At 35.4% G+C, this 69,459-nt stretch overlaps 10 protein-coding genes and 1 non-coding gene across 28 annotated transcripts in view; 4 read left to right on the top strand and 7 right to left on the bottom strand.

Moving 5' to 3' along the window:
* LOC109011028 (phospholipase D beta 2-like) overlaps positions 1-1,266 on the top strand; it is a 9,137-nt gene extending 7,871 nt beyond the window's left edge. Inside the window, exon 10 of the mRNA XM_018992041.2 lies at positions 745-1,266. Coding sequence (XP_018847586.1) covers positions 745-1,038 — 294 coding nt within the window. The 3' untranslated portion in view covers positions 1,039-1,266. The remainder of the gene's footprint in view (positions 1-744) is intronic.
* Positions 1,267-1,961: 695 nt separating this feature from the next.
* Positions 1,962-4,270, bottom strand: LOC109011029 (transcription factor TCP9-like). The gene has a single exon (XM_018992042.2). The coding sequence runs from the start codon at positions 3,929-3,931 to the stop codon at positions 2,891-2,893; it is 1,041 nt and encodes a 346-aa protein (XP_018847587.1). The 5' UTR covers positions 3,932-4,270; the 3' UTR covers positions 1,962-2,890.
* Positions 4,271-10,599: 6,329 nt separating this feature from the next.
* Positions 10,600-14,340, bottom strand: LOC109009923 (peroxisome biogenesis protein 16-like). Its single transcript, XM_035691579.1, has 8 exons — positions 13,940-14,340; positions 12,768-12,841; positions 12,312-12,339; positions 11,826-12,177; positions 11,469-11,737; positions 11,215-11,282; positions 11,042-11,103; positions 10,600-10,940 (listed from the first exon to the last, which is right to left on the bottom strand). The coding sequence occupies exons 1-8, from the start codon at positions 14,006-14,008 to the stop codon at positions 10,879-10,881; spliced, it is 984 nt and encodes a 327-aa protein (XP_035547472.1). The 5' UTR covers positions 14,009-14,340; the 3' UTR covers positions 10,600-10,878.
* A 176-nt stretch (positions 14,341-14,516) lies between these two features.
* Positions 14,517-16,282, top strand: LOC109011032 (ubiquitin-related modifier 1 homolog 2-like). The gene is made up of 4 exons (XM_018992044.2): positions 14,517-14,630; positions 15,458-15,533; positions 15,618-15,700; positions 15,958-16,282. The coding sequence occupies exons 1-4, from the start codon at positions 14,608-14,610 to the stop codon at positions 16,073-16,075; spliced, it is 300 nt and encodes a 99-aa protein (XP_018847589.2). The 5' UTR covers positions 14,517-14,607; the 3' UTR covers positions 16,076-16,282.
* A 3,554-nt stretch (positions 16,283-19,836) lies between these two features.
* TRNAL-AAG lies at positions 19,837-19,917 on the bottom strand. The gene has a single exon. It is a non-coding gene; the product is annotated as a tRNA-Leu (tRNA).
* A 915-nt stretch (positions 19,918-20,832) lies between these two features.
* Positions 20,833-26,730, bottom strand: LOC109011040 (ATPase ARSA2). Its single transcript, XM_035691881.1, has 7 exons — positions 26,155-26,730; positions 25,553-25,677; positions 24,380-24,530; positions 24,039-24,149; positions 21,383-21,521; positions 21,170-21,285; positions 20,833-21,027 (listed from the first exon to the last, which is right to left on the bottom strand). The coding sequence occupies exons 1-7, from the start codon at positions 26,407-26,409 to the stop codon at positions 20,851-20,853; spliced, it is 1,074 nt and encodes a 357-aa protein (XP_035547774.1). The 5' UTR covers positions 26,410-26,730; the 3' UTR covers positions 20,833-20,850.
* A 1,026-nt stretch (positions 26,731-27,756) lies between these two features.
* LOC109011033 (SPX domain-containing membrane protein At4g22990-like) lies at positions 27,757-36,761 on the bottom strand. 14 transcript variants are annotated; one of them, XM_035691874.1, is made up of 14 exons: positions 36,670-36,761; positions 36,389-36,550; positions 35,035-35,347; positions 34,755-34,927; positions 34,603-34,683; positions 33,520-33,640; positions 32,749-33,060; positions 32,452-32,565; positions 31,589-32,043; positions 30,737-31,038; positions 29,983-30,188; positions 29,406-29,596; positions 28,804-28,937; positions 27,757-28,267 (listed from the first exon to the last, which is right to left on the bottom strand). In XM_035691874.1, the coding sequence occupies exons 5-14, from the start codon at positions 34,653-34,655 to the stop codon at positions 28,029-28,031; spliced, it is 2,127 nt and encodes a 708-aa protein (XP_035547767.1). In that variant the 5' UTR covers positions 34,656-34,683; positions 34,755-34,927; positions 35,035-35,347; positions 36,389-36,550; positions 36,670-36,761; the 3' UTR covers positions 27,757-28,028. The 14 variants fall into 14 exon arrangements, with proteins under 14 accessions (XP_035547767.1, XP_035547768.1, XP_018847591.1 ...); XM_035691875.1 differs by having other exon boundaries at positions 34,755-34,870; XM_018992046.2 differs by lacking the exon at positions 34,755-34,927 and having other exon boundaries at positions 36,384-36,550.
* Positions 36,762-53,811: 17,050 nt separating this feature from the next.
* LOC109011041 lies at positions 53,812-54,150 on the bottom strand. The gene has a single exon (XM_018992061.2). The coding sequence runs from the start codon at positions 54,148-54,150 to the stop codon at positions 53,812-53,814; it is 339 nt and encodes a 112-aa protein (XP_018847606.1).
* Positions 54,151-55,930: 1,780 nt separating this feature from the next.
* LOC118348961 (zinc finger BED domain-containing protein DAYSLEEPER-like) lies at positions 55,931-58,165 on the top strand. The gene is made up of 4 exons (XM_035691578.1): positions 55,931-56,341; positions 57,219-57,500; positions 57,650-57,953; positions 58,047-58,165. Exons 1-4 carry the CDS (start codon positions 55,931-55,933, stop codon positions 58,163-58,165), a joined length of 1,116 nt encoding a protein of 371 aa, XP_035547471.1.
* A 1,830-nt stretch (positions 58,166-59,995) lies between these two features.
* LOC108979836 (trimethylguanosine synthase-like) lies at positions 59,996-63,750 on the top strand. Of its 4 annotated transcripts, none has more exons than XM_035691798.1 (7): positions 59,996-60,153; positions 60,544-60,784; positions 61,310-61,445; positions 62,533-62,624; positions 62,987-63,079; positions 63,255-63,378; positions 63,546-63,750. In XM_035691798.1, exons 1-7 carry the CDS (start codon positions 60,075-60,077, stop codon positions 63,615-63,617), a joined length of 837 nt encoding a protein of 278 aa, XP_035547691.1. In that variant the 5' UTR covers positions 59,996-60,074; the 3' UTR covers positions 63,618-63,750. The 4 variants fall into 4 exon arrangements, with proteins under 4 accessions (XP_035547691.1, XP_035547690.1, XP_035547692.1 ...); XM_035691797.1 differs by having other exon boundaries at positions 62,984-63,079; XM_035691799.1 differs by lacking the exon at positions 62,987-63,079.
* A 673-nt stretch (positions 63,751-64,423) lies between these two features.
* Positions 64,424-67,069, bottom strand: LOC108979835. 2 transcript variants are annotated; one of them, XM_035691801.1, is made up of 5 exons: positions 66,586-67,069; positions 65,577-65,794; positions 65,288-65,416; positions 64,860-64,991; positions 64,424-64,763 (listed from the first exon to the last, which is right to left on the bottom strand). In XM_035691801.1, the coding sequence occupies exons 1-5, from the start codon at positions 66,899-66,901 to the stop codon at positions 64,650-64,652; spliced, it is 909 nt and encodes a 302-aa protein (XP_035547694.1). In that variant the 5' UTR covers positions 66,902-67,069; the 3' UTR covers positions 64,424-64,649. The 2 variants fall into 2 exon arrangements, with proteins under 2 accessions (XP_035547694.1, XP_035547695.1); XM_035691802.1 differs by having other exon boundaries at positions 65,577-65,777; positions 66,586-67,067.
* Between the last annotated feature and the right edge of the window lie 2,390 nt (positions 67,070-69,459).

Below are 69,459 nucleotides of genomic sequence, written 5' to 3'. Positions count from 1 at the left end.
CGAATATTGATATCCTTCCCTTTTTCTTATAAAATAAAATATATTGATATCCCTCCCCCCCAAGCCCTACACAAGAAAAATTATCTTGGAGAATCACATGCATCTCTCCTCATTACCGTGTAAAGCTTATGTATCCTCGGCCCCATAAGTTAGGTTTACCTTTGACTTGTCATTTGCAGCTGTGCATGTTACTGAAAATTTTCTGGAAACAAACCGGGAATGGCTTAACATTTTTCAATTTCTTGTGTCCAAAATATAAATACCAACCTCTTAAATTTAAAATAATCCTTACTGATTAAAGTCACGTGATAGACAAGAAGGCTACATCCAAAAAGCCAACCGAGCAAGCTTCAATCTTTAGACAGGTTGATCTGGTTTCCTAAAAAGGTGCATAATGCATCGGTGTAATTAACTTCAAGACGTTTCTCAAATTTTCCTTGTTGAGACAACCTTCACCAGTACACATTGAAAAAGTTAAAGTGGTGAAAATGATTAGTGAATACACGTCCTACAGTAAACACCTAACTTTTCTGGATTTTTACTTAAACACAAAAAAGAAGGTACTTCTAAAGTTTCTTTGATTGGACTGAATGCAACCAAGAAAGGTGGTACTGCCACAAAAATAATGAAAACGGTAGAGATCATTCCAGAACTCTCTAAGGGATCTGAACAATTTTCACGCATGGATACATGATGCCAGTTAAAACTGACTTGCTATTTCATGTATGAATATGTACTTTGCAGATTTATGGATACAGGATGTCATTATGGGCGGAGCATACTGGAGGTATTGAGGACTGCTTCACACAACCAGAGTCTCTGGAATGCGTTAGAAAAGTTAGATCACTGGGAGAGATGAACTGGAAACAATTTGCTGCTGATGAGGTGACGGAGATGAGGGGCCACCTATTGAAGTACCCAGTTGAAGTTGATCATAAGGGCAAGGTGAGGCCCCTTCCCGGATGTGAAACTTTCCCAGATGTTGGAGGAAGTATTGTGGGTTCCTTTCTTGCCATTCAGGAGAATTTAACCATCTGAGCAGATTGCATCCTCCTACTACTTGCTACAAAATATTGATGAGAATGAAAACTAAAGAGTAGGAGCAAGTAGAATCTTGACATGTATTTGTCCTCTGTTTGAAACCCATGATGATATGTGGTATTTTTTCTTGCATCTCTCTCACCTCATCTTGTGTTAGTATACTGTTCAGAGCACCTTGACAGTGTGTTTCCAAAGAAGAAGAAGAAGCAGCAGCTCGTGTTTTAATGGCATCCATAGATAACATCTTTTGCAGATTTTTGAAGTTTTGGACGAAAGGAAAAAGTTGAGAAAGAAAACAAGTAAATATATAACATATGGTTTGACGTAATCAATTGGATAAGAAAGATGCACATGCAAATGTAATGGAACCCCACCCAAAAAAACCGAGTTGGGTCCCCAACCTCACTAAATGGGCCAAAAAGCTACAGGTCCCACCCAAATATTAAGGCTGAAAAAGCGGCCACAGTAAATGGCGGTCAGCATCTCCACACACTCGGCTATAACAAATGGGTCATCGCTCTCATTGAACCAGCATTTAAATTATATTTTTTTAATTGGTCCAACTTTTCTCTGCTACCAAAGTACAACTTGTATGGTTATTTGTTTCCTTTAAAATATATAATATCATCTGTAAATAAATTTTCATGTCTTTGTATTAAGAATTTAAGATTATAATCGGCCTTCTAAGCTATCAAATTCAAGTAATATAGTATGCCAATTAGTTTCAATAATAAAATCCATTAGTACTACACTGAAAAATGTGGGCAAAATTATTGAAATTTGTTTTTTTTTTTTTTGTTAAAAAAAAATAGCAGGAATTTCATTAGCCGACGATTGTCGTGGGAATATTAATCAAAAAGTCTCGTAAGAAGGAAGATATTATAAAAGGCCACAAAAAAAAAAGGTGAAAAGGTTGGGTATTGCGTAATAAAATTTTGCAGATGGAGGGTGGGGGGCCATTGGGCCCACCATCACATTCAAAACATGAACCAACCCACAATATGTACCGCACACGTGGACCACCAATAGTATGGACCAGACTATGTAACCCAGCCAGAATGGACCTGACCCGCTTCTTTTAGCTTTAGCTTAGGGGATTCACGAGACGAGACGAGACGAGACGAGGCATCTCCATCTCATCGTGCACACCAAACATGATGTTTTCCTAACCATACATGGCCTAACTAACTATTTCACCTATCCCACCATTCCCCCACTCTGATTTTATTTTATTATTTTTATATCTACTTCTTTTTTAAAGCAAAGGAAAACCCCATTCTCTCAGTCTCATACAAATATATGCATTTCAAAAAGTAAAAATGATAATTAAAGGAGTGGAAGATTCTTAGCTTAGCCGCCGACTCCACCTTACAACATTTGCCGATTGCAATTTACACTACTTTTCCGTATGGAAACCCAACATCAGATTCACCACCACCATCTACAAAGAAGCTTTTAACCCACGTCACTTTGCTTGGGGCCCTCGGCCATAAGGGACTGCACGTGTTGCAGAGATAAAGCAACTGTGCCCCACCATTCTCGATCGGACCACAAAAACCCTCAGCAGTAGGTGTAGGGACCGCCATGCTTGCATCGGAAAAAGTGCGAAGACTCTCCCCCACCACTTGGGGCCTGCGCCTCCCTCCCCCACCGTCACATGAATGAAAGTGGCCCCCCTCCCCCCAAAAACTCGTACCTCCTTATCCCGTTGCACGGTCCACGGAGCAGCACCACTTCGCTTAAAGTCTTCCTCTGACCCCACTGCTACTTGTGGTCCCCCCACCTTTAGCACTCCCTCACGTGTGCATGTGAGGCTCCATGAACGAAAAAAAGGGCACTTTCTGTTGTCTCAGCGTTTGGAAGGGCGAGGCATGAGCGGGAGCTCCTGTTTATCGTAAATCTCAAGCGAAAAGTCTCTTAGCATCTGAGTGGTTGAAGTTATAGTTTTACTGCTCGTCATAGAAGTAGCCGAGCTTGGACAAGAAGTGGTTGAGTTGGGTTGGATTTGAACGTTCGCGGGTGTATTGGCCATGGAGGAGACAAAGGACGATATCGGCCTCGCCGAGACGTTGATTAGAGGCGTCGCCGTGGCTGGGAATGTGAATATGTGAGGCTGGTTTGAAGGTCCGGCAATTGAGGCCATGGGCGGAACCATGATCAACGTTCCGGGCACAACGGCGTTTGAGGGTATAGCCCACACGGGGACGACCGCTTGTACTTGTCGTTGAGGGACGGTAGTTATGGGGGCGAGACCCGACGAGACCGAAACGCCGTCGCTTACGTCTACGTATTCACTGTTAGCAGGTCGTTTGCGTTTCTTCTTAATGGGTGGGTCGCTGTTGGGAGCGGATGTGGTGGGGATTTTGAGGGTCCCATTGACGGACAGGGCGATTGCGGGGACCGTTCCGGTGCCAGTGGCGGCGATGATGGCCGGTTCGGCGTGTTCTAAGAGCCACCGGATGGTCTCGCCGTCTGACTTATGTTCCAGTTCTCGGGTCAACTGAAAGATCCGGGCGGCGCAGGCGGCAGGCATTCGGATTCTACGCCCACGACCCTCCACTTTCGTGTGACGATCCTTTGTCGAGGCTCTCTTCGCTGCCGCTTGTTGCGTTCTGCTCCCAACCGCTTTCATATCCATCTGCATCTGTATACCCGCGGGCACGTGCGCGGCTACTGGCATCACCTGTATCGCCTCCGTTTCTGGCTCTTCTTTCGGCGCAGCTATCTCTGCCGACGTTGGCTGAGGCGGTGTGGATATGGTGGTGTTGGTGGGTCCCTCTTTCCTGTGGTGGTTCCTTAGTTCCGCCTCTTCCCCGCCGTTTATTTCGAAACCAACGCTTCTTGTTGCTGCTTGCTCCTTTTCGCGCTCTTGTTCCCGTATCGCAGCCATCTTTGGAATTTGGAGAAAACTAACTGCTCGGACCAAAATCCAGTAAAGAAAAAACAAGAGAACCCAGAAAAAAAATAAAAATAAAAAATAAACTTGCAGAGTCCAAGAAAAAAAAAAAAGAAAAAAAAAAGAGGAATGTTTAATAGGGAAAAATTTGCAAGCTCTCTCGGAAAAGTAGAAAGAATAGGTATCGTTCTATGTCTGTTTCTCTTCTCGCTTACAAATTCGAGCGAGAAACGAAGGGAAACACGAACACAGAAAAAGGAGAGAGGAGAGGTGAGAAAGATAGAAACGAATCCAATTTTTCCTAGCTACTCGGTAACACGTAGGAAACAATGGAGAACCCACCGTATATATAACGTGGAAATGGAAATAGATGGATATACTTACAAGATGGGGAGGTGGGGGCAATCTAAGGATCGCATAGCTACTTGGACCCATTTGATGGCGACACGTGGTGGCTCCCTCTTCAAGAGGCCCGTCTGTTCGGTTTGAGTCAAAGGTCGTGATGACGCCCATCAGCCGAATGATTAAACCAAAAAAAAAAAGCAAAATCTTTTATTTTATTTTCCGAACTTTATTTTGAGCTCGAGTTTGAACATAGTTATTTGCTTTAGGGACGGATAGACCTCCCCGTCCAGTGTAAAGACATGCGCATATGTTGGAGTTTAGAAAATCGGGAATTCGATTCGAAACGAGATTATACGACTGTAAGGCACTTCCACTGTTCGAGGTTCCTAATCCCACAAGAGATGGAAAAAAAATAAAAAATTATTTATAAAAGCATTTAAAGTTTACAAATAGATAGGACTGTAATCGAATCGAGTTGATCTTTAACATGTCAAGGTTCGCTTGACTTAAAATATTTATGCTTGAGCTCGAGATTCTTTTTTCTTTATTCTTTATTTGAGTTCAACTCGATAAACTAAACTTTCAATTCGAGCTCGAACTTGAACTCGTCCCACAAACGAATTCGAATTGTTTACTTTTTTTATTTATTAAATAAGATTTAATAATTAATAAATTAAATAAATAAATAAAAATAAAAAATCTAATATTAAATTTATACAACTAATAAGTATAACCTCTATTGAATTATAAAATTTTAAAAAAATTATAAATATTTAATATTTAATTAGTTGATATTTATCCAAAATAATAATATATTATATGTCTACATATATTATTAATACATACACTTAATATGATAGTATATATATATATTTCATATATGTTTCTATATACTAGTATATGAAATTATTAAATTTTATTGACTAATTATTATACAAATTATAAAATATACCTATCAAGTATATTCACTATATAGATATAAGTAATTAGATGACATAATATATATTTAATTATAAAAATGGTATGCTTATATTATTAACTAATACGTATATATATATACATAAATAGGTGTATATATATATTTATCAATATATGAATGAGTTTTAATCAAGTTAAGCTAATGAGTCGACTCTAGTATAAACGAGCGGGCCTTAACGAGTCTTAGTTAAGTTGAGTTGAGTTTTGTTGAATATGTGTCATTTACAAATCGAGCGGGTATCTACTTTCACGAAAGAATTTTCTTTTTACGAGTCAAGTTCGACTCGAATTTAATCGAACGAATTATCAAATAGACTGATTCATTTATGACCTTACAAATCGGAGAATGGATGCTCATGAGTCATAACTACGTACAAACAATATCCTTACTAATAGCCTACGGAAAATATATATATATATATATATATCCTTACTAACAAATGTCTGATCTCATTGCATATAATTAAATAAATAATTGTCCTTAAAAAGCTTTTCGTGACTTTCATTTTTATGAATAATAATGTATAGACTGGCCAGGCTAGTTGTTCGTGCATGATATAGAAATATATATATGTGAAGGCTAAGGACAATTATCGCAAATCCAACCAAGTCCTTGACATGTTCCATATATAGCCACATGTTTGAGAGAGTCAGAATTATCACTACCTAGCTAATACAAACAGATGCAACTATGATTAATTGCATTAGCATTAATAATAATAATATTGTTACCCATTTTAAGTGGCACGTACATTAATTTACGTGGGGGTGGCCCTGATCTTAGACCCAACGGCGTATATATAGGATTTGGGATTTAAGAGCCTGGCTAGAACAAACATGCATTGGCTTTAAACAAGTGAAGCGTGCATGCATGCATGCATGCTATCATGTCTTCAGTGCAGTGCGCATGGGCAGAAATTCCATATCTTAGTGTGTATATATATATATATATATATAGGTTTTTAATTTGCAAGTTCCAGCCAGCTTTGGTACTCATGCAACTCCATCTCAATTCATTCTTTATTAATGAGTTGTTGGAAATTTTGAAAGTTTCAAAGCCCGTGGTCAAAGGAAGAGAGAGAGAGAGAGAACTGAAACAAAAAACAAAGCCAAAGCCATCAACTAGTCAGTGTTTAAATTAACATCTCTGTACTGAACCAAAAAAAAGATGTTTCGGGTTTGTCCTCTTTTTTTTTTTTTTTTGTGTTTTGTGTATTTTTCAGATGGGTCATTCTTGTCTTATCCGACATTAGAACTCGTTTAGTAGCTAATAACATACATTGGTAAAAGTAATTTGGATAGTACGTATATCTGGTAAAAGTGACACTTAATTAATGGAATATGGTATATCTATCTGGTAAAAACTTTTTACCCCCTCGTTGAAGGGTAAATAAAGTGGATACAATCATACAACCAAAAAAGTTTTGAATGAGCGAGACAAAGCAAGAGAAGTGCATTATTCTTTCCGGTAATAGGACAGGCAGGACCCACTGACGGTTCTGCCCTTCTCCGGTTGGTCCAAATGAAAAATTGGTAAACGCACAATACTTTCATAACATATTTCATAATTTTCAGAATAGAGGATATTATTATAAAAATAACATCATTTTATTGTAAAAAATATTTTGTGTATTATTAGTCGGCCCAAGTTTAGAGCATTAAGTTTGGAGGCCTAAACAAGAAAGAGAGCCTGTGGGGGATGTGGACCAACGAAGTGGTGGATGGATGGATCCCACCATCATTATTACTGCTGGGGTCACGGCCTCATCTATGGGGGTTTGGGGGTGTTGGGAGGGCCCCACCAACTACTAGCCCACTATGCGTATGGCCGCCTATACCATTTTGCATAAACATGGTCCATTGTCGCTTCTAGAATGGAGGGTGGAGTCTTATTGCCTGGGCCCCCTCCCATATCACTACTCTATGCTAAAGTGGACCCCACATGTTTCATTTCATAAATTGGCCTTTTCCCCCATGATGTTTTTCTTACTCCTCATAGCGAAAAGGAAAAGGTCCTTATTCTGATGCGGCGATGGGACCAGATTCTAAAATTGATGAACTTATGTTCTTTTTTTTTTTCTAATATTTTAATTTTATAAATCTGCACAATATTGATAGAATATTCTTACATTTCCGATCAGGCAATTAGGACCGTTCATTTGGGTCGAATTTTTTTCTGACCCAGTCTAAAACCCGTATTATAAAAATTGGATATATTCGGTCTGGATCCGGATATGAAACCTGGATTCTGTATTCATAATCCGGTATAACCGGATTTGTATAAAAGGCAAAAAAAAAAATCACTTCGGCCTGTGATCCTGGAACCCCCCTCTTCTGTCTCTCTCTCAACCCAAGCTACGAAATCCTAGCCGTTGTTGTGATGATCTCAATGGTTACTTGATGGAGAGGAGTAGCTGATTCGAGTACAAATGGCTTGCGGAAGCTCAGCTTTGAGAATAATCTATTTCTCGGCCAAACTAGCCAACCCAAGGTCACAGTACACCTCTTCGTCGACCAACACACTCATACCCATCAAGCTCTCAAACCCATCTCTCACTGACATCCATCCGAGCCTTCTAGACCTGGTAAAATGGTACCACCCGTGAAGAGTTGGAGCAAAAGAAAGCCACACACAAAAAAAAGGTACTCCCCATTTCCTGCCCTCATATTATTGCGTGTTATTTTGCTTCCTCTATGACTAAATCAATTGGTTTTTATCCTTACGCTTTGCACGTGTATCTTGTTATTTTTATTTCTCGGTGTGGATTGGACATTTCTAAAGAAAATTATACCTACACGAGATATTGGTGTCATTCAATGTTTGTTTAGATGGATTTTGTGTGCTTGTTTCTCATTCTCTGTGCCCAGACTGCATGAGTCATATATAATAGTTTTGAAAAAGTAAGCATAGAAAGGAAAGAGAGGGAGGTTAGTTTGATATTTAGTTAAAGTGCATACGTTTCCTGAGGCTAATGTGTACACTGCTCTAGACCTTTCATCTTACTTGATTATACCTGGGAACCCGGACTGGAACCCGGGCTGGAACCTGGACTGGGTTGGTCCGGGTTAGACCCAGGCCGGAACTCGGGTGGATCCGATTTTTTAGAACTAAAAAATCCGGGTTCCGAATTGTACCCGGATTTTTATTTATTTATTTATTTTAAGTAAAAGCCTTTATTTTATTAAAAAAAATTTCTAAATCAAGTTCATGAAACGTTCTAAAAATATCAAATGCATGTAAAACAATAAAACATATCCAATATTCATCTATGCATGCATCACAATGCAATCCACTACATTGTACATTATTGGTATTTATAAATTACATTATCAAACACAAAATTACAAGAAATGAGTTACAAAATCAACAACATACTCTTTCCATTAATGATTTAATCTCACACCAAATAAAGGTCCATTGTCAATTCCTACAGCCAAGAAATCAAAAAGCTCATTAACTAGTTTTGCATATCATATTTAAATAGAATATTAAAAGAGAGTACCAAAAATGAGTATAAAAATTGATGGTTTTATGGCCATGAGATCTGACACTGATTTAAAAGGTTCAATTGGGTTAATTATGATTTTCTTTCTTAAAGGATAGAAAATGGCACATACAAGTTTCAAGAATTTTGTGCACAAGTTGGAATAGATTTGAAAAAGCATAAGGTAAAAGTAGCAGGGTAACTACATTGGGAACAAAACAAAAAGGAGAGTTTCACAATAAAAACGATATTTTTTAGAAAATGCAGGCATGGACTCGAATTAGCAGCATACAGATAAGTAAAAAAAATTAAACATAACCAAAACATAAATGATAAAAAAAAAAAAAAATAGAGCTTTTTTGACAAAAATCGTTGAACCCTTAAATCTACACATAACTCATAAGTATCGTAAAAAAAATTTGGCAACATAGAACATGTAATAAAACTTGAACCACTTTTTATTTTACTTGAACATGTAATAAATAAATAAAAAAAGTCTATAACAATGGTGTACTTAGGCATGCCTTTTATATCAATAAAACTTTACTTTTACTTATAAAAAAAAATGTCTATAACAGCTGTCCAAAGAAATAAAGTATTGAAAAAATAAGTTTTTCTTCCATTGTTCTAAAAAATTTTATCATTCTTTTTCCTCCAAATCACCAAACTAGGTAGAAAGGCATAATTCTAAAAGCTCCAAAACTAAATAATCTCTTCACTACCTTATTATTATGATCTACGCCATCTCTAAAAATCCAGACTTTAAGCTTAAAAGCAACTTATAATCAAGTAAGATGAAAGGGTCCAGAACAGTGCACACATTAGCCTAAGGAAATGTATGCACTTTAATTAAACATCAGACTAACCTCCCTCTCTTTCCTTTCCATGCTTACCTTTTCAAAACTATTATATAAGACCCATATGCAGTCTGGGCATAGAGAATGAGAAGCAAGCACACAAAATCCATCTAAACAAACATTGAATGACACCAATATCTCTCGTGTGCAAGTATAATTTTCTCCAGAAACGCCCAATCCACACCGAGAAATAAAAATAACAAGATACACATGTGCAAAGCGTAAGGATAAAAACTAACCAATTCAGTCATAGAGCAAGCAAAATAACACGCAATAATATAAGGGCAGGAAATGGGGAGTACCCTTTCTTTGCGTGCGGCTTTCTTTTGCTCCAACTCTTTGAGGGTGGTACCATTTTACCAGGTCTAGAAGGCTTAAATGGATGTCGGTGAGAGATGGGTTTGAGAGCTTGATGGGTATGAGTGTGTTGGTTGGCGAAGAGGTGTACTGTGACCTTGGGTTGGCTAGTTTGGCCGAGGAAGAGATGATTCTCAAAGCTGAGCTTCCGCAAGCCATTTGTACTGGAATCAACTACTCCTCTCCATCAAGTAACCATGGAGATCATCACAACGGTGGCTAGGGTTTCGTAGCTTGAGTTTTTTTTCAACTCAAGCTACGACTTGTAAGGGGAATGGATGAATAAATGACAGGATAGAATTACAGGGTCATTGAGCGGACAACTAAACCTTCCCGTAACAAGAAGACTAGGCAATTTAAATGCCCTCTAAATTCGACTAACACCCGCACGACATCAGTATTACACAAATACAAAACAATCAAGCAAGAATCTTTTTATTAATTGACCATGACTAAGGTTCTGTTTGGATACAGAAACACTCAACCAATCTCATCTCATCATTACAACTTTATTAAATTCTTATACAAAATATAATAAACTATTCAACCTTTTCAAATCCCAAAATAATAATAATATTAAAAAATAATATTCTAATAATATTTTATTAATTCATCTCATCTCATCTAAGAGAACTGTACAAACAAACAAAAAAACCATAAAATTAAACAAGGAAAAGGCCAAATATGTGTTCTTGGAACGTTTTAGGGGATATTTAAACAACAACAAAAACAAAGGAATTCGTGATTGACTAATAACCAACTGCGAAGGTCAATGCTTATAATACCAGCGGCCATCAAGCCAATTTCTACAGATTGAATGGGACAAAATTGTGAACCAAAGCAAGACAATGACACACCAAATTATATAATCTCCTGAAATTTGAACTGTAAGAGGTTTAACTTCTTGCTGGCTTCTGTCTTATGATCCTGACATGTAGGTGTACCGTGTCTGAGCTCCAATAATTAGTTCAACTATTTTCTCTGTACGTCAAGAGTGAAAGAGCAACATATCAACATTCTATCAATCTCGCAAACTTGAAAGTAGAAAAACTTCTGGAATTGAAAAACTATATCAAACACACCAGCAAGAAACCCAATAATCGGTACAGGTTCCAAAATGTTCTTGGTGCTTTCAAGTCTTTGCCTGAAACATCACAACCATAGATATGATAATCATAGTGCAGTTTCCTACTGTTTCTACTCCTTAAAAAAGTATAAACAAATAATCTAAATATATTAAAGATGAGATACGCACCTGGTATACTTGCTGAAGAAAGGGTCTCTCATAAGGTAAAGTGCCAATAACAGCTTCCTTCTTTTAACCTATGTCAAAGCGGCGGTATAAAAAACACTACAGCATTAAATCTATTCATGAGAACTAAACAATGCAACCATGAAATTGTGTCTAGAGAATACATATTGCAAGATTCAACGCAGAAGCCTGATGAGCAGGATGCATCCAGAAGCATACAACTCTCTGTACATGGTAAGATTTAGAAAAACCCAAACCTCATCATTTTCAGAGACGGAAAGATGAAACCGTTGCTCTTCTGTATGACCCCCTGACTTTGTAACTTTTGAAAGAATGCCCATCCCAACAAAGTCCACAGCCAGTGAAAGAAACCAAGGAATCCATGACGGAGTCCCATACTTCCGGATAAATAAAACATAAATAAGCGGTCTAGTAATAAAAAGCACTTCCCCTGCTAGATATAAAGCTCCATGAAGACCCTTTTCGGACAATATGGTGGAAATGGTTGGCCTCTGAATCACTGGTCCTGTAATAACATAAATGTATATCTTGTAAAGTTTTCAATAAATGCAACACATATACATTAACTAATCAATTAATCTTATCCAAATTACTTGGAGGCTCCATAATCGCATGCTGATGTTGAAACCTATGCAACCATGATGGGTCTGAACCCATCCTAGCAGTTTCTCCAAACGTATTTAATGCAGATAGTGCTCTTCCTTCTAGATTCCAGGGGTTCTGTGTGTGATTTGTCCTTAAGTAACCAGGGCCGTGATGCCCTCCATACTTTGGGAAACCATCAACTTTATGTTGAGATGTTGAAGTATCTAATTGCCTTCCGTCATTTGGTGTCTCCCCTCCATGAAGAAGCATCTTATATCCACTGTTCCGAAACAAAGCTAACCTAACTAGAACTCTGACAAAGATCGAATACCCCATGATGAGACAAATACACAAGTGCTGCTATACAATAAACACCTAACTGGATATTGCCTATGTACAATAACACCTAATTGGAGATGATAAAGAGACATACTGAATACAGAACTGCTTCATTTTTTCTTTCGGACACAGAGAGGGGGGGGTTTTACTCTAACCAAGTGCAATTCATCATCATTCCAAATACTGCCTTATAAAATTCCTTTGAGTGTGAGAGTGTAATGAGATGATATGAATCGATAGGCTTGCCTGCATAGTGTTTTATGCAATATTATATGCATGGATTGATATGTGGTTACTGCAGGAAAGTTTTTAAAACCAAAATTGATATTCACATTTATGAAAATAAAATATAAAATAAATTCATAAAAGTGAATAGAATGGACAAACCAATTACAGGTCCAATCGGCAAGAAAAACAAAGAAATTAAAATTTATCCCATCCATACAAAAAAAGAAAGAAGAAGTCCACGGAAAAATTTAATGTCTTGTTTTTGAAAATATATAAACGGATAAACCACAAAAGCCAAAATGTTTACCTTTCTTAATGACTTTCTAAAAACGAGAGAAAAAAAGCCCTATGACTTTCTAATGTAACAAGAAGCCATAGGTTACCAAAATTTCACAAAACCTGCTTCTGGACCTATCTCTGAATCAGAAAACCTTTCAGGAAGAAGCCAGGTCAATCCCTGCACAATATTATCAACACCCTGATTAGATAACAATTACATATAAACTAAAAACAGACCAAGATAAACATTAGTGAGCAACCATGACCAATAATGAAAATCCAAGAACATGTCAAAAGAGTAAAACACTGAATTATTTAGGCAGATATATAGGTCAACTGGTTCATAAATCTCATCATGCAATGAGTTTACATGGCTTATTAACTATAAACTCAAAGGACTGCACAAGACTTTTATTCATAATTTTTAACATAAACGATGAATTAAATAAAGTGATGCGAAGCAAAAGGCTCATAAAGTGAACCTTAAGGCTTCTTTAGTGGGAAAGTCTATGATGCATAGAAGTGCAACCTATGACGTCGAGTTTGATGCAAACGTGCAAATGCCATTATTTCATTCAAAGGAACTTTCCTTTGTTTTCAGCTCATGAAGCATCGAAGTTTTTCAAGGCCTAAAACAGGCTTATCACCTGCTAGCCAAATGCCTTATCAAATTCCAGTAAATAAAGCTATAGATTTGCTTGGCTATACTTTTCAGGAACCCAGAAGTTTCAATAGAAAGGATAAGATAGCATGGTTCTGCTAAAGGAAAACAGCTACTGATAATATATTTTCCGCACTTTTTTCTTTGAGCTACTATAAAATAACAAAAAAAAAAAAAACGCATAATGGCAACCCACGAAATGTATTATCTTGATGGAAAGGGGATGGAATTACCAGTTACCAATATGATATACATTGGCCCAAATGAGCTTACATAACTTGACCATGAAACAATAAATGTTACTATTGTCATCAATTTGATATCCAAACACACTAAAAGATCGCTTTTAAAAAAAGTGGAAGATAAACCAGACGAGATATTATCATTTTGACATCCATACAGCTGGAAGAGTACTTTCTTCTCAGAATTTCTCAATTATCGAGCTATCATGGAATAACAAAGAAGCGAAAGGATCATCCACATAATAACAAACAATACCCAATAAGAATCAAACCAATACCCAATAAAATCATTGAACTTGTCCAAAATTAGCAAAAAGTGACAATTTAACCAAACAAAATCGAGGAAATAAAAGGAAATAGAGAGGGGGCTCACATTGGCCAGAGACTCCAAGGAGTGCACGTAGTCCTTGTTCCGCCTAACCCACCTCTTATAAGATTCCATAGATTCACAAAACTTCTCAGACACAAAACATCAACAGCAGCAAAAGCAACGAGCTACCAGCAGCAGCAACCCTCCTCACGCTCAACCTTTGCCCGTTGATCCAGAAGCCCAAAAGCCCCTTTTGGCAATTTCAGAGTAGGCTTAGAGATTGAGGTGCAGATATAGAGGCCCAGCTTTCGAGGGAGAAGTTGAAGAACGATAAATCATGAGATGAGAGAGAGCGACGGTGGTAGTGAGGTGTGGTTCTTCTCATTTGTTTTGTTATGATTATTCCAGGTTGCCATATATCTGCCCGTTCACTCGGTTAGGGTTCCAAACGTTTTTCTAACCGTCAGATCCTATTCTGTGTTTGTAGGCTCGGTCCAAAATATCACTGCAATACTATTGGCCATTTTAAACGATCCTAGATTTCCTAAAATAGGTTCGGCTATACGTGACCCATTGAACCGCCCACGGACCCACGGTTTTGAACGACGCCGTCTCATTCCAACTAAAACTTTAAAAGCACCTTCATCGGAAAGTAAGAAGGGTGAGCGTAAAAGCCTATCGAGCAACTCTCTCTCTCTAGGGTTTAGGGGAATCTGTCGCGAAAATTGAATATGCAACTGACTCTCGAATTCGGGTAGGTTTTTCTTTTCCTTTTACTTGGTCTCTGTAAAATTAAAGCTAGATCTTTGCTTAATTCATTTGATATTTTTTGGTTCTGCAAAAACTAAAATTTAAAGGATGAAACTCGGTGTAATTTGAAGAAAAAGATTGTCCAATCTGAGATTTCGGCATCTGGAAACTAGCCTTCATTTTAGAAAAATTTATCTATTTCGTTACTGCTATTCTTTTCATTTCAAATTGCTCAATGTTGTTTTGTCAATTCATCTTCTGTCATTAGTTTCACCCGATGAAGTGTTGGCACTTTATGAATATATATATATATATATATATTTCTTAATGATGATATTTTTTTGTTCTGAAGGTCATTATTTGTTTCTTGTAGAATGTATTGAATGGAACTCTGTGAAATAATGCTAACTTGAATCGGGTTCACCTTCTGCTGATATAACCCTGGCCATTGTAGCACTTTGAGCATTGTTTATTATTAGCCGGGTGGTGCTCATCTCTTCTAGTCTTCTAGAGCATGTGTCTGTGGGGTTGGGATTCTTTCATGATTTGTTAAGAAGTATGGTATTCTAGCTTGAATACATCCAACTATTGGGCTTGGCTCAAGTAGACAGTTGTTCCATATCAAATGTTCAAGAATACTATGCACAATCATTGTTAATGATCCTGCACTTTTGATGGTGTGCTCATTTATTTACCTAATTTGATGGCATGTTGAGCATCAATTTTCTTATCATATTTTATCACTAACTTGTACATGCTTGGCTACTTTTACTCTTTCTGTATGCCTATTTCTTATTGGCGTGCGTGCTCACAATGTTAATTTCTCTGCAGTGGAGGATTAGAGCTCCTCTGTGAATCTGTGAAGATCCACAATGTCAATGTTGATCCACAAAATGGTGCAGAGAAGGTGAGTCTCTACAATGCATAAAAATGAGATATGCTTTTTCACGTCTGTGGTTAGAAGACTCAACATGTTTCTCTGTCCTTGTAGTTAATCATGAAAGATTTGCTCCGTTGGGTCCGTACCAATTTGATCAAGGAGAGGCCTGAAATGTTCATGAAAGAAGATTCTGTGTAAGTTTGAATCTGCTTCTGAATTTTGAATGTGTGTGTACACTGCACTCGTAGGTTATGCTATTGTGATCATGAATTAGGTTAGTGATGAATAACACTTCTAAGGAGAAGAACAGAAAGGCGGAAAGGGGAGTAGCTGGAGAAAGATAGGGCACTGTCACCAACAAACCACTATTATCTGTTAAGTCATAAGATGACTAATTTGATTTGCATCGTTCTATCCTTCTTAAACATGTAGTGGCACTGTTTTCTTTCAGGAGACCTGGTGTTCTGGTCCTTGTGAATGATTGTGATTGGGAGCTAAGTGGTCAGCTCGATACAACCCTAGAAGAGAAGGATGTGGTGGTTTTCATTTCAACCTTGCATGGTGGATAGCATCTAGATGATTGTGTTGTGTACTCATTTGGATAATGCAAAAGTTATCATGAGATTGCCATGGTCTCGGCAACATATTTATCTGTCTGTACTTTTCTTCTAGACATCATTGAAGCATCTATAAGAAAGTGATGAAAGTTTTTGCTGTTTTCTCATCTCTGTGATGAACTTCAACTTTTGGCTATCTAGTATTTACGACATTTTCCAGATGAATGTAGTTTGTTCTGAGCTCTGTGTCGATTTAAGTTCGTTATGAGAATTGAGAAAGATAGAAACCGAGGCAGTCTTGGGAGTCCAACATGAATGCAAATTGCCAGCGTCAATTCAACTGCACTCCGCAAAAGGAAGCAAAAGTATCTGTGTGTAACAAAACTTCTAAATTGTAGATGCGGAGTTAGAAGTTCAAGTTTTGACTATAGCTTTAACTTTTGGCTAGGTGAATCCACATTGGATTAGTCATTTTAAAGTCAAAATAATAATATAATATTATATATTTTAATAATATTAAAAAAAAAAACATTTTGTAATATTTTACAAATACATTTCATATATTAATTAATAATTTAATTTTTACTTAAAATTATTATTTTCCAACCATCTGAGCCATAATTTGTCCCTCTACTTAAAATCAATCCTTGTGTCCTACAGTTTGACATAAGCATACAATAATTCCAGACCAAATAACATCTAGGGTCAGACAAAATCTTGGGAGACAAATGATATGGAGACAATGATCGTCAATGTTCAGTAAAAGTTTCTCCCAAATTTGAAATTGGTAATAATTTGAAAAGGAGTAAATTACAAATGTGTATGAATCAAAAACCAACAAAGTGAAATTGAGACCGCTTTGACAACCAAGGACAATGGGACTAGGATGGAGTATATTTGCATCAGCTCCCTTGAAGAGAGATTTGGGACCCTCATTCTTGAGGATTTGAGAGAATGCATCAAAGGAACTCAAGTATGCTTCACCAGATGTCATCATCATTCTTCTATGGACAGTGTCAATTGGATAGGATGCAAGGCTAGCACCATTCGTGATTACCCAACCAAGAGCAAAGCTAGCAAAGAACAACTTCAGAAATTACGACCATTATATGTGAGATTGCAATAATTTCAGTACGAGAATCATACAAAGTTAATATCCACATTCAACTCACTTTTTCATACATTTACAGCAAATTATTTAAGATAACCATGCCTTTGACATACTAGTTCTTAGTAAGATATGAAAGTTATCTCATCTCATATACACATCGTTTGTAACAACCCAAAGAAAGTTCAAGTTGTACTCAGTACACCTTTAGCATGCTCATTCCCTTCTACCATAGATCACCCGCCTAATGGGGGACCTAATGGGTGTAACACAGTTACACTGTAAATTAGTAGAACAAACATTTGTGTAGTTCTACTTCATGACTTCATTATGGACCTAAATTGAATTTTCATAAAGGAATCTACAAAGCACATCACGTTCAATCGAGGTTTGATGCATACTGAAAATCATAGGAGCAACTTCTCAAAATTAAAAGCAATATAACCTGTTTGTAGACATGTGGAATAGGATTTCTTTGTTAAAAACCAGATTGATTTTCCAAGCTCAACCCAAAACAAGAGCAATTAGGATTTCTTTGTAAAAAACCAGATAAATTACAATGAACCAATACCCAGAACTATTGAACACAATTAACTAAGAATAAATAATCTTTCAAACCTTAAGAGGGAAAGAGTCCAAAACTCTTAATCAATGTCTGTAAGTGTGAAAAGGCCGTTATAAGGTTTCAAATATTAAAAATCTTTCCTGCTATTTGGTCGTTATAAAACAGGGTACTTCTGTATTAAGATGCGAAGGAAACAGCAAGATAACAATGGCATTGAGAGTCGAGACAGAAAGCCCAACGGCCTAACACCTATAACGCATCAAATCCTGTACCTTCACCTTGAAGGAAAGAAGCAGCACTTGATAAGTCAAAGTGAAGGGCCACAGAATGCCTATAAACCAACTTTGTATATGAAAATAACTTATTCGTTCATATTCGGCCACTGATAGAAACATTGAGCCTAAACATCACAGAAATCTCAAAAAAGCCAGTTTACAATCCCAATAAATCTCTTACATCTATATTCTTAAAAAAAGTTCATTCAGACCATCCACAAAGCTAAATGCATTACCCATCATACCAGGTCGATGTTATACAAACTAAACTTACTTTCAGAATAAGAAGTTATGGAAGCCATTAAATTCCAAGAAACAAAATAAAATCTCCAATCAAACATTTATCAGAAGCCACAGCAATGCGATGTCAATAAACCAGTCCAAAGTCTAAAACCAAAAAAATGAGCCTCAGATCCACAACAACAAAAGCAACGATCATACGTAGATCTAATAACACTAACCTGGGAAAAAGATATTCAAAGACATGTGAAACCAAACAAAAATTGGAAGAAAAAGGAAGAAACAGATACGAGAAAACTCAGAAGAAAAAATAGAGAGATCTGATCCGTGCAAAAAAAGCTAAAATCAGAGAGAGAAAGAGAGTACCAGTTCGCGTTCCTTGGATTGTGAAAGGAAAAGAGGCAACGAAAGATGGTTTGAATGGCCAGGACGCGTGTTTTACTTTTAACGGAAAAGAGAAGAGGGAGGAGAGAGGCTGAGAAAATGCACAGAGAAGAGGGAGAGAATAGCGACGAAGAGAGACTTACCAACACAGGCCTGGAAGACGACAGCGAAGAAGATGACCGACGGAGAGAAGGGGACAAAGGAGGAAGCTTGCGGGTGAAGAAGGGCGAGGCAACAGAACGCTGGGTAGCTTTCGGGATGAAGAGAGAGAAATGAACGAGTGAAAGATACAGGGAAGGTTGATGAAAATAATAAAATAGTACAATTGAGGATCAACAGTGACTCGCTAATAATGTAGAGCTTCTAAGAATTACTATAACTCATATGTTAAAGCTTTGGATTATTGGTTAATCTAATGTAAAAACTTTTTGATAAATATAATCAAATTATAAATTTGCATTGACATTTGATTAGGCGATTACCAATAATTAACATGGACCGATTTCGCGGCTGCTCTTTATTTTCTCCTCCGTTGAGGATGACGTTTACCAAAAAAGGAAAGATAAAAAAGTAAGAACTTGTTGAGAGTGGGAAGAGAGTACTAGTTCGCGTTCCTTGGATTGTGAAAGGAAAAGAGGCAACGAAAGATGGTTTGAATGGCCAGGACGCGTGTTTTACTTTTAACGGAAAAGAGAAGGGGGAGAGGAGAGAGGCTGAGAAAATGCACAGAAAAGAGGGAGAGAATAGCGACGAAGAGAGACTTACCAACACAAGCCTGGAAGACGACAACGAAGAAGATGACCGACGGAGAGAAGGGGACAAAGGAGGAAGCTTGCGGGTGAAGAAGGGCGAGGCAACAGAACGCTGGGTAGCTTTCGGGATGAAGAGAGAGAAAAGAACGAGTGAAAGATACAGGAGAGGTTGATGAAAATAATAAAATAGTACGATTGAGGATCAACAGTGACTCGCTAATAATGTAGAGCTTCTAAAAATTACTATAACACATATGTTAAAGCTTTGGATTATTGGTTAATCTAATGTAAAAACTTTTTGATAAATATAATCAAATTATAAATTTGCATTGACATTTGATTAGGCGATTACCAATAATTAACTTGGACCGATTTCGCGGCTGCTCTTTATTTTCTCCTCCGTTGAGGATGACGTTTACCAAAAAAGGAAAGATAAAAAAGCAAGAACTTGTTGAGAGTGGGATTTGAACCCACGCCCTTTCGGACCAGAACCTTAATCTGGCGCCTTAGACCAACTCGGCCATCTCAACGTTGTATGCCGATCCTTTACAGTTATAATACTTAATTATCTCTGAAATGTCTACGGCAGATCCTGCTCGATTATTTGCGCAATTATCATATTTTCAATTGCTTGTAATTGGGTATTACAGACTTGCAGATTACATAGGTGTAAAACGCTACCCTGCAAGAGCAATCCAAGCCCACTTCTGAGGAAAATGACATGCGCGATCTCCTTTGCAGCTTTTAAAACATAGGACTATCTCCTTTGGAAGATGATTTTCGTTCCATCTGTCAAATGAAAGAAACTTGGAAACGGTCCGTTCATCTCAATATTGGTAACTTCACTAATCTTCCACAACTTCCAACTGCAAGCTTTGTTGTAACCTCGTGCGTTCGAGATATTGGTGTAACCTCTCGAGGTCCTCTGGTTGACCGTGGTGGCCACATCACCCCCTTTTTTTTATTTTTGTCGCCTCTGCTAGCTCCAGATTCTCTCCAGATAGTGAGGTCTTTCAGTAAAGCACAACTCCATATATGAAGAAAAAAGAGATTCATATGCTACCAAAAACTAATTCACCTTCCATGGGAGGTCCAAATACCAAAGAAAAAACGACAAAAAGGCTCTCATCACACCCAGAAAATAATGGCATGTAATCTATATTCTCATCAATTCAAACTGTATATAGGCGTTCAGATATTAAAAATAGGAATTTACCATTATTGAAATTGTTTACGATAGAAATATAAAAAAAATATAAATATACCACTTATATATCTGAAAAGGCTCATCTTAAAAAATTACAAATAAGTTTGAGCGACAGAAAACATCAACCAGAGGTAAAATGAGAAGACTGACTTCCCTTGGCAGTCTAAAGATGGAAGATGGTGCCGTCTGATTGTAAACACGGAAAGAATGAGGGAAGGAAAAAGGAACAATGGCAATACCATTGAGCCGAGCATCATCAGACCTTTTGTTTTCCTTTTCTAAGTCGTTCTAGCTCTGCTTCAGCATCTTTCAACTGCTGCCTCAGTGTGGATACCCTTTGCTCCAACTCCTCCACTGTGCCTTTACTCGTGGAAGGTTGATATGGTGACAGAAAATTATTTGAAAATGCCTTCAGAGCTTCAACCCCTGTAACCTACAAAATCAATATCTGACTTGTCAAAAGGGCCAACACTAACAACTAAAATTAATTTGTTTACCCCTCATCTAGAATGACAAACTTCAGATTAGATCATCACTTTTAAATATTCCAAAACTTTTGCCATGATGTAGTTTACCTCTTCCGGCAGCAAAGGCAACTTGGTGATGTGAAAGTCATCATACAACATGTAGAACTGGTCAAGGTACTTCTGTTGCATCCGCATTCTAGCTTTGAGTAACTTGGACTCTACATCTACAAGTAGAAAACAGGCCGACTGATACATGACTTTTGTTTTCGATAAAAAGTTATTTCCATGTGAAAAAAGAAACACGAAATCAAGTAAACTTGCCTTCTTCATCATAAAGTAATTGGTTAATGATAATATTGTGTGTATCTATCTCAAACTTGGTGAGTTCCTGGACCAGTCTCTCTGTTTCATAAAGAGAGAGGAACTCTGGAATGCAAACACAGATAAAGGTTGTCAAGTCCTGCCAACAGGGAAAAATAAGCGCATTAAGAATAACTACAAAAAATTTTGACATTCAATATGATTTTGAGTGAACCAATAAACACGGAAAATCAGGTCAAGTGCTTAAAAAATAACTACAAAACATCCAAACTAATTGCAAACTTGATTGATGAAGTGCTGGAAAGTCGCACAAAATTACAACCAACCTCACAATTCATAGTGCTTTTAATTTTTTTTTTTTTTTTTTATAAGTAAATAAATTTTATTGATCAAAGAATAGGCAAAGCCATATACATAGTTCTACGTAGATTTAATAGTAGTTTGACTCATCTTTGTATTTTGAAATATTTAACTAGCTTGTAATAACATAGGGCCTTTACCATGATGCTATGAGCAAGAAAATACCACAGCCTCGTAATCATCAGGTCCAGATGTCTAGTTGAATCTTATGTCTCTCAAAATGACAGAGAAAATGGTCTTCTTCTTTCTTTCTTTCTTTCTTTTTTTTCTTTTTTAATGTCGGGGAACCTCTCCAAGGCCCCCTTTGGACCCATCCCTATAGAGTAAACTCTGGTCCCGTGCACTGCATCCTCAAAAGATTCTCTACACGGAACTGGTTAAATCGCTAGCTTTTCACTAGGGGGTGTGGCCCCAAAAGATTGTTTGCACCCATGAGGTGTTGAACCTTGGACCTTGAAGGGAGTGATACCCCAAGACCAAGGCCTTCACCACTTGGACCAACCCCTTGGGGTTGTCAATTTTAATGTTATCACAACACCTTAACTTCCTAAACATAACAGCCACCACAGGAAGTCCAGAAGAGAACATGACCGCAGGACGAAATATCCACAAACACGCCACCAAATTAATTCACACCCAAAAGTTACTGCAAGTGATTGCAGGTAGCAGAGGGGTGCAAATCATGCTTAAGCTGAACTGCACTTTCAAGAGGGTCAATCTATTAAGAGACCACTTTTTTTGTTTCTTTTGGCTAGTAAGGAACCAGGCTTCAAACAAATTCTTCCCGCCTCCAATGTTATATATCTACAAGACTTTCAATTACCTATTATAAAGAGTACCAGAAGTTAATTTCGAATGTCCTGGTGCAGTAGAACGTGTCTTTTATTAGAGCAGTTCAAGATTGGGAAGTGGGAGGTATTTCTGACTTTTTCAGCACCTTGTATGCATTGAATTTGGAGTGTGGTGGGGAGGACAAACTGCTGTGGATTCATCCCGGGAACAAGAATTTTCCAGTTAGATCCTTATATAATGCTATGCTACTCATTAATCTACTGTTTTCCCTTGGAAGCGCATTTGGAAAAGTGAAGTGCCCCTAAAAGTTACTTTTTTTTGGTTGGTTGGCCTCTCATGGGAAAATCCTTATGTGTAAAAGGAATGGCGAAATGTCAGATCATTTTCTTCTCCACTGTGAAGTGGGGAAGGCTTTATTGGATGAGATCTTTGTAAGGCTGGACATTGTTTGGGTGATGCCTAAGAGGGTGGTGGATCTTTTGGCTTGCTGGAATGGAATACAGGGAAATCTTCAAGTAGCGGTTGTTTGGAAGATGGTGCCTCTATGTCTTATGTGGTGCATATGGAATGAGAGGAATGGACGATTTTTTGAAAATAGAGAACGCTCATTAGGGGGATTAGAGACTTCTTTTTCCAATCTTTGTTACTTTGGGCTAAGGCCATTGTTTTAGAGGGGGTCAATTTTAATGACTTTTATGCTTCTTTTTCTTTCTCGTAGGCTGTAATTAGGTATTTCTCTCTTGTATACTACCTTTGTACTTGGGCTTTGCCTAATTATGAGGATCAATAAATTTTCTTACTTATAAAAAAAAAGAGTATCAAAAGTTAATTTCGATTTAGAAAAAGGTTGTGGTTATTATTTAAAAAGAAAAAAACTCAGATGAGAAAGGGGTTAATTTACCTATGCAGCTGATTTTTTGGACATGGAACCTCACCAAGGCAGGGCCTTTTGAGTTTTGGGTCCAACCCAGAGGAGTAAACCTCAGATACATAACCTCACCAACCAGACCTGTGAACTCCTACTGTGGAATCGAACCCAAGATATCTTAGTCTATAGCTCATCCCAAGATCGTCCTTTAACCACTAGGTTGCACTCTTGATGGGTACCCATGCAGGTTATTCATATGCAATGTGCTTTTTAAGTTCAAAGTAACTATTTAAAGCCTTTTTAATTTTTTTATTATCAGTACAGCCTTTTTTAAAATTATATCGAGACTAGAAAGTACATAGTTTGGGAAAAATAATTAAAGAAACTTCATATTACTCTTTATACAATTTTCTCATTACACTTCCAATGCCCCATAAGCTTCCAGCCCTCCAAAACCTCCAGTAACTACAGTTCACACCACCCCTAATAAATTTAACAACTAGCATTAGATATTAAGGATTTAAGGTTGGCTCTAACTTTTATACATGTCCACTATTGGCATATGATTCAATACGAATAATTGGAAATCTATTAAAACGGAGAGGAGTAAATGACGTATGAATGGGGCAATCTTACTGGGTCTTTGAATTGTTTATTAACTTGTTCAATCACATCTTTCATGCCTTCGAGCTTTCCCAGAATTGCATCCTCACCAAACTCTTCATCCACACCAAAGAGGCGGGTCATCTGCCATAATAGTTTCAAAGCATGCCATTTAGATATTTTTATCCTTAAAGGTACCCATCAAAGGGGATAGAGTTAGAGATGATTTAGAATGTGTCAAAATCTAAAGCAACAAGAAGAATGCATGAGATATAGACTGCAATATCGAATAATTTCTGTTGCAAAAGACACCATAAAATGCCTCTAAACCTTCAAATACCATACGACTATGCTCTATAATACAAAGAACATACCTGACTGATTATACCACCAAATTTACTTTTCAAGGACATCATTTTCGTGAGACCCTTTTCTAAGGTTGATGGAAATTGCAACAAGCGCAGTGTATGGCCAGTTGGGGCAGTGTCAAAAACTATGACCGAATAATCCATTGTTTGCACTAATCTGTATGACAGTTTAGGCAAATAAAACCAAAATTATATGCTGTAATTGATGACGCAGTCTACAGAGAAGAGGTGCATATGCATGAATAGGCCATAGCAAATGCAACACATGAAAATGCTTAATGCATCCATTTCCATTTTGCTTTGCATGCAAAATTTTTTTATGAAGAATTGATTATGGTAAAAAGAAGTCGATCCCTGCAAACAAGCCCAATCAAATACTAAACCAAAAAAAATTTTGAGTAAGACTCATTTTATGATTCAGCATCATTTTTTTTATAGCATCGGGTGTCTAGGAACAGCGTCCCGACTAATCCAGGGGGTGCACAGGCCCTCGGCAAGGAGTTTCCCGCAAGTGCACCTCCGGTAATTCAAGGGAAAAATCCCCCAATCCGATGGCCCTAGAGATTGTTTGCACCCAAGGTGATTTTATGATTCAACACCATGATATAGGCGAGTAAGAAACATGGTTTACAACGAAAATTGGAAGTAATAGGTCTCATGAATATATCTTTAACTAATAAGGTGAATAAAGATTAAAGGGTCAACATCATGATACTGTGCTTTACTGGCATTGCTTGACGCAACATGTAATAATTTGGTCCTTTTTATCTTAAATCACTCAAGATTTAAGGTAAGCTCGCAAGACTGTATGTTACTGCATTCAACCCTCCCCCACTCAAAATAAAAAGGGTATACCAACTGATAAACATAACAGATGTCTTCCGTGCAGGAGACCTTACCAAACTTGTACCTGCAGCCAACTCTTGTAATCGGTACTGATGAAAAGTCTATTGGCTAACTGTCGTTATTCCTATGTCTAGGATATTTTAATAACACCAGGAATGATCATCAATCATATACCAATCTCAATGAAAAAATGGAATCCTCCAACAGCTTCATATAAGTTAACTAAAACACACATATCGTAACAGCTCTCAATTCACTTTAATCAAGTGAGGAATAGAGATCCGATGAATTTGGTGGCTCAATACAATCAAATAGAAGGAACGGGATTCTTACTTCAGCATCTCTGCAAAGCTCATAGCCTCATCAATTCCAGGGATTGCATTTGCTAGTTCAGAAAACAAGCCGTCCATTCCATCGGCACTGCCCACATCATCATTTTCCACATTAGGATCCACCTCCTAGAAAGTATCATACGAAACGTCAACTCGCAACAAACAGAACAAGAAAATAGATAATAATGCAAGTAAAATGCAGTTCGAAAACTAAGATATAATGGTTCAAATATATCTTTATTTTAGAAGAAAGCCCAGACAACCCAAATGTCTAATCCACGGTCAACAGATCAGCGGATAATCATCGTTGCTTAAAAGCACTGCCATAATTTCCCCTAATATCGATAGAAAAAATGATGAGATTTCTCTACGAATTGGGTATTTCCCAAATTCATCAAATACAACCGCAATCTCGCAAATAACTCAACGACAAAATATACCCAACAAAAATTCAAAATCCGAGTCTACACGGATTTATTTAAACGAAAACCTCAAAGTTTCAACATCGAAGCATTGCACCAGCTGATAACCACCAAAACTTTCAAAATTCACACAATAAAAAAAAACCAATAAAAAGTACAATTTATGACCCAAAAAATGTACCATTGCATAGAGATTGGAAAACCCATTAACCAAGGTGGGTGTCTTGGTGAACCGTTGCCGAAACGCATCGCTGAGATTGTGAGCAGGGTCGGTGGAGATGATCAAAACAGAGGATCGAACCCTAGAGAGGAGGATTGAGATGATGGAACTACAGGTGGTCTTGCCCACGCCACCTTTTCCTCCCACAAAGACCCACTTGAGCGACTCTTGATCCAGTATGTTATTTAAGGTTCCTTCTGGAAACTCTGTGGCCATTTATGCAGCTTTCGGTATTTGCTTTTGTTTTCTCTATCTCACACGACTGGAGCCCAGAAATCTTAGAGCGATAAATTATTGGGTTTTTGGTTTCGGATGGAAAGGGCTCGATTTAATTCGAAACAGAGTACAAATCGAACTCAACCAAATTGAAGTTCCAGATATGGGTTTGTAAAGACGGCGCAGGATAAGGAGAGTACCTAATGTGCGCTAATAGGGCATACCGTCGGTTTGTGCGCGTCGAAGAGAATAGTCCTAAAGGCAGACTGACTGACTGACTGGGACTGCCTGTAACATCCTCCCGAGCATTAGACCCTAAGCAAGACGCGATGTATTTAATTGAAGGGATATATATATATTTTTTAAATTCTAAACATAAGCGTTAGTGCATATCTATTTAAAAATATATTATTTTATTTTTTTATTCATATAATAAAAATGATTTTAGATATATTTATAAATAAAATAAGATAAAAATATAAAATAATATATTTTTAAATAGGTGTGAAGCTTATGAGTAATATTACTATTTTTTTTTACCATAAATTTTATTATTTTTAATTATATTACAAATAATTCTTTTTTTTCTAAGCAAGAATTCATTCAATATATAAAAAACATAAAGTTCAGAAGTATTATTAATTTATTACAAATAATTTTATATCAGCTTATAATATGCCATATAACAGATATGATTTGGAAAATTTAAATTAAAAATAATTCTTCTTATCAGTCACTATTTACTACACACGTCTTATATCCTATGAAAAAATTGTTAGTGTAGAATGCGAAAGTAAATAATAGTTGATACATAACAAAAATTGTGCTTGTTTAAATTATTTTTAAGATTTTTGATGCTAGACGTTATAGGATGAGTCTTCTTAATATTAATAGTAATCCCAGTGTTCACAAAAATCAATATCGCCTCAAATACATTAGCTTTATCCCTTTGCTTGTGCCGAAATGTACCGGTGATTCCTTCCCTCCAAATCAAGCACATTGCAACAGAGATCATTATTTTGCAGATTAAAAGATCAGAAAGAGTCCCATTCCAATAAAGGGATGGCCAAACTCAAACATTGCTTATGACTGCGATAATCCATTAATGTTTAAATCCCCTATCAAGTTCAAAGGTTCACTACTTTCTCCTTTAGTTTTAGTGAAAGCAAAGTCATATTATCTCGACAATTAGAAGCAGAAGATTACGGCATAGCCGTTGCATTGCCACCAGTGTAGTTGGGAAATGAAGCATCGCTTCCATATACTCGTTGGTGGATGAAGCAAGCCAAGGTCGGGTTGTTTGGAGTATCTTTACTCGCATAACCAAGCTGATGAATTTTCCTTAAATGTTAAAATGCATCATGCAATTTATAATTAGTTTGATCCAGTATAGAAGGGAGCATAACAGTTTCTGCATTCGGCTGTGCTTAGAAAAACAAATAAAGGGGCACAGATTGAAAGCTCCCATCCTCAACAGCATTTAGATATATATATATATATATATATATATATATATATCTGCTGAATGCTAGCAATGTAGAGCATTGGCCACCATTGATCGGTGTGCATATCCAAATATGCTATACAACAGTTGTTCAAGTTAAAAGTGAAGAAGGGCATCAGTAGAGAGAGTTGTAGGTGAAGCAGGTAGCAATGATGGATGAAATACAGATGAGGAGTGCAGGAGCTAAGGTGATATTCAAGAGTCTACTCTCACCCAAATAACCAGACAGTGTTATTGTACCATCTGCAATAACTCGAGCCAGGGTCCCGGCTTCTGTGGAAAGCAGTCCACCATTGTACGTGCCACGGGAAAGCCTTGATGACATGACACGAGATAGGAGTGATAAGTTCACACCTGGATTGGCCAAGTAAATGAGATACAAAATCATGTTCGGGGAAGCAAAGGGTCCTCCAACAACAGATGCAATATATATAACACTAAACAAGTATTTTCCAATGAAGATTTGATGGCTCAAGCAAATGAGATCCAACATTTTGTGCAAAGCAAGGAAAAGATCCACCTTAAAATTCAATCAATATGCCAATTGTGATGTCAAAGAAAAAAAAATGGGAATAGGTCTGCTTAGATTTAGATATTCATTTCGGCCATGTGACAGAGAACTAAGACCTAATCCAACCCACAGATTTTCTTTCTGATCAGAGAACTACAAATTATAAATTGGTAAACGAGTTCAGGCAAAGTTTTGGGGAGCTTCATGCCAATTTTTTTAAGTCCAAAAGTAATTTTTGCCAGCTTAGCCTGGTTTCAGGCCATCACAATCAAATGAGGGTAATTTGAGCTAATAATGAAAGAAGTAAACAAATTATACAAGCAAATAATTCTTGCACAACTATCCAGTGTATCCTATGAACAGAATGAGCCATAGTTACCTTCAAGGACTTCAGCGGATACAAATGTGATTAGAGCTGAGCCAACATATTGAGGGACAGAGTAAGGGATGAATACTTGGAAGCTTAGAAGTATACCAAAACACACCATAATTTCAGATGCCAGTAGGAGTTGCCTGCAATCAGGTAAACCATAAAAAAACAAATAAGGGGGAAGGAAAAAAAAAGAAGACTAGAACTTCATAATCAAATGACTAGAACTTATCACCACATGAATTAGAAAACGCCACTACTTGGGGTTGGCTGAAAATTTAGACCATCGTCGACATTTCTCATGAGGCCCAAAAAAAATGTAGGATCAATGGCAACCTTAAGTAATATTTATGTATTCAGCACCCAAATTACTAAATTTTGCACAAGCATTCACACAACGTGTTGAAGGCAAGTGGCATACTTGTGCAGAAACATCAGGATGTTGAACTTCTGCTCTTATCTACTTGTATTTATAGTAACTACCAAGAAAACGTGAAATCGAACCCAATTTCGATGGTAAATCACCTTAGAAGTTTTGTGCATATTGTGGAGGAGCAATAGCCTAAATTCTTCTTTAATTGAGAGGGGAGAGGGGGTAAAATTCTTTCTACCTTTCTTCAAACATGTTGCCGATATAGTTTCCAACAATAATGTTTACTGGAAGCACTGTTAGCCCGAGACATGCAAGAAAGATTGCCACACTGCTGCTTGTCCAAATAAAATAATATCCAGTGATGACACTTGATTCAGCAAGTAAAATCTCCATGGCATATTTGAGCATAAAATACACAAATAGTTGAACCTAGAAAGTAAGAGATCATGGTAAGAAATTCAATGACATTTACTATGTAGAGATTTGCAAAACTACAGAATGAAAAATGATAAATAGATGGAGGAATTACACTTTTTGCCCAGTTAAAATCTAAACATTAAGGTTGTGCCACTGAACCAATTTTTAGATCATCTAAACAGCCAGATCTTAGTCATGTACGCAACTTGAAATACAAGTTGTTTTAGGTGCAAATTAAAACTTCTAATACTTTGGGGTGCAAAGTGGACAACAGGTGATAGTTATGGACGAAAAGTGTAATTTCCTCTAAATAGGTTTCAACAGGGATTATAAATTGAATGCCTAAGATGCATATAAATAACGTCGAATGTAAATGTAGCTCCCTATCAACTCTAAACCTTTACTGATGGTGTAAGTAGTCTATATGCCATCACAATTGACGTGACAGGCTTTTGAAATTCCCCAGAATCTTCTTCAATATCATCACATCCTTGGTCTTCGCCTTCATCTTGTTGCTTAGCTTCTGATTTCACTAGCAATGGTTGTGTGAAACTTTTCTCCACAGCAATGTTTACCAATGGTCCTAGACCAGAAGAAACAGTGCCTAATTAGAAATCAGGCAAGTTAACAAATTAAAAAAACTACATAAATATTATTACCAACAAAAATCCAAGCAAGTGGTGATGCATAGAAAGCTACTTCTTATAGTTGTTATTTATCGTCAGGCTGCTCAGCCCAAGCCTACTATGGTGATCTTGTTTGAGGGTATCTAGACACCGTATAGTATTGACGTTAACTGAGAGAGATGACATAGGGCACTGCCTCGAGAATATTCAGCACATAGATATAGGCAGTTAGTTGATATCTCTTCCAGAATCAGCATTTACTGAGCATGAGGAAGTGTCATCTATTCACTTGATGGATATAGCTCATGCTCCAGGTAATGCCAAAGGTCTGATTTTGAGTGTAGAGTAGATGGAACAGAAAGGTTTAGAAATTTGATATACAATTACAGTTTCTGCTGCTCAGATTGTTTTCTAAAGTGAAGAGACGGGGTATGATAAAAGCAAAAAGATTCATTAGTTATTACAATGAAGAAAGGGAAATGGATAGTAATATAATTAACCAAAAGGAGCAATCATGTCCACATACCAGCATTAGCTTCCTGCGGCACAGCAGCTTCTTTAGTCTCAAGAGAAGGCTCTCTAAAAGAAATCCATAACCACAATAAGTAGACAAGCCACGCGAGACTCATAAGCCAACCAGGCAATGTATCCTCATTGAAAGTAAGTTTTGAAATCTTAAAATTCGTCTGTAGTAAACAAGAAAGAGCTGGACCACATGCCATTCCAAGCGCACTCGCACTTACAAAACCTGCAGACGCCTGCATTCTCAATTTGAGCGGTACACAATCACTGATATAACGCCTGTTAACAGCCCTTGCAGAACCTAACCTGACATTTTGATAGCATGACCTCATCAGTTGATGAAGTGAAACCAAAGTGAATGCTTTTGAAAAGAACAAGCATGAAGTAGCATCTCTAGGAGAATTCATTTGTTTGATCAAAATTCACAGGCTCACAATCACAAACATAATCATCATAAAAATAAACAAGATTTTTGTTTTTTTAATGAAAGATATAATAATAAACAAGATGCACATACATAACATTTAAACTCCTGTGGAGCCCAAAAGTGCCCTTATTCATCTTGTTTTCAAAGCATTTTATTTATTTTGTTTTCAAAACAACGTATTCTTTCCGAAAATGATTGCTCATATATCACAGGCAACTTGAACAGAGGATTAGCTATACGTGCAAATGCAAGGCCAATCGGATATACAATCCTGTCGAAATTCAAGTTTTCATTTTTCAATCATACACATAAAACAGTTAAGAATATAAATGTAAATTAATTAACCATTGAGTATAGCATGCGCAATAATCAGAAAATTTACTAATTGAATGTGTTTTCTCAAGTAATGAGGACCAAAAAATCACTTACCCACAGAAGAGCCGACCAATCAGAAGAACAGATATTGAATTCAGATCATAAGCCAGAGCATATAAGGTGTTTCCCACAAGAAGGACAACACTACTAAATACAAGGGGCCTGAAGTACGATCTATTTGACCATGCACTAAAATAAACTGAAGAAAACACCTGAGCAACAGCCATAGACCCTATCACAACTCCACAGACTGTTGCTGCAGCTCCAAGGCTCAAGGAGTAGCTGTCTGCTGTCGGAACTATGATGTATGTGTTGACCATATATAGAAATGTGTTTACCAAGTTCAGGAGAAGTGACATAAAATGATATCTCTGGTCAGCAGTATCATCTTGAGATGGAGTTGGCAAGTCGTCCTCCATGATAAAGGCGTGTCTTCCCAAAAAGTGAAGGTAATTTGTTGAGTTTGATAATTTCTCTACAGCTGACCTAATAGAATCGATGACAGGATCCTGCAAAACCAGTAAAAAAGGCAACTATATCATATGCAGCTGGAGGATTTTAGAATATGTCAAAATACTTAAGTGAACCCATAAACGATGCTTCGTTGTGAAACAATTATGTGCAATAATTACCTGAACTTTGATACAGACAGCAGTTATACTGAAGTTTCCAAAACAAATACTTAAATATTTTCAATTCAGTTAAGAACTTCTAAATCTAATTGTTTCATTAATAAATCTGTTGCTTAATCTAATTTTTGTAGTTTTGTAGACATCATGACACCATCAACTCGAGTTATTTTTTCAGTAGTTAATACCCAGATCAGAGGTACTAACTTTGATGAAAACTTCGTAAACCGTTCAGAAAGTAAACCATAGTAACATTGCATATAATCTTGAATGGAGATGAGAGAAAACCAGGTGGGATAAAGCAGGATGATCATATATCGATATGTAGTTCCCCTGATGGTGTTGAAGGTCTTGAAGATCTGCGAGATTGCGAGATATGGCTCCAACGACAGCACCAAACCCCTGCAGTTCAGTTACTAGCTGATAATGCCTTCCATTCACGTGTAGAGACAATAGAGCTAACCTATGCCTTGTGAAGTTATTAAGTATGAGTGAAACATGAAAATAGGGGAAAATTAAGGGAATTATAAGAAATTAAGAGACCTCATGCATAATATTTATATTTGTTCTAAATTGGTCAATTACCACATGCTTGAAAACTTGTCGCAGCTGGGAGTAAGGATGGTTTGCACGAGTTTTGACATAGTAGTTGGTGAACTTATAACCAAACCGCTTATCAAATTTTTTCAATATCTTACGTAAACCAATGGCATTGATCTCAACAAAAGAGAGAAGCCTTAAAAGATCACATCCAACTGCTCTATATGCTTCCTGTAATTCAGATATTCTTGATCCACCTGGCTGCTGTAAAAGAGCATGCTGCTGCTCTCTAAGATCAGATAACCTGGTAGCAAGTTGCCCTTGTTGTTCTAGCAGGAAAAGGACAATCCTTTCGATCTGTGATTCAAGATTAATCAAAGATGACATAAATATTTGCAATCAATTTTGACTACATGACCATAACATTGCATTATCAATGAATCTACATGGATTATCCATGCTAGAAGGATCACTTGAAAGGCAAATGATACAGCAAAAATACGCCCTTTTTCTCTATATTCATAATTGGGAGAATCGTTATAAAAGTTTGAGTTCAGCATGCTCGCCCAAAGAATGATGAGACTGAAAATCTCAGCGTTGGATAGTAAAACTGAGTCGGAGCAAGACAAAATGCAGGAATGCAGATTCAGGATAAACAATGAATTGAGATGGACTGGCATGGAAGAAATGAAAAAATAATCCCAAATGATGTCCTATGTAACTTCCAAGTGTGACCCTGCAACTAATCATGGGTTTTTGAGCTTCCTCTGGACTAGTCATGTAAAGGGGAGTATCATTTATTATAGCAAAAGTTACCTCACAGTCTAGCAATCTTGAGAAGTCCATCAGAACATTATCACCGTTTTGTGTTCCGACCTCAATTTGTTGTGTGTATCGATTAACTTTCTTCTTCATTAATTTGTAATTGATGTAGCATCTGAAAAGAATCAAAACAAAAGCACACGACAGAATAAAAAAAAAATAGCACCGGAAAGAGGGAGTGGGGGGAAAGAAACAAACAAGAAATTTCATATTTTGCATAACGATTACTCATTAACATCATTTTAACATCATTTTAACCATTTCTGAAGCACTGGGGTTTCCTAAATAAACATTTCCTTTCCAAGTTTCCTTTGGCATATCTCAAAATCTGCATGAAATAGGATGCTCAATTGATCGTTTTGGAGTTTTGGCAACTAATAGACACCTTGACAATAAATTAATGAAGGGAGTCATTCCTCTGGGATTTTGTGGCAAAATACAAAAAAAATAACTTTTTCCTTGAAAGGCAGAGACAATAAACAGTAGTGGCTTGAAATACATGTGCTCCTTGTATTTACTCTAACTAAGCATTGATTCATTGAAAACAACTTCCGCCGAAAAAAAAACGGTTAATCAGTGAATCTGTATTAGAAAGTGTATAAAACCCAAACTCTAGCATGAAATATGTCAACAATAACACAGAGATATGACTTTAAAAAATAATAATAATAAGGCGACACAAAAACTTTCAACGAAAATTAAAAGAACATAAAACAAACTTGTCAACAATTCAAAATCACTGCCAGAACAAGTATAAAACAGGCTGCAGACGAAAATTATGCGATGCGCAAGATCCGTGCAACCCTTCAAAAAAAAAAAAAACGAGACCTACTGCCCAGGAAAAAACACCACTTTCTTTTTTTTTCTTTTTTTTTTTGTTTTTATAGTGGGTACTAATCTTTTTCAAATGTATTCGGCTAGGCTATGGACTACTGCCCAGGAATGTATACGTTGCTGCTTACTGAAATTATCTCATTGCTCAATACATGGCAGGGGCAATAAAACCCATTTATTTCTTAGCAAGTAGTATTTGGACCTTAAACCTTGGCTGAAAGTCAGTAGAAGTAGAGAGCATACCCTTGCCATTCTTTAATTTGTGATTCTCTCAGCTTCTTTCCAAAGGCCACCATATCTTAGCTAGGAAAAATGACTGATGTACTGTAATAAATCATCATCAAATGGCAAGTAAGAGACTAATTATAAGCGTTTATTATAAGTAGTGTGAGTACCCCCATTTTCTCGACAAGTTTCTGAATGCTAGAAGCCCGACAGATCAAATCAAGCAAGCTAAGAAATGGAAACCAGACAAACTTCCTTCCCACTTAAATCCTAATAATTCGTTCGTCTGATTATAAAGCAAAGAAAACGAAGAGTTTGCCATTTATATTTCCATGATTTATAACTGCAATGAAAATACAGGACTTAAATAAATAAACAAGAAAAAAGAACCAGAAGCATTCGGCATTACGAATTCTTTACAACAAAAACCAAGAACGGGCAAGTACGTACCATAGGCACAGTATCTTTTGACACCTCTATACTTTGCCCCGCGCTACGCCACAAACGACGTACCGTTATAAAGCTTCTGTTCTGTCCAAGGAATCCACTTAATTCCCAAAGTGAAAAAGTTGAGAATGGATTCTGGTTGTCCACATTTCAGACCAACAGAGAGCAAAGTATATACTATATAGTGCAGCGAAAGATGCGAAGCACGATTTTGTTAAGACGGCTTGTAGTACATGCTATTTCTACTTGTTTTCAGCGGGTGAATATTGTAGCACTTGTTACCGGAGATCCTGTTCTTTCTTTATATATTTCCCAGCTGCCCAACCCAAAATTATTGGTAAAGAACAGTCAAATTTCTGCTATAATTTTTGAATATATATATATATATATATATAAATATATGTAAAAACGAGATGTTCTTCCACCGTAACATTAATAATATAATATAAATAATAAAATCTACATTTTCTTATTAATTTAAAATTTTTGGATAAGTAATAGTGCTTTCACATGGTATCAAAGTAGAAGTTTTGAGTTCAAATTCAAACTCTACATTCTACCTCATTTAATTAAACATTTCACATATTTTTATTGAAAAAAAAAGGCTTAAATTTTTTGGACAAGACAAAGTAGAAATTATCCGTGCTTTATTGGGTACCACAGGTTAATACTCCAATATTTTCATATCATACTTCTCTTTCTTAAACACCTCTGATTAACGAAAACTCCCTAATTATACCTACCTAAAGGACGCATTAAAGTTCAAGTTAAAGGCAAAGCGCCATCAGCAGTACTACCGAAAACGAACTGAAAGATTAATGGAGCAAAGGTATATATATCTTCACCAAATAGCAATATATATATATATATAGATTAATATTTAAGTGAACTTGAGAAAGGGTTCAGAGATTTAAAACTAAGATTCTTAATTACTTCGATTAATAATATATTATCTAAAGCTTAGCAATACTACATTCTCAAACGAGTTATGAATTATAGACCCAGATAAATTAAAGGCTCGCGAATCTTGTCGATTTGATTTGAATCCAAAAGAAGATCAGGTTCGAGAAATTAAGAAAACTATAAATTAAAAAAACAAAAGGATCAGAAACCCAAATGCAGCTAGAAAAATACATAAAAATAATAAACATCTCTTTCAATTTATATGTTTATTAAACTACTTGGGATAACACTACAAAGAGCATCGACATCATGACCTTGTTTACGAGAGAGAGCTAGCTAGCTAGCTACGTACATATATATTTAATTAGAAAGTTAATCTTGTGAGATATCTAGCATATATATATATATATATCATGCTAATTAATTCAGTATGCAAGAACTATATGTACCGTACGTAGTGTGCGCGAAAAGCTAGCAAAGCTATATCATGATGAGCATGCAGAGATCGATACTCCCGGACTCACGGTCTGAGTTCCTGGTGAGAAACTCCAACTTCGCCCTACAATGGATACCGATTTACCTAGAATATATAAAATCTATGGGTCTGCTAACTCTGCTGCGAAAGATAAAAAAAAAAATATATCAGCTCGAGAGAGAGAGAGATAAGAGAGAAGCTGCCAAAGAGCTGAAAAAACGACAAGCTAGTAGTTTTGGTTCACAAATAAGATCGAGTACTTTGCTTGCCACCCTCAGAAAACCGTACAACTCGAGCATCGATATGAGCTTCCTTTGCTTCACTCAGAGAGTCGGATCAATGTTAAACAAAGCTACAAGTCCCACGTGTGAATCTACAATGCCATTAATGGAAGGGTTGGATGGAAACGTGTGTATATAATAAGAGTGATTAGAGACAGTACTAGTACGTTGAGCAAATGTTTCGTATTTTTGTTTCTAAAGAGAGTTTTATTGTTAAAAAATTAATTTTTTAGAATAAATTTTATATTTTTTTATTATTGATGTCGTGTTTTACTGGTCTGGACAACTACGCATTTTCTATTTATCTAAACGTGATCCTACACAGTCAAAACGGAAACAAAGGACCTCTCCGGTTCGTTAATCCCCCAATACTTGAGTTTAGTATATAGAATTAATGTGGAGGTCTCGCAAGAAAAATGCATCAAGGCAATAGTGTGTATATCTTACCTGTCGCGGGGTTCATTTCTATTTATACTTACTGTGTTGGGTCTTCTCGCGGTCGTGTTCTGGGTTGATTGGGTGACTTGTCTGACACACTCCATGACCAAACAGCCTTAGCGTTATTCTTTTACCGAGCAGCGATGGCCCCAAGATCTTCTGCGTCCGTCACTTCTGATTCTGGGCTGCATTTAATGTCGCACACCTTACATTTAGGTTGTCTTTAATGCGACGGAATCTCTACTTTGGACCGCATTTAATGCAACACACCTTACATCCCGGGCCATATTAAATGCGATGTGACCTCTGCTCTTGGCCGCATTAAACACGGCATGACTCATGCTCTGCGCCTCCCTTCTGTATGGTGAGGCGTGTCACAATCTTTCTTTCTACCCTTTTTCCGGATCTCTCGTCCACCCCGACCTGTTCAACCCAATACCAAACCGGATTTCACTTTATCAACCATGGCTCATGTGATTAGGCCGGGCTCTATCGAGGGGCCAACTCCTGCATTTAACACTTCCTGCTACTGTAGGCCGAAATCAATTATTTCCCCATCACATTCATATTTCTTAAAAAGAGTATACAGCATTTACGTAAATATCATTTATATATTTTACTACAACATATTTTATACGTACGTTAGTGTCCCACGTACAACATGATTCCTTAAGTTACTAGGGACGCGAAACACGTCCGATCCGTCAATTTAGCGGCACCAAATTTTTGTATTGCCTGCTGTAGACATTCGCTTCATGTATTTTTAAATGGTCCACTGGGAATATTCTCACATGAATATTCTCTCCCGGTCTCTCTTTTCCTGGACCTTTAATGCAGGGGTCATAATTTACTCTCGATTGATTTAAGGACACGTGTGGAGGTGACTAGTCATGATGTCGACATTATGATATCTCCAAACTGTGGTCTTTAAGCTACTATTATTATTGGCCATGTAAAGTCGGCAAGATATGATCCGAACTGTGTGCAATCCGAAAATTATAAACTATAAACACTAGGGCTCGTTCGATATAGAAATTATATCATTTCATTTCCTTTTTCTAATTTTAATTAATAATTTTATTATTATTTATAAATTATTTCAATTCATCTTACCATCAATCGAGCCCTATTTGTGATTTTTCGGTCCATATATATAGCATATTATTGGTGCTAAAACGACCAAATCTTGACTAATAAGCGAAAGCACGTTGTAATAAAAGTGAAGAAATAAATACGAAGCAATTCTGCAGGGAAAAAATGCGGCAGCTTATCAGCTAAATATCAGTGAGATTTAAAGTATAGCTAAATTTTATATAAATAATCTGTATTGGACTAACTAAAAATAATTAGCTAAGATTTTGAGTTATAGGCTGGTTTGAAGTATAAGATAAAATATAAAATTTTCATATCATCATTAGATATTTTTTAAATTTATATATAAAATATAATAAATAATTTAATTTTTTTAAATCCTAAAATAATAATAATATTAAAACATAATATTTTAAACTTTTAAACAAAATACAAAATTTTCATCTCACTTTCCAAACTTATTGTGTTTTGGCTGTAGCCAAAAATTTTGAAGATATTAATCTACATTGGACTAGGCATCCTAAAATCAAAATAGTAATATAATATTATATATTTTAATAATATTTAAAAAAATTAATATTTTGTAAATACACTTGTATTTAATATTTTGTATTAATATTAAAACTTAATATTTAATCCACATTTTACGCAATACTGATTTTGCGAACACCAAATTATAGCAAAGCCTCAAAAAAACAATGCATGAATTGAGGTGAAACGATTTGGAGAGAAAAATTGAATGTAAGCGGAGAGAGAGATAAAGAGAAGAGCGAAAGAAGGAGGTAGTTGGATGAGAAAATCATAAAATATTGATTTGATTCTTCTATAGTAATTCTCTAAATATGATTAGGGGCCCTAAAATATTACTATAGCTTAAAGTTCTACAAATATACATTTGGCTAGTCCAATGCAAGAGTTTTGATTAAAAAAAACTAAAATTTAGATTTCACTGGCATTTGACTAGGTGCTCTAAAAGAATTTTTAAAATTAGAGAGTCACCATTTGCCCATCAAATTCATATTTTATTCACAAATAAGCAACAACCGTCTTTTTCCTTCTTATTCCCAAATTTTATTTACAAGTTGGAATTTATTGATAATGGACAAATTTTAATTCATATATGGAATGTATTTATAAAATATATACAAAATATTATTAAAATATATAATATTATATTATTATTTTAATTTTAAAATAGATGAGTTAATTTCTTCAATAATTTTAATTTTAATTAAAATTTTAACTTTTAACTAAATTTTAAATTTAACAATAATTAAACCATTAACAATACTCTAAGAGCATAAAATGAGTGATTTCCATATTTCTAGACAGCTCTCTTTCCTGTCCAGTGCTTGAAAAAAGAAACAGTTGAAAGAAACATATACAGTTATAGTGGTAGGAGTTAAAGTATCAAATCAAGTTTGAGATTCGTGATCTTTCATATCTATTATCCATATCTTTATTTATGTCTAATCAATCTATTATCCATATCTAATTAGCTAGGCTTTGTGGCTCGACGTGGCCTTTGTCTATGCCTAACAGTCAAGATTACCCAAACTATTCTCAAATATTATTATTATTATTATTATTTATTATTTATTATTATTATTTAATATTTTATTATTATTTTATTATTATTTTTTCGTTATTATTCATAAACATTTTCACTTCTTAGAAATTTTTACTATCCAAATGTAAAAATAACTTCATTAAACAAGGAAGTGTACAGTACAGTGTGTATATATATATATTAAAAAAATATTAAAATTATTATTATTATTTATTATTAATTTTAGAAAATACCATCCATATGTTAGTCATTACTCGTTACGAGAAACTGAAATATCAATGCATTTACTCTGCAATGAACTCTAGACCATATATATAAAAAAAAGGAAAATGATACTTATAATCGTATATAAGTATCATTTAATTATTTTTTAAAATTTAAAAAAATATAAAATTTATATAAAAAAAATAAATTTTAATAATAAATTTTATTATTTTTTAAAATAATTATACGATATTTATATACTTTATATAATATTTTTAAAAATAAAAAAACAGGAAGATAATAGCGCCTTTTTGTTCGCATATACCTAATAAATTGCGTATAAAAGTGGACCAATGAGTGATCACGCAACTATTACGTACCTTTGGGTCATCATCATAACACCATATATATATATATATATATATATATATATATATATATATATTATCGATGTTGTTTTTTTCCCTTTGTCTTGTGCCATTTAATTTTATTCTACTCCTGTTGTATTGTTGCTTAATTGATATTCCGACAAACGTTGATAAAAAATGACAACGAAAATATAATTCAGATCGAAGATCACATCTGCAATCACGACCGTCGGATCAACGGTTTCCAATCATTTACTTTGTGGCTAAAAGGGCCTCATCCATCATGTCGTTGGGGCCAGGGGTGTTCGCCACGTCTTCGTCTTCGTCTTCTTCTTGTTTATTTGTTTACTTGTTATTCTTCTAATATAATTATGCCTAGTTGGACTGTATCCATGAACGTGCCTAAAAATTTGGTTCTGTTGTAATCATTGCATCAATTTGAAACTTGAGATCGAGTATGATCTGCTAGCTTTTAGGTACATGAGTAAATGAAGGCCGGCCAACAATTCTAGCTCCTCCAAATTAAGGCAATCGTTATGGTGTTTGAGTTAAACCACTTTATAATATAAATTAGACTTAATTAGTTTATTGACTTTGATAAGAAACGTAGAGGTAGGATAAAATATGCACACTTGGCTGTAAATATTTTCTATTGATTTTGATATGATACTACAATTACAAAATTTACACACTATTTGTAAAAGTAAATGGTGCTACAAATAAAATTTGCTTGATTACAACAATTAATCTCAATACTACCCTTCAAGTTGGAGCATGAAGGTCTGTAATGCCCAACTTGAATATGAAGAAGACAAACAATTCACGACCCAAATAATTTGTGAAGAGATCTGCTTGTTGTTAGGAAGTGGGTGAATAAGTAGGAGTAAGAAGATCGGCACGAATATGGTCACGCACCAAGTATCAATCAATCTCTATGTATTTGATGTGTTCATGAAAAATCGAATTATGTGCAATATGAATGGCAGCTTAGTTGTCGTAGTGAAGTGGTGCAGGTTGAGGATGAGAGATTGTGAGATCACGAAGAATAGATCGTAACCATGTAATCTCACAAGAAATGTTAGCCATGTCACGATATTCAGTTTCAGCAGAAGAGCAAGAGATAGTGGATTGCTTATTTGTCTACTAAGAGATATGGCTATCTCCAAGTTTGACAACAAAGCTAGTGGTGGACCAGCGAATCATAGGATAGCTGGCCCAATCAGAGTCACAATAGGCTGATAACTGGAAGCTACAGGCTGAAGAAAATAATAAGCCATAACCAGGAGTGGACTTCAAATACCAAAGTAAACGGTGAGCGACTTGCTGTGTAGCTCACGAGGGACATGCATAAACTGGATCAGAATATTCACTGTGTAAGTAATATCTAGATGTAAAATGGTCAAATAACTTAGACGACCAAGCAAGTGGTGGTAGGATGCTGGACCAACAAGAAGATCATCATTAGTGTCATTGAGCTTAAAATGCTGCTCCATAGGAAAGTAAGCAGGACGAGAGCGAAGAAAGTCAAAATCAAATCAATGGATGAATAACCTAGACCCGTTGAGAACTCGTTTCAAGAACCTAGATTATATTAAAATCTAGACTCGCTGAAAAACTTGTCTCAAGAACCCAAACTACAAAGAGGAACGTCACAAATGTTGTGATTTAACTTTGATAAGTTTAAAAGTTCAATCAAGAACAAAATGAGATAAACTCAATTCACAATGAATAAATAATGATGGTAACCAAGGTGGGTCTAGTCTTAAAGATCATTTACAAGTTCCAGATAAGCCAATTACAAGATCAAGAGTTAAGAAGATCGATGAAGCAATGCAAGAATTGATACAATCCACTTGAGACGAGTCTACCAAGAGCCAAATATTCAAAATGGGCTTGAGAGAATGAGATCTAGTGATCATCCACGTGATACAAGCTATGGAATAGTGCAACATAAATTAGGGTATATTATTATGATTATATGATTGAAGGCCTTGAACTTGTTTATTTCATTAAAGGGGCTTATTTTGTTAGTAATTGGAATTAGTTTAGAATAGTTGGGCTCGAGGATGCTTGGCTCGCATATGTCTTATTTCTTATGAATTATGATTTTTGGAAAGACCTTATATTTTGGCCAATGGCTTATTTGGGAAGTTACTTTTTAGAAACTATGGTTTAAAGAAGTACTGTAGCCTAGTGAACGTAGTTGCGACACTAGCTTTATTTTGGCTAGTGTTTTAATTAAGTTTTGGTTTAAATACTCTTTGTAGCCTCATGTTAAGGAGTTTTATGAAATTTGATGAATTTATTTATTGTGAGTTGACTTTACTCCTCTTGTTCTTAATTGAACTTTTAAACTTATCAAAGGTAAATCACAACCTTTGTAGCGTTCCTCCTTGTAATCTGGGTTCTTGAGACAGGTTTTTCAACTGGTCTAGATTTTAATATAATCTAGGTTCTTGAAACAAGTTCTCAAGGGGTTTAGGTTCTCTATCCATTGACTTGATTTTGGCTTTCCTGGATGAGTTTTTAAATTGATTGTGGATTCAAAGGATTCCATTCCCACAGGTTCATATCAGCGAGAGCCAAGTTGACAAACATCAAAGAGGATGTCCAGAATGTATTTGTGTTGGTTGAAGAAAATTCCAGCAAGTGAGCGTGCTATTTCAATGCCAAGAAAATATTTCAGATTTTCAAGGTCTTTGATTTTGAATGTAGTAGCCAAGTGGTTATTGAGGGCAGTGATGGTGGGTAGGTCGTTGCCAGTGATAAGAATGTCATCAACATATATTAGAATGACAGTGAACACGTTGCCCATAGTCTTGGTGAAGAGATTATGATCAGCATGAGATTGACAAAAACTTGCCAATGTAAGAACGTGAGATAGCTTGGAGTACCATTGGCGAGAGGCTTGCTTAAGACCATATAAAGATTTGTGCAAGTTTAAAAACGTTTCTCCCCCTGAGGAAAATAATCGGGAGGTGGATGAATATAGACTTCTTCATCAAGATCACCATAAAGAAATGCGTTGTAAACATCCAATTGGTGTAAAAATTAACTTTTAGCTGCAGCTATAGCAAGAAGACAATGAAGTGTAACAAGTTTAGCAACATGGACAAAAGTATTATGGTAATCCAAACCTTCTACCTGGGTGTAACCCTTAGCAACCAACCGAGTTTTATGACATCGATGGATCCATCAGCCCTGAGTTTGGTTTTGTAAACCCACTTACAACAAATTATTTTTTTGTTGGGAGGAAGTGGTTTGAGAGTCCAAGTATGATTGGCTTCTAGGGCTTTGATTTCATCAGCCATAGAAACCCGCCAGTGAGAAACAAGAACAACTTGAGAATAAGATTGAGAGTCATTAACATTTTTGAAAACATAGGTGAGAAAAACAAAGTGGTTAGGACTAAAAAAAGGATAAGAAAGAAAATTTAAGTAAAGAATGAACCGTACCTGAGAAAGTCTGTGGAGCAAGATTGAAACGTGAAGACTCTGGAAGATCTGAGCAGATGTAATCTTGAAGATAGGAAGGATGAGTGATTTGGCGATGTGGCCGAGAAAAGACATTTGGGGGGTTGGTTTCAACGGGTTCAAGAGAGGGACTATCGGTGAGACTGTACGTTGGATTGTCTAGATTTAGGTTAAGGAAACGATCTTGAGAATGGAATTCAAGGAAGATAGGAGTGGAGTTGATAGGGACAGTAGGAACATTGGTTGGATTGTCTATGATTTTATAAGCTATAGGGTCAGTATAGGAAAAGACAGTCTCAACAAACCGAACATCACGTGAAGAAAAGATTTTCTTGGTTTCTATGCTATATACACGATAGGTGGAGTGACTAAGTGAATAATCAAGGAAGATGCATGGAGTGGCACGTGGTGAAAATTTGTCACGATGAACATTCAAAGTATGTGCATAGCATAGGCAACCAAAAACACGAAGATGCTTATAAGAGGGGGTTTTATGAAAAATAAGTTCATACGGAGTTTGATGGTGAAGAGAGACTGATGGGGTACGATTAATCAAATATGCAGTAGTTAAGATACATTCACCCCAAAAAGCGATAGGTAAAGAATCTTGAAAATGTAAACAACGAGCAACATTTAAGAGGTGATGATGTTTTCGTTCAGCAACATCATTTTGTTAAGGTGTTTCAACACAAGTACACTCATGAATTACACCATGAACAGAAAATTTTTTGTGCATGCGATGAGCTAAGAATTCCTGACCATTATCAATGTGAATTCGTTTAATGTCAAAATTGAATTGGGTTTTTATCATGAAAAAAAAAAATTGGTGAGACAGGAAAAAGTGTGATTTAAATTTCATGAGATAAACCCATGTGACATGAGAATAATCGTCTACAATGGTGAGAAATAATGTGCATCAAAATGAAAGGGCGTGGCATAGCCATTCCATATATCATAGTAAATATGATCAAAAGGACTAGCACTTTTATTTTCATCCAATGAAAATGGTAAACTAGTATTTTAGCACGAATACAAATATCACAATGAGCATCTTTATTCAAATCAGAAAAATCTTTCGGAGTACAAGGGAGGGATGGATGACGTAAACGAAAATGCCACAATGGGTTAGCAGCAGAGTCAGTGTGAAGAGCAATGGGACCCAGGGCTCGAAGGTGATAGAGACCTCCATGTTCCTCACCCATTCCAATCTGCTTCCTCGTGTGTTGGTCCTGAAAAATACAATGAGATGGAGTAAAGAAGACAAGACAAAATGAGGCTTTAGTAAGTTGACTGACAGAGATAAGATTATATTTGAAACTAGAAACAAACAACACATTAGTCAGTTGGAAGGAGGGTGATAATTGAAGATTGCTCATGTGAGTTACTTGAGTCATGGCCCTTGTGGGTAAATTAAGAAACTGTGAATTAGGTGTAATATGGGTAGCACGTGGTAAAAATATCATAGAAGCCACATGTGCTGAAGCACCCATGCCAATAACCTAAGGGATAGAAGGAATGAAAGCAGTGAAAGAAGAAAAACCAGAGAAATCATTCGCACGGCTGGGTTGAAGAAGACCCATCAATTGTTGTTATTGCTCAGTCGAAAGACCAGAGATTACACTTGCAGTGGAAGGAGAGGACACCCAAGAGACTGTGTTGGCTAAGATGGGTGGGGCAGTGGTAACGTTGCTCTTATGCTTGGGTTTAAAGGTGTTCCAGTGGGCTGGGTACCCGATAACTTCATAGCAGCTCTTAATCAAATGACCGTCTTTGCTGCATTTGACACATTTTTTTTTCCGTTTCTTGCTTTGTTGGGGGTCTAATGTGAAGAACGAGTGACAGCCATTGATGTGCTGTCGGGTGTGGGCAGGAGCGGAAGATGAAGATGGCGTTGGGTCTCCTCTTGATGAACAATAGCATAGGATTTGGCGATGGAGGGTAAATGATCCATGGCAAGAATTTGGCTTCTGATGTTGTTGAAGGAATCGTTCAGCCCCATGAGAAATTGAAACAAATGTTCTATGTTTTCTCAAGCACTGCATGTGCAAAGATTAGGTTCATGTAGGATTTGCAATTCATCCCAAAGGCCTTTGAGGTTGTTGTAGTATGTTGTAACAGTCATAGAATCTTGATGGAGATTTACGAGATCGTGTTTGAGGCGATACAAATGTGGATGATTGCTTTGAGAGAATCGGTGATCTAAGTCTTTCCATACTTCAGAGGGATTTTGACAATAGATCAAGCTTTGCTTTAGAGATTTGTCGATGGAGTTTAGCAACCATGAAAGGACCATGTTGCAGCACCTCCCCCACAATGTAGCGGTGGAAGGATCCGTAGGTTTTGTGAGAGTGACATCAACAAAAACAAGTTTATTTTTGGCTCCATGAGGGATAATTGTCGCCGGTGAGAAGTTCTAAAACCATAGTTGCTCCAAGGTTGTCAGTAGCAGTGAAAAAATATGGTGAAGTAAGATCACTGATTAGTTGGGATGGAGTTTGGGTGGGTGGTGCAACCATGGTGTTTGCAGAAACATTTCAAAGATCCCAAAGAAAGAATTGCTCTGATGCCATGATAAGAAACGTAGAGGGAGGAGAAAATTTGCACACTTGGCTGTAAATATTTTCTATTGATTTTGATATGATACTACAACTATAGAATTTACACATTATTTGTAATAGTAAATGGTGCTACAAATGGAATGTTTGATACAAATGCAATTTGCTTGATTTCTGCAATTTGCTTGATTACAATAATTAATCTCAATAGACTTAACTAATTAAAAATTTAAAACCAAAAAAACTATTCAATCTGATGAAACTCATAAGACAAATCGTAAAATTATTACAAATTAAATTTGAAATTTGAATTAATCTTTATAAAAGTACAAGATTTTCTACCATATATCTCCTTATATTTAAAAGCATCTATAAAACGTGAACAGTAATGAATAGTAACGTGAACAGTAATGAATACTTGCCGCTGTGTTTCTCTATGAGCCAAGAATGGGTTTGTGTGTGCGAATGCCAGTGTGCGATGGAGAGGGAAAGAGAGGTTCATGGTGGCGGGATCTGCGAGAGGTGGTGGCCGGTGTGAGGTGGTAGAGGTGTAGTGGCCTAGGTGGCCGCATACGGCGGTACAAGTGGTTACCGCAGGGGAGAGAGAGCTGCGTGTGAAAGAGATCGGAGGTGGTTGGCTTGGTCGCCGGCGTGAAGGGGAGTCGTCGATGGTGGCGGTGAGGCTGGGTGGCTGCGTACGGCGGCACAACTAGACAGAAATGGTAGAAACCCATTTCGGTTGGGTTACCGTAGGGGAGAGAGAGGGCTGCACGTGGGGGAGATTGGTAGTGGCTGGATTGGTCACCGGTATGAAGGGGACTCACTGGTGGTGGCAGTGAGGCTTGCCGGCGCACGACAGCGCTGGGCTGGGCTGAAGGAGGATGGGGCGTCCGCGTGGGGGAAGAATCGGGCCAGAGGAGAGAGAGAGAGAGAGAAGAAAAAAAATTAATAAAATTACTATAATATTTATCACTATTATATATAAATGAGAAAGTGAGAAAAAAAATTAATAAAATTATTATAATATTTATTACTATTATATATAAATAAAAAATAAAATCACTGTAATATTTATCACTATTATATATAAAAATAAAATAAAATCACTAAAATATTTATCACTATTATGTAAAAAGTAAATTCTTTAAAGTGGATCTCAAATATACCAAATTGTTTTAAAGGTATTGTATAGAATTTACACATTTTAAAATTATATAAATAATTTCTCTTGTTAAAATTATTATAATATTTATCACTATATGTGCCTTAGGCATGTAACATATTTTACTAGTATATATATAATATATATATATATATATGTATGTATGTATGTTTAATTAGGTCCAATTAGTTGCAAGTGGTCGGCTAACTTTATTGGAGAGCTAACCACAGGGCATGCTCATGTACATGATTTCTTGTTAATAATTATTAATTAGCAGTACCCTAATTAAGAAATTGTTTGGCTTGCCTTCGCTAGCCACTAATATTGCATGATTTAGCTACAGACAATTCGTGACAAAGAATCATGTTGTAGTAGGTCTGGATGTTGATTTTACGTCCTCAGGAGTAGGACCGGGCTAGGCCAGTATTGCATTAGTTAGAACTTAGCTAGGGTCAGTACTGCCGGTAGAGGGGCTGTGTGTCATGCATGTGTCATGTGTGTGTATAAATATATATATATATATATATATATATTTATATATATCTTTATCTTTAGATGAGTCAAATGACAGATTAATCGATCCAGTTCACAAGGGCACTTGTTATATATCTTGGTTTTTCTCATGGCATGATTCACACGACAGTACATAAACCCAAGTAACACTATAAGAAATATTTGATTATTTACAATAAAATTAGATTCATTTTAATAAGAAATAATCATTTTTACAAGAAATAATTAGCAACAATTAAATAATTTTTTTGTAATGTATAATTATTTTATTTAAAGAGATTTCTTAAAATTATTCTTATAATTATAAATAGTTTACAATTATTTAATATTACATCATGAGATGATGAAATATTGATGGTAAAATGAATTATGAGTAACATTACTCTTCCACTTTATTGATCATGAGTTGTTACAATTTAAACTATGCTTAATTTTGGTAAAAATAATATCAGAGAAGAATATTGACATACCTATAATGTAGCTTGAAATATAAACAGATTGATGAAAGCGTATTTACATCACATCTTGCAAGTTGGCATTTGAAGATACTCATTTTCGTAGTGCTTACGTGACAAAATTTAATTTATTAAAAAAATTAAAATTAATTTATCTTTTAAGTTAAATCATATTAAATCAACGATGTGGAGAGTATGCATCTAAGTCAAATTAAGAATATAATTTAGTGCATATGGCATACGCGTCACATTTACCTAGCTAGCTAGCTAGCTCCCCTACCTCGTAACAGGTCAGAATTCCAAATCCTAGCTAGAGTGATCTCCTAAATATATATATATATATATATATATATTATTGATGGAATACAATGGGTGCAATAAATATGTCAATAATTAAATTTAAGAGAGATATTCAAGCGAGGCTGATGAAGTAATTAGGGCCTTATAAATTACAAAAAGTTTGGGTCCGGCCATTTTGGGTGGAAAAGAATAAGCTGGTGATCGTCATGATATAACCGTTGACTTATTAACTATATATACTGGGATTGAGAATTGGAAGTGGACAGAGTTTCTGCCAATCCCACTAAGGGGGAAAAGTATGCTTAATTTGATCACTTGGAATCGTACCGAATGACCTATCCTTAGGTGAGGTAAATTTGGATAGTGAGTTTTTTTTTTTTTTTTTTAGTGTGTGAAGGAAAATGTCATCATTCATTTATTTATCAAGAGAAACTTATATTCATGAGATATCTTCATATCAATTATTTAGAATTTTACTAGTACACTACTAGATTGATCTAGACTTCACTGTTGCTAATACTCGTTACAGACAAACGTCCAAGAGATAACACTCTGCCTAAATAATGACTCAACCTTACCTTTCGTAGAAAATGAAGACTCAACCCCTACGGACAAACCATCCAAGAGACGAATTTTTTTTTTATTATTTTTACTATACAATAGAGAAACACAAGAACGAAAAATGATGAATTACAATTTGGACAAATTCTGGTAGATTCTGATGGCGCGTGAAGGCAACAAGTTTGTCTCTTTCCAGGTACAAAAGTCAGATCTGAAAGATTTGGTGGTGGTGATTCCGATGATCCGGCGTGTGGCACTTGAGGACAACGCGCAGTTGTGAGCAGTATATGAAAACCACACACAGTGATTTCAGCAAAACCATCACTATCCTCTCAATGATTTGCGGTCTGAGAGTTTTCTTGTACTGTGCATTTCTCTCGAGAGTTGTTGAAAAACTGTAGAACTACATTTTTCAACCTTGAAGAAAGAAAATTAAACTAAAAAATGAGAGAATGAGAGGAATATTGTTAGAATCTCACAAACTGACGTAGTTTCATCTGATTTATTTTATAATAAAATTAACTTTACAATATGATGAACGATATCAAGAATAATAGTTTATGAGATTACTTTTATATAATTTTTTTTAATTAAAATATTTTCCATAATTAAATAAAATAAATTGAGATTAATTTGAAACTTTTTGTCTATATCCAAACCGGCCTTTAGAGCCTCGACAAAGGTTTTGGAAGTATCCACTAACACATGACACAAAGCAATAGGGTTGAGCTGTACTATTTTGAGCAATGTTGACAGATCATGAGTAGCGTAAGGATATCTCTTTTTTATTTTTTTATACAACTCGCTATTAAATGAACGATATTTTTATAAAATAATAATATTTCAACAATTTTGTTTCATAAAATTTATACTCTCCACTAATTAAAAAAAAGTTGTAAAATAATTGTTTTAGACATATTTTGTATGAATCGGGAGGATTCCTCAAACAGCTAGGGGGTGGACATGGGATTTACAAACATACAAATAGAGAAGGGAGCTCGGGATTGGTCAAGGGATCATCCAATGCTTAAGTCAATTTTCTTTTTACGAGGAAGTGTTTTCTTTGCCTTAAAATTACGTGTCTTAAATCATACATTGATTAGGCTTTTATACAATGTAGTTTGGAGTTCTGTTGCTTTCATCCCAATGAGCTGTCCCATTGTGCCTCATGTCTTGTGCATGTGAATCCGTCAGGGGGCATGATACCTTGATAAAAATAATTAATGTAGTGTTAAGTTCTGACTCACATTTCGATGTCTTCTCAGTCAGGGCTGATGAGTCATTTTCTCTCCCCTTGCGAGGAGAGTCATGGTTGCTATTTCGACACGCATTCCCACAGCCGTTGTTTCACTACCGCCACTTCGATTGCTTCTCAGCCTGCTACAACAGCGCTCGCCTTTCTTTCCTCAATGTTTGAGTCGCTTCCTAGTATCCATGTGCTAGTGATGATTCAAGGTGACCGACAGGTCGACGTATGTCACATCTAGCCACCTTTGTCGCTGCCTCGTTGTTCTTGAGCTGGGCCAAACAGACCTCTCACTTGGTGGGACAAGCCCACCAAAGCCGTCATCTTCACTTTACCAAACCGATGGGCCTTCCTTTGGTTCGTGGGACCTCGACCACTTGGATTTAGCCTTTTTACCCTCTCTAATAATTATACCAAAACGTTATGTCATTTGATCTTTTATGTAGAAAAAAGCGAGATTTTTAAAGTTCGATTGATCATATCTATAGGATTGCAGGATGTATGAAAAATAGATCAAAGAAAACGCTTTTTCAACAAAATAATTTAAAAATAGAAATGTAGGTTGCGTTTGGATGTTAAACTGAATTGAGTTGAGTTGAGTTGAAATGATAAAATATTATTATAATATTATTTTTTAATATTATTATTATTTTAGGATTTAAAAAAGTTGAATTATTTATTATATTTTATATTGAGATTTAAAAAAATTGTAATGATAAATTGAGATGAGTTTACTTACTAAACGAAACCTAGCCACAAATAGATTTCATAAAAGTAAATAAACTCATAAATTGATATGACTAATTTTATATGATACGTTATATCTACTTTACAAAGTTGTTTCACAATATAATTTATTATATCAATATCAATTTATGAATTTATTTTTATATAATATTTTTATCTTTCTCATTTAAAAATAATAAATAAAATTATTATAATATTGAACGTGCAGCGAGCGGTTTGGTTTTGTCCATAACTAACAAAACTAGGGGTGATAATCGGGCGGTCCGGACCGGGAAAACCGACCGGACCGGCCAATTCGGTCCGGACCGGACCGGACCGAGAGTTGTTCCGGTCCGGTCCGGTCCAAAAATAAGAGGACCGAATTAATTCGGTCCGGTCCACGGTCCGGCTGGTTTTCGGACCGGACCGGACCGAATTAAATATATATATAATTTAATAATTTATATATATTAAGTATATAATTTTCATTTGACTAATTAACCTAATCCTATCACTAATTCATCATTAAGTAATTATTAACTAATACACATTTATAAGTTTATACTAATAGTAATATTTATAATTTTATAGTAATACTAAATTATTAATATTTATACTAATACAAGTATTATATTAATAGTCTAGAGTCTACTTCTAGACTCTAAAGTCTAATATGGTATTAATAAAAATATATACTAATAGTATATTAGTAAATTAGTAATAGTCTAACATAGAGTAAGAGTCTAAGACAATAGTTAATAGTTATAGACTTATAGACTTATAGTTATAGTAATATAGTTATAACTTATACTAAATCACTATAACTAATATTAGTATATTACTAACATATAGCTATAGCCTATACTATATTACTAATAGTCCAATACTAATACTATTAATCTATTATATAGTTATAAGTTATAACTTATATTGATCATGATTGATAATAACTAATCACTATAAGTTTATAGTATTAATGTATTATTATATAATATATAGTATTAGTATAGTAATAGACTCTAATATGGTATTAGAAAAAAATATACTAATAGTCTAGTACTAAATTACTAATGTATTATTATATAATATATAGTATTAGTATAGTAATAGACTCTAATATGGTATTAGAAAAAAATATACTAATAGTCTAGTACTAAATTACTAATGTATTATTATATAATATATAGTATTAGTATAGTAATAGACTCTAATATGGTATTAGAAAAAAATATACTAATAGTCTAGTACTAAATTACTAATGTATTATTATATAATATATACTATTAGTATAGTAATAGACTCTAATATGGTATTAGAAAAAAATATACTAATAGTCTAGTACTAAATTACTAATGTATTATTATATAATATATAGTATTAGTATAGTAATAGACTCTAATATGGTATTAGAAAAAAATATACTAATAGTCTACTTCTAGTACTAAATTACTAATGTATTATTATATAATATATACTATTAGTATAGTAATAGACTCTAATATGGTATTAGAAAAAAATATACTAATAGTCTAGTACTAAATTACTAATGTATTATTATATAATATATAGTATTAGTATAGTAATCCTTGGCAAAATCTGTATTATTATTATTTTTTGTTGATACTCCATATATATTAACATACAAAATCAGTGGGTAGCAATCCTTGGCAAAATCTGTATTATTATTATTTTTTTTTTGGGTTTTTTTTATTTTATATAGATTAGTTTTAACTTTTAACTTTTTTTTTATCATTGTATTTTTCAAAATCAAGTTTTTTAAATAGTTTTAGTTAAAAAAATATACCAAATTTGAAATGGGCCGAAAATAATTGAAATTGGACAAAAAAAAAATCACATTTAGATGGGCTGAATGGCCCATTTTAGGCATGTCCAGACCGACTGGACCGACCCTGGACCGGACCGGACCGAAATGGACAGGACCGGACCGGACCTATATGTGAGTCGGTCCGGTCCAGGGTGGAGAAAATGTAGACCGAATAGGTCCGGTCCGGTCCACATTATGGCCCAAGACCGAACCGGACCGGACCGATATCAGCCCTAAACAAAACTCTATCATGATTCATAGGTTATCTTAAATAACCAACCAACGTGACATGATCGATATTCGAACTCATCAGGATCGTTAGAAAAAGAAAAAGAAAATAAATATCTGAGATTCTAATCAATATGATTATCATCTATCAATTCTATTAATTACAATACAAGAAATTAGTAAACTGCATGCGTACTGATCATATACATGCGTGCATATGTGTGTTTGAAAACACAAAGAACTGAAAAGCTTCATATTAATTTATTTATCAAGTTTGAAGATGACACTTTTGATTAAAAACTCCGATAGGAATCAAAATCAAAAACAAAAACAAAGAGAAAACGAAGGAAAAAGAATAAGAAGATCAGAAAAACTTATTGGAAAGAAAACAAACTACCCTAAAAATTAATTCCTAGGTTCTGAAGGAGGAGTAATTCTAATAACAAGCCCAGGGAAAACATCATCTGGGTCGTGAATATGAGGGTTCTGCTCAACTATAAAGGGGTCGCCGCACTTATCACTGATTGTGTGGAGTGTTTCACCCTCTCCGACCACGTAAATTTCGTCACACGGCTGTTCCGAGAGCTGGGTGCCCGTGATCATGATGTCCTCGTATATAAGGGTGGTGTCCCTAAAAGAGCAAAGCAATATAAGGGCGACCAGAAAAAAGGCACAGTACCAGGAGGCTGCTTCTGCAATAGATTCTGATATGATTATAGGCCTCTTGGATTGGTTGGAAGCCATGATCAGGGAGATAGCTAGCTAGCTAGACAGACTACTGAAAATAAATAGGAAATAGAAAGTGGGGGGGGGGGGGTTGAAAGATGGTGGGCTGTTTTGGAGTTTATATAAACAGAGAATTTATCTATATTTATTTTACATAATTTGATTTGAAAATAAATTTAAAAATATAAATTTTAAAAGTTAAATCTTATTTTTTATTTATTTTATTTTATTTTATTTTTGTGAGGTGATGAGGAGTTGGAGCTAGGGGTGGCAATATGTGACACGACCAGTTAACCCAACACGAACACGACACGATAAAAGCGGGTTAGGGTTTAGGCTTAACGGGTTCGGGTCAAAACGGGTTGACCCGTTAAGACACGATACCTTAACGGGTCACTAACGGGTCAACCCGTTATGACCCGTTAAGAAAGTTAAAATTACCCTTATACCCTTTACCCTTATAACCTAAAGGCTATAACTAAAAGTATAAAAACTAATTAAAAAAAAAACCCTAACTATCAGCCTGATTCATTCAGCCGCCCCCCCTGTTTCGAACTTTCTGGTTTCAGTGTTTCACTTTCGTGACTTCGTCGTTCTGCCTTCTTCAGAAACGCGATCTGAAGGTCGAACCGTCGAACTCCTCGGCTCCTCAGTCCTCGCGACGACGACGCCGCCCTCCTGGCTCGCCGCTCCACTCATCTTCACGGTGACGTCGCGTCGCCTCCAGGCCCTCCACTCCAGTTTGCTTCAGTCTTCGCGCCTCACGGTGACGCCGCCCCCCTCTGGCCTCTAGTTTCACGGTGACGCCGAGTCGCCCACAAAGATTTCAACCACGGATTCGCATTTGCCGCCGCCAACGCCCCGTCGCCCACGCCGCGCCTTCCACTGTAAGAAAATGTGATTTTCGAGTTGTTAAATCTGTTGTACAAACTTTCTATTGTTTTTCTCGGCATCCAAACAGGGGTAACCCGTGATTCCAGTTGTTCTATACTTTTTCTCGGTATCCAAACAGGCCCGTAACACCCATGATGAGCGATTGAATTATTTATGCTTCTTCTGAATGTAAAATCGTGTTGTTCTTCTGTATGTAATTGTACAGTTGTTATATAGATTTTCTCGGCATCCAAACAGGCCCGTAACACCATGATTCCCGATTGAATTTTTTGTTTCTTCTGTATGTAAAATCGTAATGTTCTTCTGTATGTAATTGTATTTGGGATTAAGCGCAGATCATGAATAATTATTTCACTGGCCGGTTTAATTGAGGGAAAGGTTAATTTAATTATTTCAGCTTTGTTGTGGTTTGTTGAGATGACGGAGAATTCTTCCTAACAAGAATAAATTATTAAATTTGGATCCAAGAATAGATGATTATATATTGCTACATGAATAGATGGCGGAGAAAATTTAATAAATTTGGTGTGTATGTCATCCCAAAGTGGAGAAAAATAAAACAAGAAAAAAAAAATTAAAATACAAAAATTAACTCAACTAAAACTCTAATAAATTCAGTTAAAGAGTTCATTTATTTTATTTTACCCAAAGTCTCTTGAAATGTAATCTACACGATTGTATTACGAGTCTATCTTTCTCCTACTCAATCGGGCATATTCTAGATGATCTTAATCAAGAATTCTAGAAGATATATATATATATATCAATCTCGTAATAAATTTTGTAATTAATTATAAAATCGGGCAAATAATCTACACGATTGCTGCTTTCGTTTTTTACGCGTAAATTGGTCCCCTACAATTAATGTCATACTCTTACATTTGTTCTTGTTGTTTGTTGTCAGATGAGTTCAGTAGCAAGTGAAAATGATGAGATGATTGATTTGGACTCGTTTGACTCAGAAAGTATTCAAAATGAGGAAGTTAAAACAAAAAGAAGGAAGCGGTCAAACGTGTGGGCTTTTTTTGAAATGGTTCCTGATTCTGAGAACAATGATGGCAAACCACGAGCCAAGTGTAAGATGTGTGGAGTTATTTATATGGCAGCAAGCAAATATGGAACCGACAATATGAGGCGTCACATTGAGACATGCCCTAGGAGAAGTTCACGAGATATTGGTCAGATGATGTTATCACAAAATAGTGAAAATATTTCGGTAAGCGCTCATAAATTTGACACTGAACAATATAGAGAAATTTTGGTATCTGCTATTGTGAAGCATGAATTGCCTTTTCGGTTTGTTGAATATTCGGGGGTGAGATCTTTATTACAATATTTACGTCCAGATGTTTCAATTATTTCTAGGAATACTGCCAAAGCTGATTTGGTTAAGATGTATCATCGAGAAAAAAAAAAGGATTAAATGCATGTTAAATGATTCTCCTGGTAGAATTAGTCTAACATCTGACTTATGGACTTCTATAACCACTGATGGTTATATGTGCATTACAGCACATTTTCTGGATAAGAATTGGGTTCTGCAGAAAAGAGTTTTGAACTTTTCTTTTATGCCACCACCACATAATGGCATATTTTTGTCTGAAAAAATTTATAATTTGCTATGTGAGTGGGGAATTCAACACAAGATTTTTTCATTGACTTTAGACAATGCTTCTTCTAATGATGTTTCAGTAGAGTTGTTAAAAACTCAATTGAACATTAAGAAAGCTCTTCTTTGTGATGGTGAGTTCTTTCATTTTCGTTGTTGTGCCCATATTCTGAATTTGGTAGTACAAGATGGATTAAAAGAGATTGATGTTGCTATCCAAAAAGTTCGTGAAAGTATCAAGTATGTCAAAGGATCACAAACAAGGAAAGTAAAATTTATGGATTCAACAAATCAAATGTCTTTGGATAGCAAGAAAGGGTTGAGATAGGATGTCCCCACTAGATGGAATTCTACTTATCTTATGCTTGAGAGTGCTCTTTTCTATCGCCGTGCCTTTACTCATTTGGAGTTGACTGATTCCAATTTTAAGCATTGTCCATCAATATCTGAGTGGGAACGAGTACAGAAGATTAACGATTTATTGAGAGTTTTTTATAGAGACGCCTGTAATTTTTCTGGGATTAAATACCCTACAACCAATCTCTACTTTCCATCAGTGTTTTCGATTTATTTTATATTAAAGAGGCACTCTGAGGGTGAAGATGACTACATGAAGAGAATGTGTTGTAAAATGCTTGCTAAGTTTGAGAAATATTGGTCCGAGTTCAATGTGTTGTTGGCTATAGCAGTTATATTGGATCCTCGATACAAGCTTCATTTTGTTGATTTTTCTTATACAAAGCTTTATGGAGAATGTTCTATAGAGTATATGAATGTTCGGAGCAAAATGTCATCTCTTTTCATGGAATATGGTTCTTCTAGTGCTCCTACAACGACATGTTCTACCACGACTTCTGATAGCACTGTTATTAGAGAGGAAAGTCAGTCTTCATATGATAATTTTTTATTGGAGGTAATATCAAATAATCTTTTTTGTTTAATGATTATATATTATATTGTTGTTTCATATCACATATTGGCTTGAAAATATTTTTATTTATTTTTTGTATACAGGAATTTGATACATTTAGACCTGATGAACTTTCTGGCTATATGAAAAAAAGTCAATTGGATCTTTACTTGGATGAACCTAGGGCAGAAAGAAATGCAAAGATTGATATTCTTTCCTTTTGGAAAGGAAATGAATTTCGTTATCCTGATCTTGCTCGTATGGCTCGTGACATTTTGAGTGTTCCAGTTTCTACAGTTGCATCTGAATCTACTTTTAGTGTTGGTAGGCGTATCATTGATCAGTTTAGAAGTGCACTAAAAGCAGATATTGTTGAAGCATTAGTTTGCACTAGAGATTGGTTATATGGTGAAGAGTAAGGTAATATTATAGTATTTTATTAAATAAATGACTGTAATTTTTCAATAATATAAAACTTTACTGATGTCTTTTTTTTAATAGAAATACAAGAAGAAGTTAAATTGGACGAGTTAACTGAAGATGTAATGGAGTTGGAGAACAACAAGGGCAAGGGCTTGGAGGACGCTCCACCTCATTCTTCATCTTCTAGATTTGTTTAGATTTGTGTATTTAATTTTTATTATATTTGGGATTGTAATATTAATATATTTACTATGTGTGTTTTGTTTATCATATTTGAGATGTAATTTTAATATATTGTTACAATGTGTGTGGATATTTGTTTGGATTGTAATTTTAGTCTTTAGACTTGTAGTTTTTTTATTTAGATATTATTTATATTTAAAATTTATAATGGGATAAAACGGGTCGTGTCGGATCATGTCATATCGTGTCAGTTCAATCCATTAATGTAAACGGGTTGAAACGGGTCGGATCGTGTCGTGTCAACCCGTTATCAAACCGTGTCGTGTTTGTGTTTAGAATTTTGACACGAAACCCTTAACGGGTCGTGTTCGTGTTGACCCATTAACTGTAATGTATATACTCTGACACGACACGAACACGACCCGTTAACACGATTTGACACCCCTAGTTGGAGCTAAAGAAAAGGGCCACGAGGTTGTTGCGTAAATCAGCTTCTTATTCTTTTTATTTATTCGGCCGAACTCCAACTAGACAAAGGGATTTCAATCATAGAGGGCTAAGGTGACTTTAGCCCAGTGCCATGTTACGAGTTCATTAAGTAAAATTCATTTTTATAAATTAATTTATAAAGGAAGAGTGTTTAGTTGATGTGGGATCGTAACAATTATTACACTCTGCAGTCGATGTCCACGATGGTCCCAGCACTCACACGGATTGGCTGTATGCTAGGTCTTTTTCCTAGCTTCAGACGAATATTACCATGCTGACATCACCTCCCGTGCTGCACGATTGCAACTTTCGTAACATGGCCTTAGATGTGAAATAACTCTGATACCATTTGTTATGAATCCATTAAATATAACATATTCTTGAAAACTAACTTATAAAGAAATGGTGGCTAGAGGCTTATAAACCATCAACCAATCTTATAAGTAGTTGATATGAGATTGTAACATGCCCACCCAATCACCACCACGTTAATTTTGTTTACAACCATGCACAGACGACAAAACATTCAAAGCTAAGAAAACAAATTTCGTTTTGATTAGAAGGATATAAAGCTTAAACATAAAATGAGTCCTATAAATTAAATCACATTGGTTAATACAATAAAACTTCGTAAATGTAATTTTTCTATTTTTTTTTTAATTTCTTACATTTTAAAACACGTAACCAAGCAAGCAAGGGAACAAATTGCGAGACAAGCAACTTAGGGCAATTGCCAATGTGCAAAAGATTTTTTGTCATCTCATATCATGTTTTAGGTTCTATTTAAGTTTTAAGTATTTACAAACTGAAGTACAATGAATAAATTATTTCATTACAACAATCACATTGATTAATTTGATATTTTACCTCATATTTTAATTTATATTCAGCTTGTTTCAGCTACTAAATAATCATGTATTTGGAATTTCATGCTAATATCCTATAAAAATACTTTAAAGATGAATAAATTAATTAAGAGCAAGATCTACACTTTTCCAAAAGAGAACTAAATATTAGCAATGGTCCATGGATAATGATAGTCTTACTACCCTATTTCATATAATATATTTGAAAATTTTATTTTATTATTTTTATTTTTTAAGTATTTTTTTAACATACTTAATCATTAAAAAAAATTAATAAAATATATAATTTTATTAATAGCCACTTCCTTAATTATTAAATAAAAAACAATAAAAAATAAACAATAAAAAATAGTAAGCCTATCGATACACATTTTGGGCTCCGATTCTCTTCAATACCACAATGAGCAGTTGAGCGGTACTGACTCAAAATATTTGCCATTAGATCAGCCCAACCCCACACAACCCAATATGCGAATTCCCAATCCCAAACCCAAACCTAAAGTCCTAGTCTCCTCCGGAGTCCGCGCTCCCGCTAGCATCATCCAGCGCCACCATTTCAAACCGGTAGATGGAGAAGAAGATGATGATCTCTGAGTCACCGAGGACCAGTCGACGCATTAAAAAGCGCAAGCTCGCAAACGTTTGTGGTACAGAATCTCCATTCTCCACCATTTCACTCTTTCGGTGTTTTCCATGCATTCCTAAATCCTGCAATTCGATTTTGTTTTGACACGGACCCACGGTTAAGAAACATAATCGGGATCTGACTTCAACACTAATGCTAAATAATTCGAAACTAAACTAATATCATTTAGATGAGATTACAGGGATTACATGGTTTTATTTTTTGTTTCCTTTTCGGCAGCTAAATATAGCACTTTTTTACTCTAGTTTTACCTCTCTCTTCCCCAGTTCCTTTTCAATTCTCTTTTTTTACGCATATATTTCCTTTGAAACATTTTTGTAAGAAACAAACATAACCTTCGTTACATGTACCATCTGTACTTTTTAATTTTTCTCTTTAAATCTTATTTCAGTTGAATCTTATAAGGAAAGGAAATCCAGGGAAGAACGGGTCAGTCCACTTGTTGAAAAGTATTGGTTTCAAAGGTACCATCTATTCTCGAGATACGACGAGGGTATCAAAATGGACGAGGAAGGATGGTATTCCGTTACACCCGAAGAGATTGCGATTCGACACGCTCAGAGGAGTGGAAATGGAATTGTGATCGATTGCTTTGCTGGCGTTGGTGGCAACGCTATCCAGTTTGCTAGAATGTAATTTTCACAACTTGGGTACTGTCCAAAACTTAAAGCCTAAACATCAGTTTGAGTCATTCTGAATTTTAGATAGATTTATGAGTACCTAGTTCCCGCCAAACATTCGGAGAATTGCATTTCCTTTTGACATTTTTTAAAAAGAATTACATTTCCTTTCAAAGGTTTCATTTTGCAAGGCTTGAACATACTTTGCAAATATAATATATTTTTTTAACACTTTGAGCGACTGTCAAATTCTTTTTGATATTTTTTTAAGTAATAAGAAAATTTTATTTACAAGTAAATAGGCATAGCCCAAGTAGTCATGAAGTATACAAGAGAAAACACCTAAATACAAGCTAGGAACTAGAATAGGCTAAAAGCAAATCATGAAGGTTATCTCCATTCAATACAAGAGCCTTTGCCCAAATTCTCTTTGAATTTGAATCACTAACTCATTATATCTTCTTCTTATTTTCCTCAAATAAATTCGACAAATCTTGAAGTAGAGAGCCTATTAACTCTTATTTTTTGCCCTCTTAGGTGTTATTCTGTTGTTGCTATTGACATCGATCCTCAAAAAATTGAATTTGCCATTAATAATGCAAAAATATACGGTGTGGAAGATTATATCGATTTCATTGTTGGAGACTTCTTCAAACTGGCTCCATCACTGAAGGTAAAGTTTTCATACCATTCGAAATGGTGGAAATTTTGAAGTAATAAGCAGATTGAGAATGCAATCATGCCCACAACTGCTGATTGGAGTCTCAGATTGTTTTTGTACATTGAAAATTCTATGGGTTTTTGAAATTCTACCCAAAATGTTGTGCCCTATCTTATTTCAATAAAATGTTTCTTACTTAAAAAAATGTTGTGACCTATGGCCTGCTTACATTTTCCATATTGGAAAATGCTAAAACCCACTACAATTTTAGTACAATAGTCATACAAACTGAGTTGGCAGATCATGTGATTGGTTCCCCATCAACAGTATAATAAATATAGCTTTGACTTGCCTTTTAATTTTAACCCCTGATTGATGACTCACCTGCTTGTAAAACCTATATAGAAAAACTTGTGGTCTTTCTAGCATTACTTTTTGATGTTTTAGTTGGCCACAACTGCACACAAAGGCAAGAATTTCCTGATGGATTTAATCATTTAATCATTTTTACAATGCAAACTTATATATTGCAACTATGGATTTCTTCTGTTCTGTATTTTTATTTTTAGTTTGGATTTTGGCCGCTGTATAGTTTCTTTTCAAATTTAATTGCTTGCATGATTATGAAGTGAATTTATAGGAATGGGGAAGAGAGGATGAAAATTGAAACAGGAGTCATTATTATTGTTTTTTTCCCAAAATACCATGTTAAAAACTTGGGTTAATATATAATGAGAGTCACAATTGGGAATGAATACTGAAAAGAGAAATGAAGATTTTGACTGCAAAAATTAGGATTTGATAAATAATTAAAGAAACAGTAAGGAAGAGAGTTGATACGGAAAGCAAAAGGGAAGATTGGGAAAATAAGTTGAATAAGTTATCACTCTTCATAGTGAGAAAGAGAAGTATATATTAAAGAATCAATCGATATCTATATAGTATGATGTCATAATTTTACTTTGATTAATGTTTAATGTTGAAACTGCATGTTTTCAGTTGATGCATGTGCAGCATTTTATCTTGGAATGGAAGTTATACTTCCTTTGTTATTGTTTGTCTTAATTTTTTTTCTTTTTGGATGTTTTAATTTTGTTAGGGGGACATGGTGTTTCTTGCACCACCATGGGGAGGTCCATCGTACAAAAGTATTGAAAAATTTACGCTTGATTCTCTTGAGCCAAGAGATGGGTATGTAGTGGATCTTTTAATCTTCTACACAAGGGCAAGGAGGAACATTTCATGAATTTATGCGCAGAATAGGATGCTGATCTATAAGTATGTAAATATTACTTGTCTGAAATATAGTAATTATAAGAATAAGAATGAAAATGTAGAACTGATAAAAAAAAATGCAAATGTAGACAAGTTATTTTATCATTTTTGCAGAGCTTCCTCTGTGATCAATGCTGAGCCTGAGGTTTGTGTTTGAAGTACTCGGGCATGAGTTTATGAAAACTTGTAAATATTGGAGTTTGCACACAATAAAGACTTGATTTACGTAGAAATGGTAACATTACATTTTATGTGATCAATTTACAATTCTACAGCAGCAGCGTTTTAGAGGGCGAAGCAAAAGTCTGGTTTCACCTTTTGGCTGCTGTCTACTTACATGACCAGAAAAAGGGAAAAAAAACTGCATTCTTGTATGTGTAATAATCTTGCAATCCACGTTATCAAATATAATTATAATTGCTGCAACTTTTTAGTTCACAAACTCATAAAACATGATTTCTTTGTTGTTTTCTTCGTTTTCTCTTGTTACCTTGTATGATATGTATTCTATAGATTGATTAGCAATATAATGACACTTGTGTACAGGTTCACCATATTTCAGGTTGCACAGGCAATAACAACTAACATCATTATGTTCTTACCACGGAATGTGGATTTGCAGCAAGTGGAAGAGCTTTCTTGGCTGTCTTCTCCTCCCCTAGAAGTTGAGGTATGGGCTTGTTAACCTACCAGACTTCAATAAGATCGTAGAATGTCAATTAAAAAAATGTATTCCCGTGTCTTCTGATGGTATCAAGATTGGCATTTCCACCTCTTAAATTTTCCAGTCCAATGGTAATGAGATTCTTTACATGGTGGAATCAATTTCATGTGCAGATTGAAGAAAATTATGTGCTACACAATGTAAAGGGTGTGACAGCCTACTTTAGTGGTGCAGCGTGCGGTTAACTTGGTTGGTCATAATTTTTCTCAGCTGTAGCCTTGTATATTTCAGACTTAAAGCATCCTCTGATTTTGTCTCATGTATTTATTTGTGTAAACAAATGAATTTTTATCAAAGAATTAGTAAACGTTTTCATTATTTCCATTTCACGATAGAGGAATGGAGATTTGCAGTGGCCACACGGTAAGAGGCTGCTTGTGCAAGTTTTAGTTTCTTGATTTAATGTTTTAATTAGTAACTTATGTGCGACCCGCAGCAAATTCATAACATATTGGTATGTTCTTGTTTGCAAATATAACCGATCTTCTAAGTGTTGCGGGACCTTTGAGCACAGCCCTCAGCTATAGTGCAAAAACCTGGTCTGCATGTAAAGCCAGAGGGAGGGGGTAGATCTATGGATACAAGCCGAATAGAACACCTCCCTTCAAGGAAGTCTCCTTCCCTTCACTATGTTTTCTGTCATGCCATGACTAACGCTTGGGAAAGTAAAAGCCCTGGTTATAAGCAGTAATTTGGACAGTTAATTTTAAGGATATTATATTCTGCAGTCACAGACTATCATTTTTTAAAAAAAAAAAAAAATTGCATCTAAATTTCAGAATTTTAATTTATTTCTTACCAATAAGTTTCAATTTGCCCCGTTTAAATATAAACATTAAGATTGTACCACAACCAGTTTTTGTTGTTCTATCCATAATGCTCGCTCATACCTTAACTGAGGATGCGATTTAAGAAGTATAAATAATTTAGGGTATGATTTGATGTTCTTTATAGTTTAGAGCAAAATGAAAAATAAATGACAGCTTGTCCGTGAAAAGTCTGATTTTTTTCTTAATTGAGAACTTCCCGTGGTAGCAGTAACACACCGTTTATTAAAAGTACCACAAAACGTACCAACCATTACAAGAGAAGAAATCACTCTGTAAGCATGATATAGCAATCCTTCCACTGCTGTTGGAGGCTCATTTAAGTAAATTGTGCTTTACGAAGTTGGCACTACAACAGATTCTTGAGCCACAACGTGAGAGTTGCATTTTCTAGACAATTTTCAATTCTTTGAGCCATGATGTATGCAGTGGACATGGATCAGGTTTTCCTTCTGCTGTTGCCTTCTCCGAGAGTGAGTAGAACCAACCATTCCTCCATTTAAACTGCAAGCATGAGGAAACTTGACAGTTAAACAAGTTTAAGTTCACGAAATCGTGTATATATGAATAAAAAGTCAATTTGATGATTGGATCGTTTACCTCTTTAACTGCTGTAGGAAAGTGGGAAACTGCTCGGGAGTACGCACATAGTCTATCTTCCATGGCTTCTTCAAATACCAAATCTTTTTCTGCTGCTGCTGCAGACGCAAGTTCTGCAATAAGACTAGACACCTGAAAGCATGCATAAATCATGGTCAAGGTCTAAAACTCAATTCTGGTTCTCAAATTAAAACCAATATGAGCTTCAAGTTGCCTCCATAACTCCCAAATTCTCTTCCTAATGGCTTCATTCCATGCTTAATTTCATAGGGACCCCAAGTAGCTTAAATTCATTATATTCCACACATTGAACATCCGTTTGATCAAGAGATGGCAATAAGTTTAATTTAGTCTCTCATATTGTCAGCCAGAGACGGAAATAATAATGTACCGAGAAAAAAGAAAAAATATTGACAAAAGCAACTTACTTCTGAGCGGTATTCCTTCTCCACAGCACCTACAGTTGCCCCAGGATGACGAGCTCCCACAAGCATGAATGCCGATATCCATATCAGCTTTTCTAACATCTGCTTTTGAAATGCTTCCTTGTTGAGAACCTAGCTCACATTCAACCTTGTATTCAATAAATTTCTCAACACCGAAATATTAAAGTCATTGCCAAAATCTTCTAACTATGAATCGCCTGAAGAAAATCCTGAACATAATTACAAAACATTCAACACAATCTCAAAAGTTATTGTGAAATCCTTCCTTTACCTTGCAAGAGAGGCCTCCAGCATGTAATCTTGCAGCTACGGCTGATGCCCACTTCCCATATGCTGCTGTCAGCCCTTCAGGATTGGTATCAGTCTTCCCATCAACAGGGGCTTCTCCAAGCTTTGATACGGCAAAATATGCTAATACTTGGTCCGCATCACTCAGACCTTTACTTTGAAGCCATGGCTCCAGCATTCCATTCTGGACAAATATCAAATCTGCTAGATTGTCAAGATCCATTAAATAATAGAAACACATAATTCAAAGTCAGAGCCCAAAAGGGCATTAAGCCCAAAGTTCCAGATAAAATCAACCAAGAAAACCAAGCATTCTTGTTAATTTACCAAAAAAAAAAAAAAAGAAGATTGGAAAGTTTGATATTAATAACTAGTAAAATTGGGATAGAACTACATCAAAAGCCCCGTCATGTAAAATGAGTACTGCAAATGTTAGGAGACCCAGCTCTGAACTATTGAATATATGATAAAATGAATATCAAGAAAGCTATTAGCTGGGGTCATTCCTCCTAAAGCTTTTGAGCAATTTCAGATTTTAGGCATTTGTTAAAATTCTTAGTTCGATTGAGAATTTGAGACGTTTAACTTTTCTTGGCTGGTTTGTAAGGTCTGTTAAATTTTCACTCATAAAAAAGATATATAGGATGTATATATCGTGGGGATAGAAAAGATGTCCCATTATAAAATGAGTGGCTACAGCCTACACTACACTAGTATCGTAAATGGCACTTTCCATCTAACATAAGCTCATGCGAAACTATGGCAACTATCAATGCGATTTGATTCTGAAATGTGAGACTCGGAATCGGCATTATTTCACTATTTCTGAATATCGATTTTGTGAAATCAATTATCGTGAATGAGATTTTTACCAATAAAACCAATATAAATCAAAATGCAACCTCAGAGTTTCAACGGTCTCATTCCAAACAAAGAATAGCATTAATAACATAACAATGAAAAGTGATTGCTAATGATAAAGGCGGAGGTACCGTTCCATCTGGAGGGAGGAGTGGCCTGAAGAACGGCCTCAAGATCATCGTTCCTGGTGCAGACCAAGATGGGGCCTTCGAAATCGAGCGGCACAGACTCGCCTCTCTTGACCAGAAAATCCTGACCGTTGCCCATGTCCTGAAAGGCCCTACCTACCCGTCCGCCACCAACAATCACGGCCGGGACAACCTTGGTGGCGGTAGCGGGGGTGGCCATGGCCAGGGTTCTGAGTCTGCAGGTGGTGTTAATCGAAGTGGGTACCGAGAGGTGGAGTTTGAGAGAGCTAGAAAGTGAGATGGAGAGTGTGTTTGCCATGGCTTAGCGCGGCTGGGCACATGGTTTTGGTATGGGTTTAGGGTCTTGTTTATTCAGAGAGAGAGAGAGAGAGAGAGAGAATTGACAGAGTGGAGAAGGTAAAGCCACTCGTTCATGCCTCTGCCCTATCACTTTATCCACACACGGCCGTAAACCAGCGGAGGATGCTCTATGGCGGAAGAAAAACTCCCCACTTTAAAATAAATAAATAAATAAATGGCCACGGCATGTGGCTGATGGCACAAGATTCACATTTCTACCAGAGAAATATATTAGTAATAAATGAATTATGTAAAAATAATTTTATAAAATAATACAGTTTGACTTGATTTGTCAGATTATAAAATTATTTTTATTATAAAATAAATTTAATAAATTATATAAAATTACGTGAATTTATAAAATTATTTTTTTATAATTTTTTTGTGATTAAATTTTTTTTAAAATTAAATTATTTATTATAAATAATAATAAGATAAGATTAATTTTTATATCCAAAGGCTCTTAGTGGCAGCATGTGTTACTCTCTAAACAACAGTTGCTCAATTACTGATTGCCTCTTTTTTCCTCTAAAAACTCGCATATATATATATGCGAGTCTTTTATGTTAGAGTTATGTTATGCATAAATCGGAAGTCGTAGCATACTACACATGTATATATATTTTTTTCACTCAATATATTGAATGTGCGGCGGCTGCAATGCACAATAAACTGCCGTTTATATTTTCTGTTTATGCTCTCACACAACAATTCTTTAGTTTAGGAGGCAATTCTCTCGATGCCACATGTGGAATGCTCAGTTTTACCACACATGTTGATCTGATCATGGTTGCTGTCAAATCATATTAGCATTGACAAAAACATTTTTTAAAATTTTAAGAAATTTTTAATTTAATCTCCTTATCTACATTCCTTCTAAATAATGTTATAAATCAAGTTGTCATCTAACTCTTATTTCACTATATATATATATATATATATATATATATATATATTTTATCAATTTCACATCATCTATTATTTTTAACCTTTATCGACACAATATGCCACTTGATGAATAATGTATACATGTCAATTAATTGAAGTTTGACACGTGGTGCTTCACTTCATGTTAATCATCTTATTAAAATAATAATAAAACTTAAGAAAGCTTTAAAATCCAAACAATTCTTTAAATTTCCAAAAATGAAGAAATATTAAATATAGAGATAAATATAATATAAATGTTTTTTTTTTAAATAAATAAATAAATAAAGAACAGGGAGCTTTTTAGAGATTTTGTCCCCATAGATTCTTGAATTAGAAACAGAAGCGTAACTTCTTTTGTTTACTTTTGATACCATGTCACAGAATGCAAGAGAGAGCAGACTAAGAGAAGAGAAATAGAATAAAGAATTGACGTATATATTTTTTTTATTGAGTTACAAGTGAATGCTCTGTATTTATACAGAGTCAAATGCAACTAACATTCAACTAATTCTATTGTAAACCAATGAAAAACATCCACATGTTTATTCTATATACTTTGAATTATATTAATCTATAATAGTACGTACGAACATATATATGTAGCTAGCTTTAGATCGTAAAGATCAGATCAAGAACGACCGAAAAACTAGATTGATTGTTATGGGTCGGAGTGGTTGATGGTCCCAAATGGCAATACTCAAGAGCTCACCCTCGTACTCGTTCTTATTCTATTTTGTGCGTGTATAATTAATTAGTGCCGAATTCTGCTTGGCTCTATCTTCACTGCTTTCATTCGTGACAGTGACATGATCTTCTGTGTGTGTATGTATATATCAATGTTAGAATGTTATTTTATAACAAACAAAATAATGAATGTTATTTTTTATTTCAATGTTAGAATATATCACACAAAAATCATAACATGTAAACCAGAGAATACACTGCACACCATCCGATTTCACATTTATATACTTTTTTAAGCAAATTTGGGTTTTGACTGCTTCCTTTAAATATTGTGCCATAAGAGAATGAAACAATAATATAAAATCAAGAATTAAACAAATCTATATACAGTACAATTTAAAGTATAAAACTTTAAACTGTTAAATATATTTCTTTTAGCAAATTTGGACTTTGATCCCATTTTTTTGGTTTGAGTCTTGAGACACCAAACCAAAAGAGTGGGATCACAGAAAAAATTTTCCTAAAAAAATAACAAAAAAAAACTGCATTATAAGAAAGCAAAAAATAGAAAAGTAACTACAAATTATACAACAAAAAAACTTTACAAGAAGAAGAAATAGGGAAAAATATCACAGAATAAAAAAGGCCAACACTGCATAATAATAAATAAAAAAACACTGCATTACACCCAAAAAATTAACATAAAAAAACTCAAACTTTATTTGAAAAAATTCTATCTATACCAATAAAAATAAACCTTACAGTAAAGAAATGCAAATACAAAATTGCATGTGTAAGTCGTAGGACCAAAAGAAAATAAAATGGAGATGATTAAAAAAAGGGAAGAAAAAAAATACATTTGTTCAAAAATCTAAAATTCTTTATCACTCCTCTAACTATAAA

The sequence above is a fragment of the Juglans regia genome, chromosome 7 (genome assembly GCF_001411555.2).
Source record: "Juglans regia cultivar Chandler chromosome 7, Walnut 2.0, whole genome shotgun sequence".
Classification (NCBI taxonomy): Eukaryota; Viridiplantae; Streptophyta; class Magnoliopsida; order Fagales; family Juglandaceae; genus Juglans; species Juglans regia.
The sequence above is the reverse complement of the archived record's forward strand: the minus strand, read 5'-3'. Positions and strand labels throughout refer to the sequence as shown.

Bases quoted from the DNA above. Each gene is read 5' to 3' on its own strand.
- LOC109011029 (XM_018992042.2), bottom strand. From the start codon at position 3,931: ATGGCTGCGATACGGGAACAAGAGCGCGAAAAGGAGCAAGCAGCAACA.
- LOC109009923 (XM_035691579.1), bottom strand. From the start codon at position 14,008: ATGGAATCTTATAAGAGGTGGGTTAGGCGGAACAAGGACTACGTGCAC. The intron at 11,738-11,825 runs GTAATTTGGATA...ATGTTATTACAG, and splicing joins TGCGATTATGGAGCCTCCAA to GACCAGTGATTCAGAGGCCA. The intron at 11,283-11,468 runs GTTTGGGTTTTT...GCTTTGACATAG, and splicing joins CCGTCTCTGAAAATGATGAG to GTTAAAAGAAGGAAGCTGTT.
- LOC109011032 (XM_018992044.2), top strand. From the start codon at position 14,608: ATGCAACTGACTCTCGAATTCGG. The intron at 14,631-15,457 runs GTAGGTTTTTCT...ATTTCTCTGCAG, and splicing joins CAACTGACTCTCGAATTCGG to TGGAGGATTAGAGCTCCTCT. The intron at 15,701-15,957 runs GTAAGTTTGAAT...GTTTTCTTTCAG, and splicing joins TTCATGAAAGAAGATTCTGT to GAGACCTGGTGTTCTGGTCC.
- LOC109011040 (XM_035691881.1), bottom strand. From the start codon at position 26,409: ATGGCCACAGAGTTTCCAGAAGGAACCTTAAATAACATACTGGATCAA. The intron at 25,678-26,154 runs GTACATTTTTTG...GATACTTTCTAG, and splicing joins TTTCCAATCTCTATGCAATG to GAGGTGGATCCTAATGTGGA. The intron at 24,150-24,379 runs GTATGTTCTTTG...CTATTATGGCAG, and splicing joins TTGGTGGTATAATCAGTCAG to ATGACCCGCCTCTTTGGTGT.
- LOC109011033 (XM_018992046.2), bottom strand. From the start codon at position 34,655: ATGGTGGCCTTTGGAAAGAAGCTGAGAGAATCACAAATTAAAGAATGG. The intron at 29,597-29,982 runs GTTTAGAGTTGA...CTTACTTTCTAG, and splicing joins TACTTACACCATCAGTAAAG to GTTCAACTATTTGTGTATTT. The intron at 28,938-29,405 runs GTAGAAAGAATT...ACCTGATTGCAG, and splicing joins GGCAACATGTTTGAAGAAAG to GCAACTCCTACTGGCATCTG.
- LOC109011041 (XM_018992061.2), bottom strand. From the start codon at position 54,150: ATGGCTTCCAACCAATCCAAGAGGCCTATAATCATATCAGAATCTATT.
- LOC118348961 (XM_035691578.1), top strand. From the start codon at position 55,931: ATGAGTTCAGTAGCAAGTGAAAATGATGAGATGATTGATTTGGACTCG. The intron at 56,342-57,218 runs GTGAGATCTTTA...TTTATATTAAAG, and splicing joins GGTTTGTTGAATATTCGGGG to AGGCACTCTGAGGGTGAAGA. The intron at 57,954-58,046 runs GTGAAGAGTAAG...TTTTTTTAATAG, and splicing joins CACTAGAGATTGGTTATATG to AAATACAAGAAGAAGTTAAA.
- LOC108979836 (XM_035691797.1), top strand. From the start codon at position 60,075: ATGGAGAAGAAGATGATGATCTCTGAGTCACCGAGGACCAGTCGACGC. The intron at 62,625-62,983 runs GTATGTAGTGGA...ACAATTCTACAG, and splicing joins TCTCTTGAGCCAAGAGATGG to CAGCAGCGTTTTAGAGGGCG. The intron at 63,080-63,254 runs GTATGTGTAATA...ACTTGTGTACAG, and splicing joins GGAAAAAAAACTGCATTCTT to GTTCACCATATTTCAGGTTG.
- LOC108979835 (XM_035691801.1), bottom strand. From the start codon at position 66,901: ATGGCAAACACACTCTCCATCTCACTTTCTAGCTCTCTCAAACTCCAC. The intron at 65,417-65,576 runs GTAAAGGAAGGA...AATGTGAGCTAG, and splicing joins CTGGAGGCCTCTCTTGCAAG to GTTCTCAACAAGGAAGCATT. The intron at 64,992-65,287 runs GTAAGTTGCTTT...GCATGCTTTCAG, and splicing joins AGAAGGAATACCGCTCAGAA to GTGTCTAGTCTTATTGCAGA.